This window comes from Triticum aestivum, chromosome 2B (assembly GCF_018294505.1).
Source record: "Triticum aestivum cultivar Chinese Spring chromosome 2B, IWGSC CS RefSeq v2.1, whole genome shotgun sequence".
Taxonomy (NCBI): domain Eukaryota; kingdom Viridiplantae; phylum Streptophyta; class Magnoliopsida; order Poales; family Poaceae; genus Triticum; species Triticum aestivum.
Window position 1 is genome coordinate 771,664,332 of NC_057798.1, and position 72,089 is coordinate 771,736,420.

The 72,089-nt window shown below is 49.6% G+C and overlaps 1 protein-coding gene and 1 pseudogene across 1 annotated transcript; both read right to left on the reverse strand.

The window, feature by feature from the left end:
* Positions 1-3,394: 3,394 nt before the first annotated feature.
* LOC123039613 (probable inactive purple acid phosphatase 2) lies at positions 3,395-10,245 on the reverse strand (annotated as a pseudogene).
* A 3,850-nt stretch (positions 10,246-14,095) lies between these two features.
* LOC123039614 (probable carboxylesterase Os04g0669600) lies at positions 14,096-15,185 on the reverse strand. The gene is made up of 4 exons (XM_044462701.1): positions 15,162-15,185; positions 14,532-14,652; positions 14,326-14,444; positions 14,096-14,224 (listed from the first exon to the last, which is right to left on the reverse strand). Exons 1-4 carry the CDS (start codon positions 15,183-15,185, stop codon positions 14,096-14,098), a joined length of 393 nt encoding a protein of 130 aa, XP_044318636.1.
* Between the last annotated feature and the right edge of the window lie 56,904 nt (positions 15,186-72,089).

The window sequence follows — 72,089 nt, forward strand, 5'->3', positions numbered from 1 at the left end:
AAAACCAACATGATCACGAACTCAACATAGCGGTCAGGTGACAGCATGGTAATACTTCCGAGAAGATATTCGGAAAATCACGAACCACCGATATGTTACTAAGCTCGAGAACAATCTTGCTTTTCAGGACAAGACGATGTGATCAAGAGAGTGATGGATTGACACAATCCCATCTCATTGATCGAGGAGTGCACCAAGGAAAATGGACTAGGTAGCACAATCAATCTTAGACTGATGGTTCAATAACCAACACACTAAGAATAAGATTATTGTCCATTAACTACCAAGCAACGAAGTTGCTAGGAGTATTGATTTCACACATCACCGTTCACTGGTCAGCATTCCGGTTACAACTAACACGGAGACCGAGGAATGAATAATGATGGCGAGAAGTATCACTGTATCAAGAGTTCATAGGATGGTGTGCAATTCCCATGATATTCTTGATATAAAGATGGTAATATTCCAGGGTAGAACAGAACAAAAGCTGGATTGGCATTTTGATCTGCGGAGTACAACCGCTTTGACCCAATCCTTAGATATGGATGAGGTACTGGAGTTTATTTCTCCTAGTCATTCCGTAATAAAACTAGGACAATGCCCATGCGTTGCAACGGGATATAAATATTCTAATACAATAGGTAATTGTCCGTGCATTACAATGGTGCATACATATCTTAGTGGTTTAACTTCAATCGCGCCAAACTTGTACCTTTAGGATCCTTTTGCACATCAGACGATAATGTAGATTTTTTTTATAGTCTTCTTCCTTCACAAACTACCGTAAAATCTTTGCCTTTTCAATCCAAGCTCGACATGCCCGTCAATGTGGCATCCGGCTCATAATCCGGCACAAACTTAAATGTAAAATAAATAAATAAATAAACATTTGCTCAGTCAACCTCGTCCATTGATCTAAGCGGCTAAACCCACATAAAATGCACATCAACATCAATTCAACCGCTCGCTTCCTAGCAGTGTCATGCAACCATAGGATGTTGGCTCCATTCTTACTACAATTATCTCTATGTTGCTACCAAATATATTACGTAAGATCTTTATATGTAGTCTAAGAAGCATGTGCATTATTACAACTTACAAAACAATATAATATGACTATGTATTTCCTCTCTTGTCTCTTATTTCTTCTCCTCCCACCCAGTTCATTTTTTTAATTATTTGTTATCAATTTTCTTATCAAGATTCTGAATAAAGAATTTTTTTAAATGCTCACATAAAAAATAAATATGGAGAAAACCGATTATTTAGACTGGCGAAGCAAATTAAAAGATGAGATAATAGCTTGATAAAAATATTTGCAGATCCACTACTGTGACTGCTTGGATCACTGTTTGAGTACACTGCCCCAATGGGCTGTTGTTCACTGGAGCACAGTTCAACACTTGCAGTGCACTTGAAGCTGCCAAATGGATATTATCAGAAAGCATGCACGAGTAGCCAAAGCTGATGATAAATGAAATGAATAATAATATAGAACAGTTATGATGCCGTTGGTACAACTTCCAAACAATCCTCAAATTTGAAGTCTGAAATCATGAAATAAAGCCATGAAAGAATATATAAACTGCAGTAGGTAGACAAATTATCATCGGTCTAGTTATGCATGCATGCGATGCTGGATTATGTAGAGATTGAAATTTGTACTGAAGCTTCCTATTCTAGTAGTACCAACTATTCCTCACCCACAGACATGGAGATCGTTGGTGTGACCAGAGACGTCCCTCACGGTGGACGGCAGTTCCAGCCTCGCAGGTCACCTGCAGCTTCTTGGACCAACCAAATGCACTCCTTCTCTATCTTCCTCACCACACCACCACCTCCACACTCTGCATCTCACGTTCCTCCCGGCCACTTGAGCTTCCTCCACTTTCGACTTCCGAGCATCTTTGCCGCCGCCTCGGCTACTCCCAATAGCGAGCGTCCCTCTGCCCCCTCCACTTCCACCACGGAGTCCCGCTGCCCTGCTCCATTGACCCCGTCATCCCTGGTCATCGACATGCCGACGACCTCCGCAATGGCTCAACAAGCGACCGGATTCGCACGCGGCACAGAGTCGGGGACTCGCGTGGCAGGCCACGTAGTCAGCGGCGATGTGGCGTTCATCACGCGGCTGTGGGCATGGCGTGTAGCAGTGGATGCGGGCTGGTGTGGGCAGCGGTAGAGGGGCCTCCATAATGCTAGGGTTAGGGTTTTGGTTCGATTAAAGATGGGTTTGGTTTCTACACCCGAGGAGCGGGGGGAGGAGGAGATAAAGGAGCACTGATGACGCCGTGGAAACCTTCCCGGAATGATCGGTGCCGGTGGGGGCGGCTGGCGGCGCTAGGGTTAGGACCGACTGCGGGTGAGGTCCCAGAAAGAGGGCGAGAGGAATCGGGGACGAGCGAGACGTCGTTTTTTTAAGATCCGCGAAAGAGGGACGAGCCAGACGTGTGAATCAATGGCCCCGTGCATGACTTTGGCTTGGGCCTTGTTGGGCTTGCGTATGCTGGCCACACGGATGAATGACGACTTAACGCGCGGGCGAGCGAAGGTCAGACGAAGATCGCGAGCGACGTAAGAGGGGAGACGGAACCTTACGGTTCTTTTAGGTAGTAGAGATGGCTTGGCGGACCATAAGAATAATACACATCGATAACACGAATGCACAACTACTCCTGACTATCAATTGATAGACAATGGTCGGAATACAAATGAAGAGGGACAACCCAAAAGAACATATGATTTTCTGAGTTGTGGATGCATGGATTGCATATCGAACGAAGTTCAACAGGTTTCTTCTGGATAACCCATGCATGAAGGTAGAATTGGCAGAGTCACAATTATGAATGGAGAACTCCTCAAGAGTACTCTGATTGTGATCTTTTGATTCAAAAGAACTTCTGCCATATTGGTTCATGGTATTGGAAGAAGGATTTACCACGGACCTCGAGGACTATCGCAAAGGTTACTAATATCCTAAAGGAATTAGCAAACACTATCAACATGAAGTAAGTAGGGTGAATCTTGGGCTCAAGAACCCAGAAATAGAATGCCTACTAACTAAATGACATCACGGGATGCTTTCGAGAATGGTGGCCAGAATTATCACACTGGGGATATAAAGCATTGCTAGATTAGTGGGTGGTTCTCTAGGATGCCTAGGATCATAATACTAGCTCCAACATATATGTCAAGGCAATGGAGTACCTTAACAGACCGTTTAGTGTGCTTAATCCGGCCCAAAAGGACATCAGAAACGGGAAGACGGGATTTGCAAATGCATCAGACTATTTAGAAACCTGGGATGACTCGGACAGCATAACGAATGTAAATGCTCAAAAAGATTTTGAGACATTCTGCAAAAATGGTGGCATAACCACTCAACATCATAATATCAAGGTTTCAAGACCAACTGACAATACACAAAAGTAGTAAGAACTGAACTGAGGCTTGAATCCATCAATCCTATAAGTCTACAGATTAGTAACACGTGATCCTGATAGAAAGAAGAGAAAGCCTAGTTCTTAAACCCCGTAGAAGAGAAGAGGATGACTCAAATCAGAAGGCCATAAGGTAAAGGAGTAAAAAGAGCCTTACGTTCCCTTCCACAATCAATTCCCTTATATAACTAAAGCATTTCTAGACACGACTTCGACCAGTTTGGCTTGGTAATCCTACAGGCAGTTAGGCTATGATACCAAAGCTGTGAGGACCCAAATTCTAAGTCACACCGATATAGCATATAACAGATCATATCACTTTGCGGCCTCACGCACGGTATTCCCATGGGTGCTACCTTACCTGGCCCGGGACCGTTTGCGCCTTTTGGCTCACGTATATGAGAGTGTCTCTAGCATCCATATGACGGAGAACCTGAACCGACATGACTAGTCATGAACCCAAAGTGGCACTAACTTACAGGGACAGGCATACATGACCCAGCAACGAACGTGTCGGTCATCAGCGAGTGAATTCAGGCTGTAGCAACTGGGCTAGCAGGACTCCGGGATTCCGGGCTGTAGAAGGCTAACAGGACTCCGAAAGACACCGCATGGCATTTCCCCGAAGGAACAGACACAGGATCGAAGGACACATGCTGGCCAGTCTAAGTGTTCTAGAGCAGTAGCAACTGGGCTAACAGGACTCCGGTAAACCGGGCTGTAGCAGACTACTATGGCTCGGTGGAAGCATGTCAGGACCCCGATTCTAAGTCACACCGATCTTGCCTGTAACACCTCATATCACTTTGGGCCTCACGCACGGTATTCCCACGGGTGCCGCCTTACCATGGCCCCGGGACCGTTTGAGCCTTTTGGCTCACGTATATGATAGTGTCGCTAGCATTCATATGACAGAGAACCCGGGCCGACATGGCTAGTCGTGAACCCAAAGCAGCACTAACCCATGGGGACAGGCATACATGAATCAACTTCGAGCATGTCGGTCAGCAGCGTGTGAATCCGGGCTGTAGCACTGGGCTAACAGGACTCCGGGAACCCGGGCTGTAGCAGGCTAGGCAGGACTCCGGATGTCACCGCGTGACATTTCCCAGAAGGGACAAACACAGGAAGGAAGTGAAACACATGCCGGCCAGTCAAGCGTCCTGAGCAGTAGTGCTGGGCTAGCAGGACTCCGGTGAACCGGGCTGTAGCGGACAACTATGGCTCATGTAAGCACTAGACTACATTTCCCCATAAGAGAGGCTGCCAAGGATAAACAACTAGATTGTCGGATCCCACACATACCAAGCATTTCAAACATACACACAATATGCTCGATATGTGTAAATACAACATGGCATCACAACATAACTCTACGACTCAAGTATTTATTCAATAGGCTTCGTGGAGCGAGATATTACAAACATGGGTCTCATGACCCAACATTCACAGCATACAAGTCAAAGCACATGCGAAAGCTTAACATGTCTGAGTACAGACATCTACAAATTAAAAAGGCTGAGAAGCCTGACTATCTACCAGATCCTGCCGATGGCACAAGATCGTAGCTGAGATATCAAGCTAAACGTCGAAGTCCACACGGAACTACTAGCGATGGTCTCTCTGCAAAACGGTCCCGGGGTATCACTCTGCCGGCAATTCCCAGGTATCTCATCTTCTTCGGCATCGCACCGACCAGCTTATCAGGTGCGCTGTCGGTATCGACTTGCGGCGAAAATATTTCAACCATGTCATGGACTTGCCCATCATGGTTACCAATGTATGTCAGTGTCAACTTCTCCCTTGTGGCCACAAGTTTTGCGTACCCGAATTCAGCGCCACGGTACATGGACCTCTGCGGCTGAGGGAATATGGGGACTTCAGGGTGGTCAGGTCTCGGTTCCCAGCTTGCTTGGTAGTCCTGCCCAGCCATCCCGATCACAACATGCGCAGGAGCACCAGGGTACACGAAGCTTGACGAAGTGTTAAGGCACTGATAGTTCTTCATGGGGCAAAACCTCTCATACCAGTGAACTTGCCTCCACAGAGCGAGTGTCACGCCGTGTTTCACAAAGAGAGGCTCCAGATGCTGAATCGTCTGCTCCCTGTGAGCCGTGTCCTTGGACTCGTTGCTTGAGGTGTACATCAGACGGTGGCCCTGGAACACGACGAACGGTGTTCTACTCCGGTTGAGGCGCTCGAGGTCGGCTTTTATAAAGTTGTATTGATCACTGCCATGAGTGAAGTCAGTCTCAGTAGACATGTAAACAAAATGAACAACACCTGCGTCAAAGGAGTAGTAGAGATTCCGGGTGTCAGGAGCAATGGTGCTGGTAGGGAGAGAAGAATTTCCAGGCATTTTGAACTTGATGCTGTATGGTACTCCGCATTTGCCGCGCCACCAGCATCATTCCCACCATATATGTTTGCAGCCCAGGAGGGTTTCCAAGGTTGGGAAGGCCAGTCGTACTCATGATTCCCAATGCAGACATGGTATGGTGTATTGGCAGCAATAGGCTCAATCTGTTCGAAGAAATGATCCCATAACCACGCATAGCCCTTAGGGTAGCTGATGTCACCGATATGTGAAATGACTGCAGGTTTGTCGTTAAGGGCCTGGAGATCACGGAGAATCCATTTCACAGTGGACACACTTTCTTGAGGTGTTCGAAAGTAGGTGTTGTAAGGAACGTAAGTGCCCATATCACCAAAGAGGAATGCGATGGTCTCGTTGGCCTCGGTGTCGCGTGAGATGAAGCTGTATGTCTCACTCCAACCTCCTAGATCATTGCCAACCTATGAAGAACAGTTCAAAGTTCAAAAGATTAGGTGAATGTGGTATAGGATGCAATACTTATACCAAATGCTGATGATGTTGGATGCTCATTATGGTTGGAACTTGAAACTACGTATGAGCTATGAAAAATAATTCTTTCGTCATAAACGAGACTCAAACTGAAGCTAGTGTTCTAACAAACTGAAGCTGGACCATACTGCTGACTCTATTGGGCTCTCTGAGGATGGTTGGGCTGTTCGCTATAATCTGGAGGCTGCTCTTCTGCAGCTGCACCATCAGGCTGAGATCTATTGGCGCCAGAGGGGCACCCTTAATTGGACTCTCAAAGGGGACGCTCCTACTGCTTACTTCTTTGCGATCGCAAACGGTAGGCGTAGGCGTTGCGAGATTAATAGCCTGTTGATTAATGGTATGCGCTCTTCTGATCAATCCGTGATTATGGCTCACATTGTGGACTTCTTTTCGTCTCTGTTAAGAGCTAAACCTCCATCGGGCCTGTCCATCTCCCCCCACCTCTGGAGTTCTGGTCTTAAAATTTCTCCTGAGGAGAATGCATCCTTGATGATTCCGCTCTCCGATCAGGAAATCTGGGATGTGGTTAATTCTGCCAATCTTAATGCTGCTTCCGGGCCTGATGGCTTCTCCATCCCTTTCTTTCGGAAATTTTGGCCCCAGTTGAAACAGTTGGTGTGTAACGTTATTCAGGGTTTTTGTCTTGGTACTGTCGACATCTCTCGCCTGAACTATGCTGTTATATCCCTGATCCCTAAGGTAAAGGGTGCTGATGTCATTTCCCAATTCCGGCCTATAGCGTTGATTAACAACTTTGCCAAGTTCCCTTCCAAAGGCTTTGCGAACCGGTTGTCTCCGGTAGCTCACAGAGTTATTAGTCCCTTCCAGTCTGCTTTTATCAAAGGGCGTTTTATTTTAGATGGTATTCTCTCCCTTCATGAGATTGTTCATGACCTTCATGTGCGGAAATCCAAAGCCATTATCCTCAAGCTAGACTTCGAAAAAGCGTATGACTCGGTTAGCTGGCCTTTTCTCAGGCAGATTCTTCTTGCCAAAGGGTTCGACGGTGCTTATGTTCACCGTATCATGCAGTTGGTCTCGGGTGGCCACACTGCAGTTGCCGTAAATGGTGCTATTAGCAACTTCTTTGCGAATGGGAGGGGCCTCCGCCAAGGGGATCCGGCCTCCCCTGTTCTTTTCAACTTTGTGGCTGACGCCTTCTCCTGTATGCTCTCCAAAGCGGCTCGATGTGGTCATATTATCCCTGTGGTTTCTCACCTACTTCCGGAAGGGGTCTCTCATCTACAATATGCGGATGATACAATCATCCTGGTAGAGTTGGACAATGCCTGTATTGCCAATCTGAAATTTATTCTGTTGTGTTTCGAAGCTGTTTCTGGTCTTAAGATCAATTTCGCCAAGAGTGAGGTTATGGTGACGGGGGTTGACCGGGCGGAGGCCTTGCGGGTGGCCAGGCTCCTCAACTGCTCCTTAGGTTCCTTTCCTTTCAAATATTTAGGTCTGCCTATCTCTCCTGGTCTGCTTCACGCGAAAGACTTCGCTCCGGTGGTTGCTAAAGTGGGGAATAGGGTGCTTCCTTGGAGGGGTAGGTATAATACCAATGCTGGCAAAGTGGCTCTAATCAACTCTTGCTTATCCTCTCTCCCGATGTTCCTTATGGGTTTTTATCGTCTCACGGATGGAGTGCATGCTGGCTTCGACAAACATAGGGGTGGCTTTTATTGGAATTCTGCTGATAACAAAAGAAAGTATAGGTTGGTCAAGTGGCAGTTTATGTGCAAGCCTAAAAATCTTGGGGGGTTAGGCATTATTAATACTCGGGTGATGAATATTTGTCTGCTCGTTAAGTGGTGGTGGAAAATTATGACGGTTGGGGCCGATGTGCTGTGGTCTTCGATTCTTAAGGCTAAATATTATCCTAACTCCAACCCTATGTTTGCCCCCGCGCGGCGCGGTTCGCAGTTTTGGAAAGCCCTTGTTAAAGTTCGGCCGATTTTTCTGGAGCACGTTAAGTTTTGTGTGGGTAATGGGTCCGCTGTTCGTTTTTGGTTAGATTGGTGGTCTGGGGATGCTCCCCTGGCTGTTAGCTTTCCGGTTCTGTTCTCTTATTGCCCCAATCCGCAAATCTCCATCGCGGAGGTGGCTGCTAATAATTGGGACTTGGCTTTTCGTCGGGCCCTGTCTCCTGAAGAGTTGGAAGAATGGCAAAGTCTTTCTGCCCTCTTCCCTGTGCTCTCGGAGGAGGCCGACTCGGTGGTTTGGCCGCTTACGGCCTCTGGTATATTCTCGGTCAAATCGCTGTACTCTAGACTGATTGGTGGTACTACTTCGGCTAGATTCTCTTGTGTTTGGAAATCTAAGGTCCCTCCTAAGATTAAGATTTTCCTCTGGCAAGCCTTCCGTGGTCGCCTCCCTTCTGCTGATCAGATCAAAAAACGCAACGGGCCGGGCTCGGAATTCTGTAACTTGTGTGGGGCTTTGGAAAACTCTAATCACATCTTTTTCAACTGTGTTCTCGCTAAATTAGTTTGGGCTTGCGTCAGATCCTGGCTTCGGGTCTCCAGGAATCCCTCCTCTTTCTTAGATATTAGAACCCTAGCCAAATCTCTGGTAGGAGTCACCAGGAGGGTATTCTGGGTTGGCTTGGGAGCCTTATGTTGGGCACTATGGACCATTAGAAACAAATTTACTATTGAGCTTACCTTCCCATCTAAGCCTGCTGATGTTCTTTTCAATTCATGTATATTCTTGCAGCAGTGGAGATCATTGACTAAGGAGCCAGATCGGGACGCCCTGGACCTGCTCATCGCGAAAATTCGGGCTTCAGCCTCTCAGATCTCCGGGACGAATCATGGTGTATAATTTTGGTGCTGTAGTTTGCGGGATTAGGTCTTCTTCTCTTCCCGGCCTGCGTGCCGTGTTTGGCAGCTGCCTGTATCGCTACTACTTTGGGTCTATTTACCTTTCTCTGTGGCTCTGTGTTCGTGTGAGCATTGGGTATTCGTGACGCTGCCGTGTGGCTTTATCTATAAAGTCGGGCCTTGGCCTTTTCTCTAAAAAACAAACTGAAGCTAGTGTTCTAAAACGAAATTTGGACAACTTTCAGACGATCCCGTCTGAAATTAAGCATAATTTGGCACATCACAAACTAGGATTTCAGACAATGGGCTTTGTTTATCTGGAAATAAAACATTCAGACCACTATGTCAGCACAAAATTAGTACTATTAGTGGCCACAGTTCACCAGGTCGCTACCTTGTAGAAGTACCTTGACCCAGGCTGCAGCCCCTTCATGACGCCGTCGAAGACGAACCCGGGGTGGCGCCACCCGACGCTATGGTTCGCCGGGTAGCCGCACATGTGGCGCCGCTCGTACGTGCTCGCCTCCGCCGGCACCTCCTCCCACTCCTCCTCGCGCCGGCCGGCGGGCCCGTACCTCACCGACCTCTCCCCGCCGTCGCCGCACACGAACAGCACCCGCATCTCGTCCACTTCGTCGGTGAACGCCAGGTGCAGCTGGGCGGGCCGGGCGCCGGATCCCTCGTAGGCCACGTTGCCCGAGACGGCGGCGCGGCGGCTGGCGTCGGGGAGCGGGTCGGCATCCTGGTCAACGCGCGGGTTCTGGCCCCGGAAGAGGCGGAACTGGTAGGGGGCGCGCAGGTCGGGCAGGCGCGGGAGCGTGAGGCTGCCGGCGCCCGTGGCCCAGGAGGCGGAGGAGTTGAGGAGGAGGAAGCCGAGGTAGTCGAGGTCGCCGGAGGACGGCGGGGAGTAGACGGCCACGTAGTCGAGCGGGCTCGGGTCGGGGAGGTTGGACCATTGGAGGGTGACTGCGTGGTCTGGTTTTGTCAGCTTCGCCGGAGTGGCGGTGAGCGTCGTGATGGAGGCGGGCTCGCCGGCCGCAAGGTGGGCGGCCAGCAGAAAGAGCAAGGCCCAAGGCGACATTGTAATGGCTCTGCTCGGGAAGAGCAGATCAGTTTGAACACGATCATCCAAGTTCAGTTGACTCAACGGGTCGGATACACGCAACATGGCTCACAGGAGCATCCACAGCCGGACTTGTTTAATCGCTAAAAAATTAAACATCAGACTTAATTAAACATAAAAACAGTAGGTCAATCGCCGACAAAGTTTACTTAAACATAAGTTAAACATAAATTTTAAAAATCATTTTTTAAAAAAAGTCGCCTCCTTTGTCGCCCTGCCGCCAAGCAAGAAGCTCTAGGCGTCACCCTCGTCCTTAGAGCCGGTGAGGTCGGTAAAGTCCGGTGGTGGCGTAGCCCACAGGAAGGCCTGCTGCCATGCCTCCCGCGCCGCCGTCGTCGTCTGCTGCATCGGCGGTTGAGCTGCACGGCGTGCCTCCTCCTCCTCCTCCAGCTGCTGCTGTGCCCAGCGAGCACGCCGTTCCTCGGCCTCGCGCTCGGCCTGTATCTGACACTCCCCGTCGGCCCGCTCCTCGGCCAACCAGTGCTGCCTCCAGTGCTCGAGGTACGCCGCCTCCTGCACCCCCTCCTGCGCAGGCGTCATGGAGAGCGCCACGGGCAGCACGCTCACCCACTCGCAAATAGTGCCGTTCACGCGTATCGCTTGTCAGCGGGTTGCTCCGGCGCGGCCTCCTCTTTCGGAGTGGCCAGGGCGTTTGCTCAGGCGGGCGGCGGCGGCGGAGGAGGGATGACGCTATCCCCGCCGCCGACAGCTAGAGGGCCTCGTCCATGTCGGGGTAGCGCGCCCTCGTGCTGGGACTCCTACAGGGCGTGCTGGAGCGCCGCCTCGAGCGCGACATGATGGGCCGCCTCCTCCTCCTCCGGCGCCACATAGGGGGGCGACAGTGCGTAGTCGGTGTCGAGCTGCACGATGCCGCGACGGAGCACGTCGTGCTCGATCGCGAACCACACCTCCTAGTTGGGGGAATCCACCACGTACGCAAGGTCACGCCGCACGCGACCTCTCGGACTGATTACATCGGTTACGGGGACCTCCGGGAGGCCAAAGCATGCATTGATCACCATGTCACCTGCAGCAGCAACACCGCAAATCGATCGAGCAACTGAATAAAATCACAGGTCTGTTTCCAGTCCCATCGAATCAGGAACGACACGTGAAGAGGCATGGAGCGTACCATGGCAGGCGATGGGTTCGGTGGGGAAGGAGAGGCGGAAGGCGGGGGCGGCGGAGAAGTAGGGCGCGATCTGGCCGCGGCTCTGCTCGCCCGTCTCGGCGGAGCCGTGCAGCCACAGCACCAGCCCGCCGGTCCTCGCCACCGCCGCCGCCGCAGTAGGAGCAGGTTGAGTCGACATCCGGACAGCGCGGAGTCACCGATCGGTCAGCGGCGTGGCTCGCAGTGCAAAGGGGCGGCAGTTTGTGCCGATGAAGGGTGCGGTAAGGGGAAACAGTGCGGGCGTGGGAGGCGTGACGACGATGGTGCCGTTGCCTTGTGGCTCTGGAACCATCGCCCGCTGCCGGGACGGAACGACGGCGAAAACGGCCCCGGCCCGGAGGCGCCGCTCCCGGCGGATTGAGTTGATTTCCTTTTTCTTTTTGTCACTGACGAGTGGGACGACCCACATGCGATTTCGTTTTTTTCGAAAAGGAGGATGACCCCGGCCTCTGCATGCATCTGGGAGATGCATACGGCCATTTTATTGATTATTCTCGAGAACCTTACAAAGTATAACAACAATATACCTGAATCCGCCGTCTTGATAGCATCTGCCGCTATTCCTATCCAAATGATGAAGGGGTGCAAGCTGGGCCACATACCCATACCTCTCACCTAAGCCTAACATCTAAAACCAGAAGCCCCGACCGAGCCATCTGCAGGGTACGGGGCTCAAACCGGTCTGACGCACTCACATGTGTCGTCGCCGCCATCTTCCATTAGTCCATCTTCAGAGCAGATTGAGGTGATAACCTTGACAGGTCCTCCGCCATCGACGCCACCACGATGCCAAACGACGACCTCCACCTACGCGAGCCTTGGCAGGTCCTCCGCCATTGACGCCACCACGACGCCAGCCGACGACCTTCACCTACGCGAGTCCATCTCCAAGCAACGGACGTGAATCCATGCTAGAAAAGGGCCGCACCACCGCCGTCGCCCACCACCCACAAGCGCCACCCAACCCCAAGGTCCCCAAAGCGGCGCCTTCAAGAAGGGAACGACGTTGTGAGCGCCGCCACCGCCCAACAGAGTTAGGGCTTTCGCCCGGAAGACCTAGGGAAAGGTGAAATGAGGAGATCAGTCCATACCGACGTCTCTAAGAAGGGAAACGACGCCCTCAGGGGTCGCCGTCGGCGCGGCCGGTCATGGCCGGCCAGGGATTTTGCCGAACTAGATCTCCACCACCAGTAGCACCACCTGTACATAACCGGCGACCGAGAGGAAGCGCGGCCCGACCATGTTGGCCCGCACGCCGAACAGGGGAGGAAGGGAGGCGCCAGATCGCGCACACCAACCGCCGCCAGCCGCCAACGATCACCGGATCTCGTCGCCCGCAAGGTCGGGACACCGGATCCACCACCCACACGGCTGTTAGCCGGCCGTGCCTTGCCAATGGAGCCGCCGCTCCAGATCCGGGGTTCCCCGCACAGGAGCAGGGCAACCGAGGCCTCGCCGCCACCATCCTTGACGCCCTGGGCTTGCCCGGCGGCTGCCTTAGGCGGCGGCGAGGGAGGGAGGAGGGGAGGGGGTGAGGAGGAGGGGCAGCTAGGGTTGGGAGGAGGAGGCGGCTAGGGTTGGGAGGAGGAGGCGGCTAGCTCCAATCTGAGGCACTTATAGCAGTAGTGGTCACATGCGATTCCGTGAAACCTCGCCCCTACCATATTTGCACAAATCACACAGAATGGTGGCAAGTTTGTCTTTCAAACTATGCGAGCTGCTAACAAATATACGAGTGTCAAATTTGCATTCACGGCCGATCCTGTTACAACCAAGCGCGGCTCCGATGATGGCTCCACGCTGACCACATTTGTACAAAGAGTGAAGTCTGCGTAATTTGAGTGTCTCATATCATAGAAAATCACATACTGTAATGCTGAATTTAGGGAAACGAGCCTGCCCAGGTGATCACGGTGGCTCTGTTCACTGTTCCTGCTGGTACAGCTTTTACCGAGCGGTTCATTGCTACGATATGGTTCGTGTTTCTATCATGGATCATAGTGTTTATCTTCAAGAAACCGTATTATCAACTCGCTGAACGGCAGCAACACAACCCATTGAAAAGGCATCATAAGCAAAGAGCGTAATAGAAACCGCATAGCGCAGGTGCAGGTAAGCAAAAGGAATGAGATGCTTCCCAGTTTCTTTGTTTTCTTCCCATATCTCATAGCTAGGAGATATATTGGATGGGGATGTTAAGAAATTAACGTAAGCCTATAGCACGAATCATTTGTCAGGATTATCACACTCAACCTACACATGTTGTTTTGTTTTCAAACAAGTTATGAAGGTGTATATATAGCAGAGGGGTGTTCCTCTGGAAGGTGTTCATTTGTCTTAGAAAAGCTCATGCGGAAGCACCTTGACTTCATGTATATTTGTTTGGTTGTCATTGAAGAATTGTGAACAGAATCTGCACTTAAGTTATGTGAAATTTTATGAGTGTTTGGTGTCATTTGTGGTGTAGTTTGAAATGCGTGATGAAACACATGAAATCGTAGCCCCCCTAATAAGATTTAAACACAAGAAGTAGTAGTCCCCCTTGTCATGAGATTTTAATGCATGATGAAATGCATGATACGTCTGAAAACATACATGTTCGGGGCAAAAAGCAAGAAAGAACAATATGGCCAGACAAGGTAAAAAAAATCAAAGCTCCAATCTTGAATATCAACCATGTTTGTGTACCACCATGAATTTGCAGGACATGCCAAGCTCTTGGAAAAATGCACACCCGGCGTGCCAGGCTTCAAACAGTACCACATCGTCGGTCATCCCATGGAACCATAAAAGTGATGTCTGCAGGTTTTCAAGAATTCAGAGACAGCACATTTGCAAGAGGATTCAACTACGAAATATATTTAGTTTGACCATGGTTGTTGGGCTTGGGCTGTTCTTACCCTTTTCGCTTCAGATGTCACCCTGTCAGCAAATGATTTGCTTAGAGGAACTGAACCACCGAAAACAACACAACCACCTAAAGTCTTGGGGTAGAGAACACTTGCTATGGCTACAACGCCTGTGGAGAAAGAATGGAAATCAAAATTCTGTCAGTAAGTACTGTCTTGAAACCAAAAATGACCAGATTCAGATTTCAGCACTTCACCTCCTTGGCTTAGTCGACAGACTAAAATGTCCATTGGACATGTTCCGGCAGCCACTTCTATGTCCCACATTTCGTGCACATGCTCAACAGATTCTAGGACTCCTTCATCTCTAATAGTGGTCTAAGAAACAAATTGGGCGCAACGAGCAAAGTAAATACATATGTGACCACTTTGCCCACCCTCCATGTGTAATAAGAATGCTATAATAGCAAAAGAGGTATTAGCCTGTAAATGTGTAGAGACTTAGGTTAGTTCATTATCTATTCTAATACTCTGCTGTTGTGACTTGTACACTGATCTGCTTGAATGGTCATGAGAATATGGTCCGTTGCAATGCAAAGGGCTCAAAACTTGCTCTATCTTTTAAAACTTCAAATTGATGAGAATATGGTGTCATGTTGTACTGAAAGTAATAGTGCAAAAGATACTAAACCTTATAGTCTTATACTCTTATTCATTAGTCTTCAGCAATGTTTACTTCGTAACAGTCCTATAAATTGACCAAGCTTGATTTCAGACGCATGCATACTCTGCAGCAGACTTCCGATGTTTTGAACTACCCAATTTTTTTGCAGTAACGAAGGCTGCTGTCGAGCAACAGTATGATGCACTGAAGAGAGAATACAGACGGGCTTGCTACAGTAAGCAGTCATTTTTGCAGGAGTTAATTGCACGTTGGTACCACACTTGCGCACCTACTCACGAGTCAGTACCATTGTTCGTGCATGTCACAGTTCAGTACCACTATTCAGCCTAACTGTTACAAAATGGACTGACAGCCGTATAAGTGTGTACTGAATAAAGTCCATTCTTTAAAGTTGTTGCTCAAAGATGCTTAAAGTTGATGATTAAAGTCCATTATTTAATTCAGTGGCAGATGCTTAAAGTTGATTTGATTTGTATTTCGTTGTTTAAAGTTGGATGCTCAAAGTTCAGTTATTATTTAAAGCCAGTTGCTCAGAGTTTATTGCTTAAATAATTTGCCTAGGAGATTGATTTTGCACATGCTATGTTTGTTTATATTGCAGGAAGATGACAACTGTGGTATTGTTCTCTGGGTTGATCAAGAGTGGCCTCCTACATTGCAGAATGCCTTGTTGAAGTTATGGGAAATGTACCATGACAGCAAGAGTGATAGGAGGAAGGATAACCTGGAGAGTTCACTCACTATTCACCATTTGACAGAAGAAAAAAATAATCTAGAGGCCAACTATGACAAATTGGTTGAAGATGTGCACCAACTGTTCAATGCTCAAGAGGATAGGATGGTAGATTTCAGCTATTTGCAGGCTAAGATGCAGAATGTGCAGGTTTCAGAGACAGTTGTATCTGGCATGAAGACAAAGATGGGGAAGAAAGATGCAGAGATCTTGAAGCTGTAGGAGAAGTATAAAGTATTGATGAACATCACAAAATCTCAAGGCACTGCCATCCAGAACCTGAAGTTCAATCATCTAAAAGAGAAGGAAGTGCTTAGTACATCCACCAGGAACCTGCACTTCCAGGTTGATGAACTCAAAAAATCTGAGGAAAAGCTCACCCAGGAGAACATCCAGCTGCTCCTTCACATGGGTGATCTCAAGAAGGGGCATGACAAGCTCACAGCAAGGAGGGATCAGCTAAACATTTAGATTGCTGAACTGTTGAAGTCAGAGGAGAAGAACAAGCAGAAATTGAAGGGGATCCTGGACATCTTGTCAGAATGAAGATGTAGATGAAGAGGAAGAGCAAGAGCAAGATCCAGATCAACATGAAGAAGAAGAATGCTAGCTTTGCTGACCTTTTGTGAACTATGGTGTTGTTGTGAACTAAGTTATCTACTATGGATGTGTAGTTGTGAACTAAGTTGGAACTATGTTCTTGCTTTAAGTTGTGACCTAAGTTGAACTCTAGTATGTTGTGTAAGAATCTATCAAGTAGGTTGCATCAAGCCATCCTTTATAATTTGAGTTGCTTGTCATGTTTTAAGTTGTTGTCATAGTTGCTGTCATAGTGGTTAGTGTCGTGGTACTAAGGCTGACAGTAGAATGGGAGGTAGGTATGGAGAGGCAAGATCCTAGCTATGGAGGAGTTGTACACACAGGAGATTTACGAGTTCAGGCCCTTCTCGGAAGAAGTAACAGCCCTATGTCTCGGAGCCCGGAGGCGGTCGACTGGATTATAAGTGTATGAGTTACAAAGGTGCGAACCCTTTACACCGAGGAGGGGGGTGGTTTATATAGAGTTCTCCAGACACCTCCGGTCCTCAGTTATGCAGGGTTTAAAGTGCATTAAGACAGGGGGTTACTGGTAACGCCCACATAAAGTGCTATGAAGACCATTAAAGTTACTTAATGATAGACCGTTGCGTGCTGAGTGACTTTAGGTCTCCTGGCCGTCGAGTGGTTAGCTTCATGGTCAAGTGGCTATCTTCATCGTCGAGTGTCCTTGAGTTCGTCGAGTGGAGTCCCTCTTGGTCGACTGGAAGGTAGCTTCTTCTAAAGATGTCCTTGGGTAGGGTACTTTAGACAGGTCCATGACCCTACCCTAGGTACATGACTTCATCATTAGCCCCCGAATGGATCGAGGTTTGAGTGAGGAAGGAGTTGATAATTTTTCCGACCTGTTTTCCGTGTTCTGAGTTATGTCATATTCTGGATCAATGACCTTTTTTAGCGATGGCATCAACTTTTCTTTCAGTCGCCTTGATCCATTCTTTTCCTCTGTTGAGTGAACTTTTGTACTTGGTGGACTTCCGAACGACGGATCATAAGGAATCTACCGCCTGACAGGTTGATCTGTTGTTGGCGGATTTAGTGGGATCTGAATTTTGGGAAGCGCACGAAACGGAGAGGGCCGCAGTACTCGGATGGGATAAGGCGAAGGCGCCTCGATTTCCGCACTGACTTTTTTGCCACGTATCACGCGCGCGCCTGTTTCGGGATTTGACAGGACCGCCCGGGCCTACCCGTCAGCCACTCGGAAGTGTCCTTATATAAGGTGCCGGACGAGGGTTTTTGAACAGTGTGTCTCCATTCCCCTCTCCACTTTCCTCTACCTCGCCCGCTGCGCCCACTTTTTCCTCCGCCCATCCGCTCCTCGCATGCCTCGCCGACGACGATGGTGAAGGAGAAGACGGCGGCCTTGGAGCGAGCGAAGAAGGCTACGGCGACAGCGAAAGCAAAGGGGAGAGCGCCCAGTCGGGGTGGATCTTCATCGCGGTCCCGCCTGCCGCAAGGTTGGGTCCAAGGAGATTGGATCCGCTCGACCATCACCCAGAAGGATCTCGATGACCTGGCCAATGAGGGACTGATCCCTCATGGGTCAGCAAGACTTCCGGGGACCGAGTGGCAACCGCAGCCGCTGGAGGGTGAGTGCGTTTGTGACGCCCGGATAATTAGGCTACAATAATCCCGCGTTAACGATGCCACGTCACCTCGGTTACTGTTGATAAACTCGAGTTAGTTCAAAAACGATTCAAATTAAAATTTAAAATATAGGCAAACAATAAAAGTTTTCAAATATTAAAATTTAAATGTTCGGAGTGAACCAAATAATACATAGGTAATTATGGTGGAGGAACCACACTCTTATAAAATGTGTAATTATTCTAAAATGAATAAAACAGTAGCAAAACCGATATTTAAATGCTTTTATAAATAAATAAAATACTAAACTAAATTGTTTTGGGATAAAACCTTTTGTGGCAGTGGTTTCATGGTATTACTAATTTGGGGATCATTTTAATATTAATTAAAAAGTAAACTTAAAAGAAAGTAAAATAAAAACAAAGAGAAAATAAATAGAAAGAAAAGAAAACACAAAACCAGAAAAGAAAACTAACAAAAAAAAAGGGAAGAAAGACCCCCCCCTGCTGGGCCAAGTGGCCCAGCTGGCCTCCACCGGCCCAGCCGGCCGGCCCACTCCCTCCCCTTAACCCCCGAACCCTAGCCCCCACGCAACCCACTCCCCCCCTGCTCGCTCCACTCCCCCTCCCCACGACCGCACGCCCCTCCCCCCTTCCCCGATCCAGATCGGGATCGGGGGGACGAACCTCCCCACGGCGCTCGGACCCCGTCGCCTCCATCTCGCCCCCGCCGACCGCCACCACCTCGACCCCGCGCGCCCTCTCCTTCCACGCGGCGCTGCCCGACCCGAAGCCGCTCGGCGCCCCGTCCCCATCGCCAACCACCGCCATCGTCCGACGCCGCCCGAAGCTACCTCGCCGTCGCCGGATCTCGCTTCCCCGACTCCTCCCCGAGCCCACTGCCTAGTCCCCACGATCGCCGGTGAGGCCCCCGGCCTCTTCTCTCTCTCTGTCGCCGGCGTCGTCCTTCCCCCCCCCTGTAGCGCCCGCGTACCGGAGCTCACGCTTCGGGCCGCCCTCGCCGCGCCGGCCACGCCCGACGCGCGCGCCCGCGCTCACCGCCGCCCATCCTCCGCGCCCCTCCTCTCTCTCCCACTCGCTGGCGCACCGGCACACGCGCCCCGCCTCTGTCCCCGTTGGCCGCGGCCACGCTCGCCGATGCCCGCTCTCGCGCGCTCCGTCCCAGGACTCCACTCCGCTGCGGTGGCCGCCGGCGCTGCTGCCCCCACCTACCGCGGCCGTCGCCGCCGGCTGTGGCCCGCGCTGCTCGCGCCCGCTCCGGCCCCGAACCGGCCTCGCCTTGCTATCGGGCAGGGGTGCGGCTTCGCCCGCACCATCCTGCCCGTATGCCCGTTAAGGGCCTTGGCCCTATGACAAGTGGGGCACACCCCCCAGAACGTTTCTGTTAAAAAAAAAAGAAAAAAAAAGAATTAAATAAATAAATAAGTAGATAAATAATGAAAATAATTAATTAATTAATTAACTAATTAATTAACTTAATTAATTCTGATTAAATTAACCAATTAAAATTAATTAACCTAATCATTAATTAACTTAATTAACTACTGTTAATTAGCTAATTAATTAGTATGACAGTGGGGCCCACCCCCCTTAATTAATTATGATTAGTTTAATTAACCTGTTAATTAAAATGTGTCACTGACCAGTGGGACCCACTGGTCAGGTTGACCAGTCAACTCTGTTGACTGCTGATGTCAGCATGACATCATGCTGATGTCATTAATTCATTTTCGAATTAATTAAATAATTAATTAAATTCCAGAAATTAATAAAATCTTTAGAAAATCATATCTTTTAATCCGTAACTCGGATTAAAATACTTTCTACATGAAAGTTGCTCAGAACGACGAGACGATTCCGGATACGCAACCCGTTCGTCCGCCACACCCCCCTAACCTATCGAACTCGCAACTTTCCCCCTCCGGTTCCTCTGCCCGAAAACGCGAAACTCCGGGAATACTTTCCCGGATGTTTCCCCCCTTCGTCGGTATCACTTACTACCGCGTTAGGGCACACCGCACACCGCGTATTGCCTTGTTATATTTTGTGATGCTTTGTTTGCTCTGTATTCATTATTTCTTCCCCCTCTTCTCTCCGGTAGACTACGAGACCGACGCTGCTGCTGACCAGTTCGACTACGGAGTTGACGACCCCTCTCTCTTGCCAGAGCAACCAGGCAAGCCCCCCCTTTGATCATCAGATATCGCCTACTCTTCTCTATACTGCTTGCATTAGAGTAGTGTAGCATGTTACTGCTTTCGTTAATCCTATTCTGATGCATAGCCTGACATTGTCGCTACATCTGTTGATACCTTACCTGCAATCCTAAATGCTTAGTATAGGATGCTAGTTATCATCATTGGCCCTACATTCTTGTCAGTCTGCCTTGCTATACTATCGGGCCGTGATCACCTGGGAGGTGATCACGGGTATATACTATACATACATACTATACAGATGGTGACTAAAGTCGGGTCAGCTCATTGAGTACCCGCAAGTGATTCTGACGAGGGGGCTGAAAGGACAGGTGGCTCCATCCAGGTAGTGGTGGGCCTGAGTTCCCGACGGCCCCCGACTGTTACTTTGTGGCGGAGCGACAGGGCAGGTTGAGACCACCTAGGAGACAGGTGGGCCTGGCCCTGTTCAGCGTTCGCGGATACTTAACACGCTTAACGAGATCTTGGTATTTGATCTGAGTCTGGCTACGAGCCTATACGCACTAACCATCTACGTGGGAGTAGTTATGGGTATCCCGACGTCGTGGTATCAGCCGAAGCACTTCAGACGTCAGCGACGGAGCGGCGCGCGCCGAATTGGACTGGAACGCCACTAGGCTAGGTCTGCTTTCGGCCGCCCTCGCAACGTGCAGGTGTGCTCAGGGCGATGGGCCCAGACCCCTGCGCGCTTAGGTTTAGACCGGCGTGCTGGCCTCTCTGTTTTGCCTAGGTGGGGCTGCGACGTGTTGATCTTCCGAGGCCGGGCATGACCCAGGAAAGTGTGTCCGGCCAAATGGGATCGAGCGTGTTGGGCTATGTGGTGCACCCCTGCAGGGAAGTTAATCTATTCGAATAGCCGTGATCTTCGGTAACAGGACGACTTGGAGTTGTACCTTGACCTTATGACAACTAGAACCGGACACTTAATAAAACACACCCTTCCAAGTGCCAGATACAACCGGTGGTCGCTCTACCTCAGGGATATGAGGAGGGGATCGCCGGGTAGGTTTATGCTATGAGATGCTACTTGGAGATGCTACTTGGAGATGCTACTTGGAGGACTTCAATCTACTCTCTTCTACATGCTGCGAGGCGGAGGCTGCCAGAAGCGTAGTCTTCGACAGGACTAGCTATCCCCCTCTTATTCTGGCATTCTGCAGTTCAGTCCACTGATATGGCCCTTTACACATAAACCCATGCATATGTAGTGTAGTTCCTTGCTTGCGAGTACTTTGGATGAGTACTCACGGTTGCTTTCTCCCCCCGTTTTCCCCTTTTCCTTCCTTTCTGGTTGTCGCAACCAGATGCTGGAGTCCAGGAGCCAGACGCCACCGTCGACGACGACCCCTACTACACCGGAGGTGCCTACTACTACGTGCTGCCCGCTGACGACGACCAGGAGTAGTTAGGAGGATCCCAGGCAGGAGGCCTGTGCCTCTTTCGATCTGTACCCCAGTTTGTGCTAGCCTTCTTAAGGCAAACTTGTTTAACTTATGTCTGTACTCAGATATTGTTGCTTCCGCTGACTCGTCCATGATCGAGCACTTGTATTCGAGCCCTCGAGGCCCCTGGCTTGTATTATGATGCTTGTATGACTTATTTTATCTGTAGAGTTGTGTTGTGATATCTTCCCGTGAGTCCCTGATCTTGATCGTACACATTTGCGTGCATGATTAGTGTACGATTGAATCGGGGGCGTCACAAGTTGGTATCAGAGCCGACTGCCTGTAGGAATCCCCCTTCCACACTCCTTGGCCGAAGTCGAGTCTAGACTTTACAAAACTTTTACTAACATGGCTGTGCGGCCCATGGGCCCACGTCGCCATTGGGTGGTATTAGGATCTTTTACTCCTCGACCTTTACTCTGGGACTCTGACATCTTTTCTATTCGGGTTAAATGAACCTTACTAAATCTAACACTAGGATCTCGTTATCATTTTCACCCGGAGAGCCCCTTATTATTGATGATCGTCTGCTGCACGTGAAGACCCTGAAGATACTTTCCGCTGTTAGGCCGAGAACTTGTGTTCATCGCGTTTGCAATTCCCCTTCCACCGTCAACCCTTATGGGTAACTACTTACAATTGTTATTCTTATATCATCCCCAGTTGGTCTTGTTATTACAAGATACCCTGAAAAACTCGTCGTGGTTTCGATAATCCCTTGAGCTTACTGCCTAGTAGTTCCTTGCCACTTGAATACCCCTTCAAATAAATCCTCGCACTTGTCAAGTATCCGCTCAACCCCAGTTGTTCATATGTGTCACAAAAGTCTTCAAAATACAATTCGATCTTCCGAAAATCCTCTGGAGCCTTTGGCTCTTGAAATTCTTGCTTGCTTGCATTATGGTTAATCCCATAAGTCTCGTAGTCATATTGACGTTCCTTGTCATTATCATTTTGAGTCTGTTGACTCAATATGTTTGCGCATACCCGCAATCATCATTGATCCTTATAAATTACCTTTCTGGCTGAGATGCCATTCTTTTAACGGGAATTGGTTCTCGACCAATCCAATTGTTGTTGATTGTACTCTAAGGCTATTCAACTTATCCACCCCTAATCAGAGCATTGCTTCTGATCCTTTGTTTTGGAAATCATAATTCCTTTGCATTTAAGCTGTGAATTATTCAGATGCTTCCATAACCTGTTGCATCTGCATTCCTTCCTCTTCTGGTTGAGTATCGATACTCATATCGGATCCTTTGTGGACCATCAGGTCCTTTGTTGGATTGTTATCCGACAATGACCTTCACACTTGATCACTTTGTGAGTTCTTCCCCTAATACATAATACCTTTGTTAAGTTGTATCCTCTGCTTGGCCAACCATGCTCTGCTTTCGAGCTGGTGGCATTTACTACTGAAGCTTGTGGTATATGTTTCCATGATACCCTGACGGGTTGAACCTATGCCTTCCTTTATATGTGTGAACTCGGAAGTTTTCACTAGTCATACTCATCTGGTATTTCACCAGGTAAAACTTTCAACACTAATGCCTTTATCAAAGCGAGAAGTGAATGGAAGGTTGTACATTGAAGAAGTGGGAGTCGACCTTGAACTTTGTGTTCATGCCCATGGACACGATGTATATCTTATCATTAAAGCTTCTCTTAAATGAATTATTCCTTCGGTATAAGTTCATCTTATATCTAGGATCTGGCCTTTTGCAATCGTGGTTCCGACCATGTTCTCTTTTAAATACCATTTCTCGTGCAAGTTTTAGCACTTGTCTTCTGTAGAGCAATAACCCCCGTCCAACCTCTACTTTGATATGTCATCGAGTATTACCCCTGGTATCTCGAGATTATCATGGAACTGCATAACTTCTTATGAGCTCTTCATCAAGTGCTACCTTTCCACTGATTCCAATTTTTCGCGGGCTCTGAGTTATTGAACACCCAAAGACACCGATAACTGAACCGAGTCCGCTCTACGGTTCAACAACTCTTCAGTAAGCTTCTATAAGTACGAGTTTGTACCCGATCACGCCATTCTTAGCCTGTTTGGCTATATCATTGCCGTGACGATTCTACCTGTGCTACCTGGTCCTTATTCTCGGAGCACCAATTTGCGACGATAGCTAAGCTTACGTCGATTTTCCTCGTCATACCCTTTCACCTTAAACAACCAGCTTGGTTTCGAGTTTGTGTCGTACCCTTGGTTCCAATAACCTTTCACTTCATCACTACTTAGACTTGATGTCGTCGCTGATCGATTACATCTTCATGAAATCTCTCAACAATTGTGTCGTGATCATCATCGGCATTCTGAGCTCTTCCAGGATGTCAATTGAGTTCATGATGAGAAATACCATCCTTGCCCTCGATGATTAGTGTTATCATCGACCACTCTACTACCTTTCCTCCAACACAGACTTGTTCTTGTTTTGTGTAAACCTTGAGATCACTGCTACCCAGCTGTTGATCTTCCTTACCTCGGAAGTATTACCATCACTTTTTGTCAAGAATGTGGTGAGAATTTCACCACCTCTTAATAATTCTTGATATCTTAATACTTCTTGCCATCTTCGTTCATTCCTTGGTCCCCGTATTGTTTTCAACCGGAATACCGACAATGGAGCTAAGACGTGTGAATTCAAAACTTCTAGCAACCCTATTGCTTTGAAGTGAATGGGCGATAGTTCATTCTAAGTCCTTCGCTAATTGAATCACCATTCTAACATTGGTCGTGCAACCCAATCCACATTTCGGGCGCACCTTTCAACCAATGTTTAATTGTGTATGTTTTCCTCGAGCATACTTCCTTATATCATTTGATCTGACAAATGTTATCTCCTTGTTCACCTAATGGTGGAAATCCATCTTTTGGGAATCTTGGTGAATTGCCGTTGAGTTCACCAGACACCTCCTTGTCCTCTCCTTGGGTTAATGATGGACTCTTATTAATGGAAATCACTTCATAGTTCATTTCCCCGAGAATCTTACAATGTCATCTCGTCAATTTGCGTTGCACCTTTTCTTCTCAGGTATCCTAAGCCTGAGGTATCCTGACACCAATCGGATCTGAATCTTGGTCAGATATGATGGTTGGGACAACTTTCCAAGAGTTATGATGTTGATCCTTTGATGACCCGGTAACATGATGTCATGCCTAGCACCCCCCCCCCCCGGCTGGAGGACCCATCATTATAGATTCCTTTTCAGCAAGGTTATCCATTCATCCATGAGGAAATTGTAAGACTTATTCTACAAGTTATTCCTGATGGATCCTTCATGTTTCCAAAGTCTGACCTTTGCTCGAAGACCATGTCGATGCTATCTCGAAGCATGTTTGTGGTACTCTGATTTTCAACAAGAACATTTGAAGCCCAATGCTAAATGTTTCCTGCTCAATTATCCAAACACTGTGGTATGTGTAATGTCATGAAATTTCTCTCCGCTACCTGAGGAGTTTTCTACCTAATATCCTGTTATGGATATCATGCTCTGCTTGTCCTTGGGAAGGATATATCCCTGAATTATGTGTTTAAACACGTTTTCCTTTCCATTGTTCTGTTTAATATGATAATCATACTTTCCTTCCATTGGTTTGTTTGAACCTTTTCTTTGATCTATATGATATAAGCCGTAATAATCCACTGCTTGTGCAAACACCTCGGTGTACAATTCTGTCAGTAAGACCTTGTTTCTATTGTTGATGACATTCCGGTAACCACCGATGGATGAGAACTTTGCCTATTGGTCCGCCTCGTTCAACGAGCAGGAGAATGGTTCTCTTCGTCCCTCGCCCTTGGTACCGATGTAGTTGCTGACATATAACTGACAGGATAACCTCTGACATGCCTTACTTGCATGATCGTGCAAGACATCACCGCCTTCCTACTTTTAAACCACCTGGTGGGCCCATAACCCACAGTTCCACAGGATCAAAACCTGACTCTCCTGTACACCCCCGGTTTCCAAAGTTATTCCCCACGCCTGACTTCGTATGTAATTCACGGGTCACCTTCCTAATGCTCTATTCTGGTATCAGACACAATACTTATTCCCATTGCTTTGAACCCCTTTTCACGCCCTGTTCCAGGCATCGAACGATCGCCTGCCTGCTCGGAACTTCCCATGATACCACCTTACTTTGCTCTCGTTATTTTGTAAGTTTCAATTCGAGAGTTAATTCCGCCACCTTCCTCGATATTACCGACCAGGTAGTCGACCTTGAAGAGGTCTGTTCTCCCGGAGTGCCCACCCTTTATTCTTTCGTAAGTACGATGGAGTTCCTGAAGGAAGGACGTCGACTTCATCATGATGACTTAAAGCAGAGAAATGAAGACATCCATGTATTGGACCGGCCTCTTTGAGAAGAGCAAGCCAGGATGAGAAGACCCGCTAGTTTCGTAATCAAAATTTTCCCCCTTACACCCCTCTTAAATCTCGGGACGAGATTTCTTGTAGTGGAGGAGAATTGTGACGCCCGGATAATTAGGCTACAATAATCCCGCGTTAACGATGCCACGTCACCTCGGTTACTGTTGATAAACTCGAGTTAGTTCAAAAACGATTCAAATTAAAATTTAAAATATAGGCAAACAATAAAAGTTTTCAAATATTAAAATTTAAATGTTCGGAGTGAACCAAATAATACATAGGTAATTATGGTGGAGGAACCACACTCTTATAAAATGTGTAATTATTCTAAAATGAATAAAACAGTAGCAAAACCGATATTTAAATGCTTTTATAAATAAATAAAATACTAAACTAAATTGTTTTGGGATAAAACCTTTTGTGGCAGTGGTTTCATGGTATTACTAATTTGGGGATCATTTTAATATTAATTAAAAAGTAAACTTAAAAGAAAGTAAAATAAAAACAAAGAGAAAATAAATAGAAAGAAAAGAAAACACAAAACCAGAAAAGAAAACTAACAAAAAAAAAAGGGAAGAAAGACCCCCCCCTGCTGGGCCAAGTGGCCCAGCTGGCCTCCACCGGCCCAGCCGGCCGGCCCACTCCCTCCCCTTAACCCCCGAACCCTAGCCCCCACGCAACCCACTCCCCCCCTGCTCGCTCCACTCCCCCTCCCCACGACCGCACGCCCCTCCCCCCTTCCCCGATCCAGATCGGGATCGGGGGACGAACCTCCCCACGGCGCTCGGACCCCGTCGCCTCCATCTCGCCCCCGCCGACCGCCACCACCTCGACCCCGCGCGCCCTCTCCTTCCACGCGGCGCTGCCCGACCCGAAGCCGCTCGGCGCCCCGTCCCCATCGCCAACCACCGCCATCGTCCGACGCCGCCCGAAGCTACCTCGCCGTCGCCGGATCTCGCTTCCCCGACTCCTCCCCGAGCCCACTGCCTAGTCCCCACGATCGCCGGTGAGGCCCCCGGCCTCTTCTCTCTCTCTGTCGCCGGCGTCGTCCTTCCCCCCCCCTGTAGCGCCCGCGTACCGGAGCTCACGCTTCGGGCCGCCCTCGCCGCGCCGGCCACGCCCGACGCGCGCGCCCGCGCTCACCGCCGCCCATCCTCCGCGCCCCTCCTCTCTCTCCCACTCGCTGGCGCACCGGCACACGCGCCCCGCCTCTGTCCCCGTTGGCCGCGGCCACGCTCGCCGATGCCCGCTCTCGCGCGCTCCGTCCCAGGACTCCACTCCGCTGCGGTGGCCGCCGGCGCTGCTGCCCCCACCTACCGCGGCCGTCGCCGCCGGCTGTGGCCCGCGCTGCTCGCGCCCGCTCCGGCCCCGAACCGGCCTCGCCTTGCTATCGGGCAGGGGTGCGGCTTCGCCCGCACCATCCTGCCCGTATGCCCGTTAAGGGCCTTGGCCCTATGACAAGTGGGGCACACCCCCCAGAACGTTTCTGTTAAAAAAAAAAGAAAAAAAAAGAATTAAATAAATAAATAAGTAGATAAATAATGAAAATAATTAATTAATTAATTAACTAATTAATTAACTTAATTAATTCTGATTAAATTAACCAATTAAAATTAATTAACCTAATCATTAATTAACTTAATTAACTACTGTTAATTAGCTAATTAATTAGTATGACAGTGGGGCCCACCCCCCTTAATTAATTATGATTAGTTTAATTAACCTGTTAATTAAAATGTGTCACTGACCAGTGGGACCCACTGGTCAGGTTGACCAGTCAACTCTGTTGACTGCTGATGTCAGCATGACATCATGCTGATGTCATTAATTCATTTTCGAATTAATTAAATAATTAATTAAATTCCAGAAATTAATAAAATCTTTAGAAAATCATATCTTTTAATCCGTAACTCGGATTAAAATACTTTCTACATGAAAGTTGCTCAGAACGACGAGACGATTCCGGATACGCAACCCGTTCGTCCGCCACACCCCCCTAACCTATCGAACTCGCAACTTTCCCCCTCCGGTTCCTCTGCCCGAAAACGCGAAACTCCGGGAATACTTTCCCGGATGTTTCCCCCCTTCGTCGGTATCACTTACTACCGCGTTAGGGCACACCGCACACCGCGTATTGCCTTGTTATATTTTGTGATGCTTTGTTTGCTCTGTATTCATTATTTCTTCCCCCTCTTCTCTCCGGTAGACTACGAGACCGACGCTGCTGCTGACCAGTTCGACTACGGAGTTGACGACCCCTCTCTCTTGCCAGAGCAACCAGGCAAGCCCCCCCTTTGATCATCAGATATCGCCTACTCTTCTCTATACTGCTTGCATTAGAGTAGTGTAGCATGTTACTGCTTTCGTTAATCCTATTCTGATGCATAGCCTGACATTGTCGCTACATCTGTTGATACCTTACCTGCAATCCTAAATGCTTAGTATAGGATGCTAGTTATCATCATTGGCCCTACATTCTTGTCAGTCTGCCTTGCTATACTATCGGGCCGTGATCACCTGGGAGGTGATCACGGGTATATACTATACATACATACTATACAGATGGTGACTAAAGTCGGGTCAGCTCATTGAGTACCCGCAAGTGATTCTGACGAGGGGGCTGAAAGGACAGGTGGCTCCATCCAGGTAGTGGTGGGCCTGAGTTCCCGACGGCCCCCGACTGTTACTTTGTGGCGGAGCGACAGGGCAGGTTGAGACCACCTAGGAGACAGGTGGGCCTGGCCCTGTTCAGCGTTCGCGGATACTTAACACGCTTAACGAGATCTTGGTATTTGATCTGAGTCTGGCTACGAGCCTATACGCACTAACCATCTACGTGGGAGTAGTTATGGGTATCCCGACGTCGTGGTATCAGCCGAAGCACTTCAGACGTCAGCGACGGAGCGGCGCGCGCCGAATTGGACTGGAACGCCACTAGGCTAGGTCTGCTTTCGGCCGCCCTCGCAACGTGCAGGTGTGCTCAGGGCGATGGGCCCAGACCCCTGCGCGCTTAGGTTTAGACCGGCGTGCTGGCCTCTCTGTTTTGCCTAGGTGGGGCTGCGACGTGTTGATCTTCCGAGGCCGGGCATGACCCAGGAAAGTGTGTCCGGCCAAATGGGATCGAGCGTGTTGGGCTATGTGGTGCACCCCTGCAGGGAAGTTAATCTATTCGAATAGCCGTGATCTTCGGTAACAGGACGACTTGGAGTTGTACCTTGACCTTATGACAACTAGAACCGGACACTTAATAAAACACACCCTTCCAAGTGCCAGATACAACCGGTGGTCGCTCTACCTCAGGGATATGAGGAGGGGATCGCCGGGTAGGTTTATGCTATGAGATGCTACTTGGAGATGCTACTTGGAGATGCTACTTGGAGGACTTCAATCTACTCTCTTCTACATGCTGCGAGGCGGAGGCTGCCAGAAGCGTAGTCTTCGACAGGACTAGCTATCCCCCTCTTATTCTGGCATTCTGCAGTTCAGTCCACTGATATGGCCCTTTACACATAAACCCATGCATATGTAGTGTAGTTCCTTGCTTGCGAGTACTTTGGATGAGTACTCACGGTTGCTTTCTCCCCCCGTTTTCCCCTTTTCCTTCCTTTCTGGTTGTCGCAACCAGATGCTGGAGTCCAGGAGCCAGACGCCACCGTCGACGACGACCCCTACTACACCGGAGGTGCCTACTACTACGTGCTGCCCGCTGACGACGACCAGGAGTAGTTAGGAGGATCCCAGGCAGGAGGCCTGTGCCTCTTTCGATCTGTACCCCAGTTTGTGCTAGCCTTCTTAAGGCAAACTTGTTTAACTTATGTCTGTACTCAGATATTGTTGCTTCCGCTGACTCGTCCATGATCGAGCACTTGTATTCGAGCCCTCGAGGCCCCTGGCTTGTATTATGATGCTTGTATGACTTATTTTATCTGTAGAGTTGTGTTGTGATATCTTCCCGTGAGTCCCTGATCTTGATCGTACACATTTGCGTGCATGATTAGTGTACGATTGAATCGGGGGCGTCACAGCGTTCTCTTAGCCACTCATGTAGATCGCAGTTCTCTCTGCCACCGAATCTTTTCTTCCGAGGGTTTTTGAACTTCTTTGGGGCACAACTCCACCACTTTACTCCCAATTCCATTGCCTACCTCGCCGCTTTCGTGTCTCTGTGTGAAAACTTCCTGGGTTGTCGGCCGCACTGGGGTCTCTTTAAGCACATATTCACTTGTCGCTCTCAGACGGTGAAAAAGGCGAGTCCGGATGATGAGAGGACCAAGGTTATCCAGATGTGTGGGGGGCTTGGGATCCAAATGAGGAGTAAGAGTGCCTTTCCGGCCATGACCCTTCCCGAGTCGGTTAGAGGGTGGCAGTCGACCTGGTTCTACTGCCAAGACGAGGTGACGCCGGGGCAGTCGACTGGTCTCCCTCCGTTCTCCATGGACCGAGTGAACAAGCCATCTTCCCTGAAGGTACTTCCGGAAGAAAAGGCTCAGGTTAAAATGTTGGTGGAGCGTGTGGTTCAACTCATTCGCGACGGTGTTACTGGCATGGATCTTTTGGAGGTGTTTCTTCGACGACGCATTCAGCCGCTCCAGTACCGAGGTCACCCGATGTGGTTGTACTCTGGTATCGAGGACACCACTTGGGTCCACCCAGAGGAGGTTGACGATGCCACACTGGAGAGGTGGATGACTGCCATCACGGGGAACAAAGATAACCCTCGTGGGGCTAGGAGGATCCCACCACTCGACCAGTCTTATCAGCCAGACACGGTATGACCATTTACTCCCGGTGGTGCTCCTGTTTCATTCACTTTGTTTCATCATCAATCGGTCGATTAACCTTTGTCTTGTCTCGTTGTTTGTCAGGACACCACTGAGTTGTACTCGATGCCCAATGGGGCGCAGGCACCGACTGAGGAGGAGGAAGGTAGTGGAGGTGAAAGTCAAGAGGAGTGGGAATCGGATGGCGATGAAGGTGATGAAGATGGTGATTCCGATGAGGAAGAGGAGGAGGAAGAGGAGTAGGAAGTCGCGCCTCCCCGTTCTGAAAGGAGATCCAAGCTTACTCATGACCCTGCAGTCGAACGTGGCAAGGGGACTGCGCCTGTCGTACAGTCGACCAAGCGTCCTCGGGCGACCTCTCCGGCACCGACTGAGAAAGTGCCGAAGCAATCTCGAGTGGCGCCGTCAAAGCCGACAAAGGCCTGCCGAAGATGAAGATGGCGATTCCCACTATTTCTGGGTAATGACGTAACTTGTGTCTTCTTGTTTCTCATGAATTTACTCTTGGTCGATTTGTTCGTTGACTGACTGACTTCTGGAACTGCAGTGCTGCGACTTCTGAGACCTCGACCAAACCTGAAGATCAAGAGATGGAGGATACTGTTACTTCCAACCCTGGTATGACCTTTGTAGTTTTGTTTTCAGTTGACGGGATCTTCATTTTTAACTCCAAATCTTTTCTGTAGCTCCACCTAGTATCGTCATTAATCTTCCTGATGATGATGACGAGGAACCCTTGAGGCAGAGGAGGAATAGGAGAGCGCCTGCTGACTAGACAACTCAGGTCGTATCAGCACCTGAGACGTTGGTTGCGGAGGGGGACCACGTCACTCGGCCTACCATATCCTTTGCGGTGTCGCTGACGAGTGCTCGCCCTTCATCGCCGAGTGCTGATCAGCCTTCACTTTTCTCTACCCACCACGTCCTAGAAGACCAAGAAAGCGCTGCTAGAGAAGCCATACGTCAGGCGGGGGTTATGATGGAGCAAGTGAAGGCGATCCGAGACGCCATTCAAGCGGCTTATGACGCCAGTTCAGCCCTTCAGAGCAATGTTCAGGTTGGTCGATCACCGCCTGTTCTGTTAGGATATGATACATGGAAACTTTTCTTTCTGAAAATCTTAGTATCTGTCGTATGCCCACTGGGTGTGTCAGTTGAATATCTGGATTGGTGGGGGCACTCTGAGTGCACCCACTGGGTGTAGTCCCCAAGGCTATGGTGGACTGCTGGCAGTCGACCATAGTCTTAATGCCTTGAACTTTTTATCATTGCTTATTTTACTTGATCTGGTCGATTGGAATCGTAAACTGGTGGGGGCACGCTGAGTGCACCCACTGGATGTAGTCCCCGAGACTGTGGCCGACTGCTGGCAGGCGACTACAGTCTGAAGAACACTCTTTTTTTGACTTGTGACTAACTGTTGGTGGTTAGCCTTTCTATCTTTTTCGGTCGACTGATCGACTCTAGCTGATAGAATCAGTGGGGGCACACTGAGTGCACCCACTGGGTGTAGTCCCCGAGACTACAGTTGAATGTTTAGATTCGGCTGTAGTCTTAGAAATACTATGCCTTTTCTCTTAGTCACTCGGAAGTGATCTATTTTTTATGTTTGTCGATTGATCCCTCGCAGAAATCTTGTGAGCTTGCAGCTCGTTATACTGAATTGGAGAACAAGCATATCCAGCTTGAGCTTGATCTGAAGCTTGTCCAAGAGAACTTCACGAAGGCGAAGGAGGAGGCAAAAGGTATGTTTGGTGAGAACCTCGACGACTGCCTTTGTTCCTTGATCGTTCCCGAGCTTGACCTCGCTGTTATTTCGCAGACAAACTAAGGGACTCTCTGAAGAAGAAGGATCTTGAACTCGCTGAGGCGCAGAAAGCAGCTTCAGAAAAGACCAAACTTGCAGAAGAAAAGTTGGCTTCCGTCAGCAAACTTGAAGAGGAGAATACCAATCTGAAAGCTGCTCTCGACACGGCTAACAAGTATGCGAGTCGACTGAAGAGTGACAAGTTGGACTTGAGTGATAAGGCTAGTGAGCTGGCTGGAAAGAAGAACGACTTGGAGATTTATCTGGGGGGCTCGCCAAGAAGTTGTTCCTCATGCTCGAAGGTAACCCCATATATCCGACTGGTTAACACTGACTTATTGTAGAAATGTTGACTTATCCTTGGATCGTATCTGCAGAATTCTGCCAAAGCTTTGAAGAGGAGACTAGTCGAGTGGAGACTGGCTTGGATCCTATCAACTCTCCTGTGAAGGATGAAGCCGCCATGAACATGCTCCGACTCGAGTCTCGCGTTGCCGCTGTGGTCGACTATATTGCAAGGCTGAAGGCTGCAACATCGCGCATTGACACGGTACTCTGGCTAAGAGAAACACTTCAGAACGACCTCGAGTCTTTGATGACTCGACTGAATGAAGTTCCAAGCCGAGTGCAAGAATGGAAGAAGTCTTCTGCCAGGTGCGGTGCTGACGTTGCTCTATCTCTGGTCCGTGTTCACTGCAAGGATGCGCGAGAGGACAAGCTGGCAGCTCTCAAGGTGGCCAATACCAAGAAGCATGACTTCCGATCCTTCATGGAGACCTTCATCGCTGCTGCCACTCGGATCGCTGATGGAATTGACCTGGACGAGTTCGTTGCACCTTCCAGCCCTCCACAGGAGGGGTAAAAAACTTCTATGCTCGATGCTTTAAATTTGCCTCGGTATGCCGAGTGGTTTTTGTAACCGATAAACTTTAATGGGCTTAGAGTCCGAGCACTTCTGGTTCCGTAAGACGTTATCTGAACTTGAATTTGACGTTGAATACGTTTGCCTCTGCTTCCAAATGAACATTGTCTTTCGCTTGGTCTACAAGCTGTTGTTTGAAATGCCTTTTTGCAGGTAAGGATGAAGCACATATTGCAATTGACTCGTGCTTCGTCATACTTAGGCGAGCACTGGGCTGCAGCTAAGCCCCCGAGTGGGAGGTCTGCTCTCCACTCGGTAGGATTTTCAAAAACTTAGGCGAGCACTAAGCTGCAGCTAAGCCCCCGAGTGGGAGGTCTGCTCTCCACTCGGTAGGATTTTCAAAAACTTAAGCGAGCACTGGGCCGCAGCTAAGCCCCCGAGTGGGAGGTTTGCTCTCCACTTGGTAGGATTTTCAAAAACTTAGGCGAGCACTGGGCCGCAGCTAAGCTCCCGAGTGGGAGGTCTGCTCTCCACTCAGTAGGATTTTCAAAAACTTAGGCGAGCACTGGGCTGCAACTAACCCCCGAGTGGGAGGTCTGCTCTCCACTCGGTAGGATTTTCAAAAACTTAGGCGAGCACTGGGCCGCAGCTAAGCCCCCGAATGGGAGGTCTGCTCCCCACTCGGTAGGATTTTCAAAAACTTAGGCGAGCACTTTGCTGCAGCTAAGCCCCCGAGTGGGAGGTATGCTCTCCACTCGGTAGGATTTTCAAAAACTTAGGCGAGCACTGGGCCGCAGCTAAGCCCCCGAGTGGGAGGTCTACTCTCCACTCGGTAGGATTTTCAAAAACTTAGGCGAGCACTGGGCAGCAGCTAAGCCCCCGAGTGGGAGGTCTGCTCTCCACTCGGTAGGATTTTCATGGCGTACCTCTGGAGAAGGAGGTAACAGTCGACCTGCACCTCGCCCTCCTTGCGGGTCGCACGTTGTATTTGTGGCGTAGCTCAGAAGGAGAGGGTAGCAGTCGACCTGCACCTCGCCCTCCTTGCGGAACGCACGTTGTATTTGTGGCGTAGCTCGGAAGGAGAGGGTAGCAGTCGACCTGCACTTCGTCCTCCTTGCAGAGCGCATGTTGTATTTTAACTTAGGCGAGCGCAATGCTGCAGCTAAGCCTCCAAGTGGGAGGCTGGCTCACCACTCGGTAGGGTTTTGTTTAAACTCAGGCGAGTACTTGGACTGCAGCTAAGCCTCCGAGTGGAAGGCTGGCTTACCACTCGGTAGGATTTTGTTTAACTTAGGCGAGTACTTGGACTGCAGCTAAGCCTCCAAGTGGAAGGCTGGCTTACGACTCGGTAGGATTTGTTTAACTTAGGCGAGTACTTGGACTGCAGCTAAGCCTCCGAGTGGAAGGTTGGCTTACCACTCGATAGGATTTGTTTAAACTTAGGCGAAACGGATTCGCAGCTAAGCCTCCGAGTGGGAGGCTGGCTCGCCACTCGGTAAGGATTTTTTACAGACTTAGGCGAAACGGATTTGCAGCTAAGCCACCCACTGGGGGATTGCTTTATGCGGACAAAAGTAACGACAATTACTGGGAAAATTATAAAGCTCTTGTCTTTGATAAATAAACTACAGAAGTACTTTTATTACAACTCATCTGAGTGAATACTTAAGTATAAAAGGGGGCGGAGAAGCTCCGCGTTCCAAGCTCGGGGCTCGTCGATCTGGTGCTCGACATTGTAAAGACGGTATGCTCCATTGTGGAGAACCTTGGTGACGATGAAGGGGCCTTCCCAAGAAGGAGCGAGCTTGTGTGGTTTCTGCTGATCCACTCGGAGAACCAGATCTCCTCCTTGGAAGGCTCGACTGCTTACGTTTTTGGCGTGGAAGCGACGCAAGTCCTGTTGGTAAATGGTAGATCGGATCAAAGCCATCTCCCTTTCTTCCTCTAGAAGGTCGACTGCGTCCTGCCAGGCTTGTTCTGCTTCAGACTCGGTGTAAAGCTCGACTCGGGGAGCGTTGTGAAGCAGGTCGCTTGGCAAGACCGCTTCAACTCCGTAGACCAGGAAGAACGGAGTTCTCCCAGTCGACCGGTTAGGCATGGTCCTTAACCCCCAAAGCACTGACGGAAGCTCGTCGACCCATGCACCAGCTGCATGCTTGAGATCACGCATCAAATGGGGTTTCAACCCTTTGAGAATCAAGCCATTTGCTCATTCTGCCTGTCCATTCGACTGAGGATGAGCGACTGAAGCATAGTCGACTCGTGTGCCCTGAGATGTGCAAAACGCTCTGAATTCCTCGGAATCAAAGTTTGACCCATTGTTAGTGATGATACTGTGTGGGACTCCGTATCTGAATATCAACTCTCTGATGAAGCTGACAGCAGTGCCGGCATCGAGGTTCTTGATGGGTTTAGCTTCAATCCACTTGGTGAACTTGTCGACTGCTACCAACACATGGGTGTACCCGCTTCTACCTGTTCTCAGGGGCCCAACCATATCCAACCCCCATACAGCGAAGGGCCAGACGAGTGGTATGGTCTTTAAAGCCGAGGCGGGCTTGTGTGACATATTGGAGTAAAATTGACATCCCTCGCACTTGTCGACTATCTCCTTTGCCATTTCATTCGCTCTTGGCCAGTAAAATCCAGCTCGGTATGCTTTGGCTACAATGGTCCGAGAGGACGCATGATGGCCACAGGTCCCCGAGTGGATGTCATCAAGGATTATTCGACCTTCTTCCGGCGTTATGCATTTCTGACCAACTCCAGTCGCACTTTCTCTGTACAACTGTCCCCTTATCACGGTAAAGGCTTTAGATTGGCGGATGATCTGTCGAACCTCTTCTTCATCCTCCGGGAGCTATTTCCTTAAGATATACGCGATATACGGCACTGTCCAATCGGGAGTGATCACCAACACTTCCATGATCAGGTCGAGCACTGCCGGAATTTCAACTACAGTCGGATCCGTGGGAGTCTTAGGTTGCGGAGCTTCTTCGGTAAAAGGATCTTCTTTAACTTACGGAGTGTGGATATGCTCCAAGAACACGTCACTGGGAATAGCTTCTCTCTTGGAGCCTATCTTTGCCAAATCATCAGCCGCTTGATTCTTCAGTCGGGATATATGATGGAGCTCTAACCCCTCAAATTTCTTCTCAAGCTTTCTCACTGCATTACAGTATCCAGTCATGGCTGGGCTTCTAATGTCCCACTCCTTCATCACCTGATTGACCACCAAATCCGAGTCTCCATAAACCATCAGGCGACGGACGCCGAGTGAAATGGCCATGTGCAACCCATATAAAAGCGCCTCGTATTCTGCTTCATTATTGGAGGAATCAAAGTGGATCTGGAGCACATATCTGAGCTTATCTCCTCGAGGGGAAACCAATACTACCCCAGCACCAGAACCATTTAACATTTTAGAGCCATCAAAGAACATGGTCCAATGCTCCGAGTGAACTTGAGTCGGCTGTTGTTGTTCAATCCACTTGGCAAGGAAATCTGCTATTGCTTGGGACTTAATGGCTTTCTTTGCCTCAAATTTGATATCAAGGGGAAGGAGTTCAATCGCACATTTCGCCACTCGACCAGTTGCATCTCTGTTGTGCAGAATCTCTGACAGTGGGGTGTCGCTGACGACTGTAATGGAATGATCATAGAAATAATGAGCAACCTTCTTCGTGGTCATGTAGATTCCATACACAAGCTTCTGATAGTGAGGGTATCTTTGCTTCGATGGGGTTAACACTTCGGAAAGATAATATACTGGGCGCTGAACTTTGAAGGCTTTCCCTTCTTCTTCCCGCTCGACCGTAAGTACTGTACTAACAACTTGTCCTATGGCTGCAATGTAAAGCAATAGAGGCTCTTTGCTGATTGGAGCAGCAAGCACCGGCTGGGTGGAGAGCAGAGCTTTTAGCTCGGCAAACGCTACATCAGCTTCTGGAGTCCACTCGAACTTGTCTGACTTATTCGTCAGTCGGTAAAGAGGCAATGCCTTTTCACCGAGGCGAGAGATGAATCGACTTAACGCGGCCAAGCATCCAGTAAGCTTCTGGACATCATGCACACGCACAGGGCGTTTCATTCGGAGGATGGTGCCAACTTTTTCTGGGGTAGCATCGATTCCTCGCTCTGAAATGAGAAAACCGAGTAACTTTCCACCAGGAACTCCGAATGTGCATTTTGATGGATTAAGCTTGATATCATATCTCCTGAGATTGGCAAATGTTTCAGCGAGGTTAGTCAACAGGTCGGAACCCTTTCGTGACTTGACCACAATATCATCCATGTACGCTTCCACATTTCGACCGATCTGAGTGAGTAAACACTTTTGAATCATCCTCATGAATGTGGCTCCGGCATTCTTGAGGCCGAATGGCATGGTGACATAGCAGAAGCACCCGAATGGAGTGATGAAAGCTGTTTTGATCTCATCGGGTCCGTACAGACGGATCTGATGGTACCCGGAATAGGGGTCTAAAAAAGACAATCTCTCACATCCCGCAGTCGAGTCGACAATTTGGTCGATGCGAGGGAGAGGAAAATGATCTTTCGGGCAGGCCCGATTGATATGTTTGAAATCAATGCACATGCGAAGTGACTTGTCCTTCTTGGGGACCATGACAACATTGGCGAGCCACTCGGAGTGGTAAATCTCTCGGATAAACTCCGCTGCCAGGAGCCGAGCTACCTCTTCGCCAATGGCCTTTCTCTTTTGGATGGCAGACCGTCGAAGATGGTCCTTCACAGGTTTCATCTTTGGGTCGACTCGTAGGCGGTGCTCAGCCAGCCCCCTGGGAACACCCGGCATGTCAGCAAGCTTCCATGCGAAGATGTCCCAGTTCTCACGGAAGAACTGGATGAGCGCTTCTTCCTATTTAGAGTCGAGTGTTGTGGAGATATGAGTCGGAGCAGCATTGGGGTCGGTCGGGTGGATATGAACCGGCTTGGTCTCACCAGACGACTGGAACACTGATTCGGTGGCAGGCTTCTTGGCTCGCAACAAATCACTCGGGTCTGCGGTTTTCTGATATTCCTGTAGTTCTACCACCGCCATCTGAGCAATAGCGATCTTCGAAGCTTTCTGAAAGCACCCTTCTGCCTTTTTCTGATTGCCAGTGATGGTGATCACCCCTTTGGGACCAGACATCTTCAACTTGAGGTATACGTAACATGGTCGAGCCATGAATCGAGCGTAGGCTGGTCTGCCTAAAATGGCGTGATAAGCGCTCTGGAAATCCACAACTTCAAATGTTAACTTTTCTTTGCGGAAATGCTTCGAATCGCCGAAGACCACATCGAGGGCTATTTGGCCGAGTGACTCAGCCTTCTTCCCAGGTATGACCCCATGGAAACTCATGTTGCTGGAACTGAGTCTGGACATCGGAATGCCCATCCCCTTTAGCGTCTCCGCATACAGTATATTCAATCCACTGCCACCATCCATCAGTACCTTAGTCAGTCGAGTGCCTTCGACGACGGGGTCGACCACCAAAGCTTGCCTCCCAGGGGTGGTTATGTGCGTCGGATGATCGGACTGGTCGAATGTGATGGCAGTCTGAGACCATTTCAGATAACCGGGCGTTGCCGGAGCAACCATATTCACCTCACGGTTGATAACTTTCAGTCGACTTTTGCTCTCAACATCAGCAAAAATCATCAGAGTGGAATTGACATGGGGATATTCTTCATCACTGCCCTCTTTGTCCTCAGCCTTGTCCGACTCCTTCTCCTTATCCTTGGACTGTTTTCCTTGAAACTGCTGGATTAAGAGCCGGCACTGACGAGTGGTATGCTTTGGGTAGATGAAGTTACCATCTTCATCTTTTTTCGTGTGGATATGGCATGGCAAGTCCATCATGTCGTTTCCTTCCTTGTCTTTCACTTTTTTGGGGTTCCAAGATCCTTTGGGTTTCCCTTTGAACTTGCCCTGAGTCACGGCCAAGGCTTGTCCAGGAGCAGCGGGTTTGGCTTTCCGTTTCTGCTTCCGACTGGAATTTCCTTTTTTCGACTGGCTTGGCTTGTATTTACCACTCCGGAGTCGATCTTCTTCTTCACCATTGGCATATTTAGTGGCGATCTCCATCATTCGACTCAGGGTCATGTCTCTGGTCCAACCAAACTTCAAACTCAATTCTCTGTTCTTAACACCTTCCTTGAAGGCACATACTGCTTGGTGATCAGATACATTTTCCACTGTATGATGCAACGTGATCCACCTCTGGATGTAGTCTCTCAAGGTCTCATTCGACTTTTGCATGCAAACTTGCAGCTCGGTCAATCCTGCTGGTCGTTTGCAAGTTCCTTCGAATGTCCTGACAAACACTCGGGCAAGATCTTCCCAAGTGTAAATGCTGCTAGGCGCTAGTTGATTCAGCCAGGCTCTGGCCGATCCCTCCAGCATGAGCGGTAGGTGTTTCATGGCCACCTCATCATTGCCACCACCAATCTGAACAGCCACTCGGTAGTCCTCAAGCCAAGTATCGGGCTTGGACTCACCGGTGAACTTACTCACCCCAGTCGCCAACCTGAAGTTGGGAGGGATCACTGCGGCCTTGATGGCTCTGCTAAAACACTCTGGTCCTGAAACATGAACCCTGCTGCTGGTGGGCGCGTCTCTGTCATGGCCTTCACGGTGAGCTCTGTTCCGGTCGACTAGACCTTGCACGATAATGGATCTCGCATCAAAGCCTGGTTCCCTGGGGTCGACCGGAGCTCTTCGGCCAACACTGTGCTGGCGTCTGTCATCTTGTTGCCGAGGGACGTGAGACCCACCTCTTGGGGGAAGAGTGGGTACTTGACGCCGATCATCGCGATCGAATCGGTCATCATATGGACCACGTCGACCCCCACGTCCCTCACGCCGCGGAGGCGATCTGGGGCTGTGAGCCGACTGAACAGTATTCGCAGCGACAGATCGACTGTGAATCCTATTGCACGACTGTGATACGGCTAAATTCTGATCTCCCGCTGCCCGGAGTAAATCCCTGATTTGCATCAAGCCTCTGCGAGCCTCTGATTGAGAGGGCTGAATCGACTCCGCTATCCGGGCTGCGGCTGCTAAATTCTGGGGTTCAGTATACCTGAGTCGTCGGCGGAAAGAGTTGACGTCGACTGGAGTCTGGAACTCGTTGCCGCGCGCGCTCGTCGAGTGCTTGCTGGAGGTTCTCCAGTCGAGTGCGCTCAGCCAAGTTGGCTAAATGCGCATCCTCCAAGGCATGAGCCTCGGGGGTTTCTCCTACAATGGGAGTATGCAGAGCATCCATATTCCGGCAGTGAAGCTCTTCTCTTTGCAGAGAAGTAAGTGGCTCGGGTTGATATTCCTCGTGGACTTGTGCGGGGTCGCCTCCACCGTCCGTTCCATCGGTGCGGGGGAAGCCGGGAGGACTACGAGGCCCGTTGACCATCAGGACCTCCGCCGCTGGGTCACTGCTGTCGCATTCGGATGCGGTCTCTACGGAGCCAGTCGACAGATCGAACAGGCCGTAGAGAGATACGTCGGGCTCGATCACCGTGACTTGGGTGGTGGCCGATTGGCGGGCCACTGCGTGTTTCAGCCACCGCTGAAGCCTCGACCTACCAGAACGCTTGCGCTGGCGGGAGACAGGGGGCGAGGACAATGCAGGAGTCGACCGATACGGGGCCGACGGTTGCCGCAGCAGGACGCCGCGGACACATGCGCGAAAGTGTGTTGCCCCGCGGACGGGAAGCGCGTCGATGTCGAGTGGAGCCTCCTGGAGCCAAGCGGAGTCGTCAGCGATGAACGTGAGCGCGCCGAGATGGATCTCGCGGCCCTCGACCAGAACTCCGCCAGAAACCATGATGAAGGCGATCGGAACAATTGCAACTTCTCCAATAAACCGCTAAGACACCGGCCCCATGGTGGGCGCCAACTGTCGTGGTACTAAGGCTGACAGTAGAATGGGGGGTAGGTATGAAGAGGCAAGATCCTAGCTATGGAGGAGTTGTACACACAGGAGATTTACGAGTTCAGGCCCTTCTCGGAAGAAGTAACAGCCCTACGTCTCGGAGCCCGGAGGCGGTCGACTGGATTATAAGTGTATGAGTTACAGAGGTGCGAACCCTTTACACCGAGGAGGGGGGGTGGCTTATATAGAGTTCGCCAGACACCTTCGGTCCTCAGTTATGCAGGGTTTAAAGTACATTAAGACAGGGGGTTACTGGTAACGCCCACATAAAGTGCTATGAAGACCATTAAAGCTACTTAATGACAGACCGTTGCGTGCTGAGTGACTTTAGGTCTCCTGGCCGTCGAGTGGTTAGCTTCATGGTCGAGTGGCTATCTTCATCGTCGAGTGTCCTTGAGTTCGTCGAGTGGAGTCCCTCTTGGTCGACTGGAAGGTAGCTTCTTGTAAAGATGTCCTTGGGTAGGGTAATTTAGACAGGTCCATGACCCTACCCTAGGTACATGACTTCATCATTAGTCTACTCATTTGGGCTCCGTCGACATCGAGAACCCCCTAACCCATAGTGGTTAGTCATTTAGGGTCCGTCGACGTCGAGAACCCCCTAACCAATAGTGGTTAGTCATTTAGGGTCCGTCGATGTCGAGAACCCCCTAACCCATAGTGTTTAGTCATTTAGGGTCCATCAACGTTGATAACCCCCTACCCATAGTGGTTATGTCGGGGGTTGGGTACAACATATGCCAAAGGATGGCTTATCATGGTGGGAGCGAGTAGAACGTCACCGGTGCCTGGAAGCGGGATGAGGCGAAGACATGCACGCCGGCGGAACTTACCCAGCTTCAGGGCTCTCCTAGGAGATAACACCCCTACTACTGCTCTGCGGGGTCTCCGCATGATCACTAAGGCAAAGTAGCTACAATGGTGCTCCTGGAGCTGTTTTGGGAGGCAGGAGAGGGCAAGGCTAGCTCTCTCCTCCCTGTGCTATCTGGTCTATCTCTATCTAGGTCCGAACCCTTTGCATGGGTGCCCTGGGGGGTTTATATAGGCCTACCCCCGGGGGTACAATAGTAATCCGGCTGGGCGCGGGTCCCAGCCGTCTGTCTCTCAGGCCGCCGTCTTTCCCGCCGACTTCTGGGGCCCACCGACTGGTGGGTCCCGCGGACAGGCTTGATACTGTAGCGGCACTCCTGATGACGCAGGCTCGGTCATCGGGTCATGGCAACAGTGCCGCCGTCTATCGGGCGATCGCTGTCGCCATTCCCCATCTTATCTGGTTAATGGCTCGTGGGGCCCTAGGAGGAGTCGGCCGACTCCAGGGAGGCCGACTCCCACAGGTCCGTCTTCGGGTTGCCCAGGCCGCCTTCGGCGCACCCACTGACAGGCCGCCCCGCCGCCTTCGGGTCATACAGGCCGGCGTCGTGGGCACAGTGTACTGCGCACTGTGGCTGAGGTCAGGGCAGGCATGGCAACAGTGCCGCATCTCGCCGGAGATCTTCTAGTGATACGGCTCACTGTAGCCATGCCGGCCCTTCGTAAGCAGGGGGGGAACGGCCATGCCGTGACCGTACTCCGCGCCGTACTTCGAGATGAAGGAGGAGTCTTGGGCCTACTCTCCATAGTCGGCCTCTCTGGAGGTCACCAGCTTGGAGTCGGCTTATTTGGGAATCGCCGTCTGGGACTCGGCATATTTTGGAATCGCTCCTGGGACTCGGCCTGAGGGGCGCGTCCTGCCTCGTAGTCTTGAAATGTCTTGGGCCTCGGGTTTGCCTACCCATGGCCCATAACTCCGACAGTAGTCCCCGAAGCTGGTGAAGCCCTGCGGTCGCTGCATTGTGGGGCTTCAACAGTTTCAATCTTCAAAGTGCAGACTCTGGAACTCGGCTGCCGTCTTCCCTTGGGCCGACTGTCGAAAGTCGGAGGTTTAGTGGAGAGCCGAAGCTTGAAAGCCGCGGCGGGAAACCAGGCGGCGTGCCTGATACGCTTCCCCACAGCCATCAGGGCGGTCCTATCGTGTGGCGCCATGTGGGGAGAACAGTCTGCCTGCCCACGCGCGCGACGAGACGGGTCCGTCAGGCGGGGCCCGCCACTACCGTGCCTCGGCATACGAATGGATCCGTTGCGGCCGTGGACGGTTGGTTTTCCCACGTCGTTACTGCGCGCAGTAACTTCGTGGGGTAAATCGTGGGGCGGCGTGGGGCATCGTGCGCAGTTAATCCCACGCCCGCCCCCTCGGCTTCTCAGCCCACAGGGCTATAAGTAGGCGGGGGGAAGCGGAGCGGCACAGCACGCGCGCCCTTCCTCCCTGCTCCCCCGCCTCATCTTGCCTTCTCTCCCTCCTGCTACCGCCGCTGAGCAAGAGCACACCATACCGCGGCGATGAGCTCTTCCTCCACCGCGGCCCCCGCCATGCGCTCCGGCATATGGGATGGCTCGGAGGTAGAAGAAGAACACATCGAGTTCCTCCGCCAGACGCGCCGTCTCCCCAGCGCGGACCTCATGCACGCGTGCACCGCGCCGGAGGGGGAAATCTGGCTGGCGCCCGAAGATGGCGAGCGGGTCATCTTCCGCTCGCACCTCATGCGCGGCCTGGGGCTGCCGGCAAGCGGCTTCTTCCGCTCATTCTTGGAGTTCCACAGTCTTCAGCCGCACCACCTCACTCCGAACACGGTGGTGTTGCTCTCCGCCTTCGCCACTCTGTGCGAAGGTTTCCTCAGCGTTCTCCCCACCATCGAGCTGTGGGGAGAATTCTTCTCTTCTAAGCTCGGGACGCACATCGCGGGCGTGCCGGCTCAGTGCGGCGCCTTCATCGCGATGCGGCGCTCGACGCCGACAACCCCTTTCCTCCCATCATGCTGATCAAGTCGGTGAAGATGTGGCATCCCTCGTACTTCTACGTGAAGAACCTTGCCTCCGACGACGACTGGGTCAACTTGCCGCCTTACAACGCCGCCCCCCTGACTAGGAGGCTCCCCAGCTGGTCCCACCGAGTCAAGACGCTGACTCCCGCCGGAGCCGCCGCCGTGGCGCGACTCCGAGTCTTGACGCAGTCGGAGGGACTGGTCGGGGCCGACTTGCTGGCCGCCTTCGTGGCGTGCCGAGTTCTCCCGCTCCAAGACCGGCCTCACCTAATCTGTCAGATGAGCGGCCTCCGAGACCCAAGTCGGATGAGCACCAAGGAGATGCCCCGCAAGGAGGTGGCAAACATGGTGAATTACATTGCGCACTACGAGTTCGAGGAGGACTGGCAGTTCGGCAAGGAGCCGTACTCGCGCGACAATCCTCCACCAGTGGTAAGTCGCGTCCCCCTATCGTTTTGTCTTTTTTTGCAGCCGACTCCGGCTTCTGATTCTTGTTGGCCTCTTCTAAACTAGAATCCTCTTATGTAGCCCGCCGCCGGCGCCACGAGACAGCCCCGCGAGTATGTTCTTGACCGCGCGGAGAGCGACATCGACGACCCCGACTTGGGGGCGGCGGCGATGGAAGCCGACGCCGAAGGCGGGGGAGGAGGAGCAGAAGGCGACTTCAGGCCCTCGGCCACCTTCGCCGACTGGCCTGACAACGACGCCAAAGGCGAAGTCGCTCCGCGCCACCAGCTGAGGATCGGCCCGTCGGGCGCCAGCTCCTCCGCCGGCGCGGCCGGCCAAGGCGGCGCAAAGAGGCGTCACGCCGGGCCGAGCGCGCCCGACGGCAAATTGAAGAAGTTCAAGGGGGCGGCCGCCGCGACCAGACGGGAGGAGGCGGCCGCGAAGGCCAACCGCTTCCGAAAGGAAGTGAGAAAGCCGCCGGTAGTCTCTGCGTGAGTCTTTATGCTTTTTTATTTTCCCTCGTTGAATCTTGTCCGAGTCTTTTTGTTATATACTCCCTCTATTCTTCTTCAGGGCCCCTCTTTCCCTTAAGAGAGTCGCCATCCCCTCCGACATGGGGTCGACAGAGACGTCCACCAATACTCGGCGGCCTGACCCCGCCGCCGACCTCCAGGAGGCGACGGAGCGGAATGCGCGAGAGAAGCGCGAGGAGGAGGAGGCCGAACGTCTGGCGAAGGCGGAGGCTGACAGGGCGGCTGCCTCCGCCCAGAAGAAGCTGGATGATGCCGAAGCTGCCCTTGCGGCAAGACGGCGTGCCGAGGAGGCCGCGCGTCGCTAATCGGCGATGCTCGTCCCCCCACTATCATCTGCACTGCCGCCTCCGGAGTTCACGGGGCAGACCGGGGAGGCCGGACCGAGAACCCCGTCGTGGAGAAGGAGAGCGGCGAGGCCTCCATGTCGGACACTCTCGTGCCGCCACCGCCACCTCCACCGCCGTCTGGGAGACCGCACGGCAAACAGCCGATGGGTCCGTCGGAGCCGCCGGTCACGGACGAAGCCGAGGCGCGGCTGCTTCTCCAAGTCGCCTCGCTGGTGCGCCACCGTCTTGAGAGGGCGACCTCGGCGCCGCGACCTCGGGAGACCGGCGCTGCCAGCTCGGCGGCCCTAGACACCGAGGCCACAAGCGCCGCGCCCATCGGATGGGTGCGCGGAGGCGGCACTGGGCCACTAAATCAATTGCTCCTGGAAGTCCAGGCGAAGTTGCGGGCCGAAGGCGACGCCCTTCAAGCCTGCACCAGAGCGCACCTGGCCGCGCGAACGGCCGTCCGAGTAAGTTTCTTTTCCTTTTTGATTCTTGTTTTTCTCTGTGGGGGTGCGCCAGCGCACCCACTGGGTGTAGTCCCCGAGTTCCGGGCCGGCTGCTGAGCAGGCTGTTCGGAACTCCCTCTGGCGAGTTCCAAACACTAACTTTGTCTTCAATGACTTATTGCAGGAGTATCACAACCTCCGCGCCACTGCCTTCAACCGCAATGTTGAGGAGTTGAGCAAGCGGGTTGCCGACTTGTCAGAAAGCCGGAGTGAGTTCTTCTTCTTCGCGGGGGCGCGTTGGCGCACCCGCGGGCTGTAGTCCTCGAGATTCGGGCCGACTACTGAGCAGTCGGGCCGGATCTTCCCGGCGATCTTCTTTGCTGATGACTCATTTGTTTCCTCTTTCGTTTTTCAGAAGCCAACGCCGTTCTTCAGGAGCAGCTGGGCGAGGCCAATACCGCCCGTCGTGCCAAGGAGGAGGAGTGTGGCAAGATCGCCACGGAGCGCGACCTGCTGGCGGCGCAGTTGGCCGAGCAGAAGGAGCTGCTCAAGAAGGCGCAGGACGAGGCCGAGAAGAAGGAAGCCGCTCTCCTGGCCGAGTTCGAGAGCGAGCGCTCCTCCTGGACTGACCGGGAGGCGATGCTGACCTCCGGCTTCCACGAGATCGAGGATATTGTGGATGGTACATTTCTTTCGTTTCTTCGGGCTTCCGACTATGTGCCAGGCCGACTTCTGATTTTTCAGCTTGCTTCTTTTTTGTCTTGGCAGACTTCTTCCCTGGTCACTCGCAGGCGGTCCCTCTGGCCATCGAGGCTGCCCGTGAGGCACGAAGGGCAAATGGTGAGGAGATCGCCGCTAATGCCCCCCGAACCGTCGATGAACAGCTCCTGAGCATTGAAGCCCGTCTTCGTCCGGCCCACCGGCAGATGCGCCGGCTTCAGCGTGCCGGCGCCTAGGTGGTTGCCGCTTTGTGGCCCGGACATGCCGGCTCTACGCACCGCCAGTCGGACCACCGACTGGCTGGAAGTCGCTGTCGGCCGTCTTGAGGCCTGGAAGGGTTCCTCGGCCCGGGCCGAAGCGCGCCGGGCCTTGGAGTTCGTCAAGGCGTGGTATCCAGGGCTGGACCTGGACCGTCTAGCAGCGTTCCGGTTAGAAGCCTAGGCTGAGCTGGAGGCCGTGGAGGGCTCCCTTATCGAGCGTGCGACGGCCATCGCCGAGTACACGGACACTAGTGTCTTCATGCCCGAGCGGGCTGAAGGCGGCGAGGAAGTGCCGGCAGAGTGGTTCGGGATGAACCCGGAGTATGGGGAGGACTCGGCGGAGGTGATCGACTCCAGCACCAAGGAGGAGGACGAGGCAGAGGCCAAAGGCGAGGCGGAGGTGCCAGAAGACGGAGCAGGCGGCCAGCCTCAGCTCGACCACGCCTCCAGCAACGAGCCGCGTCAAGAGAAGGCGACTGCCGCCGGAGGCGATCAAACCGAGACCGCCCAGCCGACTGCCCCGGTGCCTGACACCGCCATCTCCTCCGATCCTCCAATCCCAGATGCCGCCTCCTAGGCTGCTGTTTCCGCCTCTGCTTGTCTGTCTTAAGTAATCTTTTGAGAACTTTTGTTAGATTTGAACAATTCCACCCGCGGGGTGTATCTTGAACTTCTATTCGAAGATTCGGCCAAGGGCCTATGTAATTATTAATATGCTTTCCGTCTTTCCTTTCTTATTTCTCTTTAGGCTTTTCCTTTTGCCGCCTTCCTTTAGTCGCTGCCTTGCCAGTCGGGCAGCCGCTCTGCGGACTGTCGCTGGGTCAAGCGCTTGGCTACTTCGGGAAGGCAAGTACTTGGCCGTTTAGAGTTTCTTTAGTAAGTCGGATAGAAAGCGACAGGCCGACTACCCAAGAGTCGGCCGTTCTTAGTAGAGGCTAATAAAGACGGCGAGCCGGCTACCCATGAGTCGGCTTTCCGCTTCGGAAATGCTGGAGGCCGTCTTACGCTATGTTCGTGCTTTAGGTCCTTAGCCATTTTTCGTGTGGGCGCCCGTTCTTCCTCGCTCCTGCCCGCCTCACAGTCGCTCTGCGAACTGCGGCTCTGCCAGGAGGCGGATTGGGCACCGCACACTACTTTTTGGACTGCGGGAAGCTCTCATAGCGCAAGGCGGCGAGTCCCCGGGCCGACTAGTCTGGCCCGGCGCCAAGCGGCTTGCAATGAAAGTAATGTACTCGGAGGCATAATTCTTGTCATACAGATAGCAAAAAAGGGCAGTCCCCGAGCTCATCTCGGGGGGCCCAAAGTCTTAGTACTTTAATACAAAAGGGGTAGTGCGATACATACTGCATCAACTGTAAAATCTTTGAAGAAGATTTTCATTCCATGGGCGCTCCGTCTCTTTGCCGGAGTCGTCCCTCTTGCGCGCTCGGGGCTTCTGAGCGTCGATCATATAGTAGGCGTCTTTCCCTAGCACCTTGCTCATGATAAAGGGGCCTTCCCAAGGTGCCAACAGCTTGTGCTGGCCGGCTGTTCGCTGGATCATCCGGAGCACAAGGTCGCCTTCTTGGAAAGATCTTGGCCTGACCTTCCTGTTGTAGTATCGACGCAGGCTCTGCTGGTAGATGCTGGACCGGCTGAGTGCCAACAGCCGGCCTTCTTCCAGCAGATCGACACCGTCTTGACGTGCTTCTTCTGCTTCTTCCTCGGTGTACATGCTGACTCGCGGGGAGTCGAATTCTATGTCCGTTGGGATGACGGCTTTGGCGCCATAGACGAGGAAGAAAGGTGTGAAGCCGGTTGACTTGTTTGGAGTCGTGCGCAGACTCCAGGGGACGGCTGGCAGCTCCTCAAGCCAACAGCCAGCAGATTGCTCCAGCGGTACGACGAGTCGAGGCTTGATACCGGACAAGATGAGGCCGTTCGCTCGCTCCACTTGGCCGTTTGACTGTGGATGGGCAACAGACGCTAAGTCCAGTCGATGCCCTGCGTCGCACAGAAACGGGCCAAGGCGCCTTTGGCAAAATTCGTGCCATTGTCGGTGATGATGCTGTGTGGGATGCCGTACCGAGTTGTGATGTCAGCGATGAAGGTCACTGCAGTCGGACCATTCAACTTCTTGATGGGTTTCAACTCCACCCAGTTGGTGAACTTGTCTACTGCGACAAGTAGGTGAGTCAAGCCACCTCGTGCTGTCTTGAATGGTCCCACCATGTCCAGGCCCCAGACTGCAAAGGGCCAGGCGATGGGGATAGTCTTGAGTGCGGAAGCTGGCTGAAGTGGCTTGGAACGGAAAATCTGGCACCCCTTGCACTTTTTGACTAACTCTTTGGCCTCTTCCAGGGCGGTTGGCCAGAAGAAACCGTGCCGGAAGGCTTTGGCGACGAGTGCCCTGGAGGCCGCGTGGTGACCGCACTCGCCTTCATGAATGTCCCTGAGGATTGCTTGGCCTTGTTCTGGCTCGACGCAGCGTTGGAAGATGCCGGTAACGCTGCGCCTGACCAGCTCTCTGTTGACTATGGTGTAGGCTGCTGCTCGGCGTTGCACTTGCCGAGCCGAGATTTCATCCGTTGGCAGTTCTCTGTTTACTAGGAACCCGAGGATGGGCTGGGCCCATGAAGGTGCTGCTATTTCTTGAACTGTCACTAGTGAGACTTGGATAAGGGCGGTCGGGCTGGGAGGCGGCGGGTTGGAGTCCGCAGCCGCTTGGTGATTTGACAAAGTCCCGGGGCTGACTGGAGCAGTCCCCGGGCCGAGCTCTGGAGTCTTCGATCTTGCCACTACAGTCCTCGGGCCGGGTTCTGAAGTCCCCGGGCCGGCTTCGACTGTGCGTTTCTTGGAGTCGGATCCGTCTTCCTCAGGCAGAGCCGGCACAAAGATTGAATCTGATTCTGGTGATGGCTTGATAGAAGGCTTGAGGAGGCGCCGGAGGGCGACACCAGATGGTATTGCCTGGCGGGTGGAGCCGATTCGTGCCAAGGTGTCTGCTTGGTCGTTGTCGTTCCTTGGCACGTGGAGGAACTCGCACCCCTTGAAGTATCCGCTGAGTTGCTGGACGAGGAAATGATAGCTCACCATATTTGCATCCTTGGCATCCCAATCGCCAGATGATTGTTGGACCACCAAGTCAGAGTCGCCATAACACAGGATCCGGCGAATGCCGAGTTCTTTGGCAAGCCGGAGCCCGTGGATGAGCGCCTCGTACTCGGCCACGTTGTTGGAGGCGGCGAAGTGGATCTGCAGCGCATATCTGAGCTTGTCGCCCTTGGGGGAAGTGAGGACGACGCCGGCTCCCAAGCCGGTGCGCATCTTGGAGCCGTCAAAGTGCATCCGCCAATGGGTGGAGTCGGGCGCTGGCGGCAGATACTGGGTCTCGGCCCAGTCTACGAGGAAGTCGGCCAGTGCTTGTGACTTGATGGCGGTGCGGGGCTCGTAGTAGATGGTGTAGGGGGCAGGTCGATGGCCCATTTGGCCACCCGGCCAGAAGCGTCTCGGCTTCCGATGATCTCGGCCAGTGGAGCTGTGCAGACCACAGTGATTGGATGCTCCTGGAAGTAGGGCTTCAATTTCTTGGCGGCGAAATGCACGCCGTAGCACATCTTCTGGTAATGGGGGTAGTTCTGCTTGGAGGCCGACAGCACCTCGCTCAAGTAATATACCGGTCTCTGGACAGGTAGCGCCTTGCCTTCCTCCTTGCGCTCGACTACAATGACTGTGCTGACTACTCGGCTGGTGGCGGCAATGTAGAGGAGCATGGGCTCTTTGGGAGTCGGAGCCGCCAGCACAGGGGGAGTAGTCAACATCTTCTTTAGCTGGAGAAAAGCCTCGTCCGCCTTGGGAGTCCACTCAAAGAAGGTCGTCTTCTTCATGAGCTGATACAAGGGGAGAGCCTTCTCGCCCAGCCGACTGATGAATCGGCTGATGGATGCCAAACAGCCGGTGAACTTCTGCACATCTAACAGTCGTCTGGGTGCTTCCATCCTCTCGATGGCCTTGATCTTCACAGGATTGCACTCTATGCCGCGTTCGGAGACCAGGAAACCGAGGAGCTGGCCGGCTGGTACTCCAAAAACGCACTTCTCTGGGTTGAGCTTGATCTGGAATCGGCGCAGATTCTCAAATGTTTCCTTGAGGTCCTCCAGCAAGGTTCCACGCTTCTCCGTCTTCACCACTACGTCATCCACATAGACGTGGGCATTTCTGCCGAGTTGCTTCAGGAGGCATTTCTGCATGCAACGCTGAAAGGTGGCGCCGGCGTTTCTCAAGCCGAACGTCATGGTTAGGTAACAGAAGGCTCCAAACGGCGTGATGAAGGCGGTCTTCAGTCTGTCGGCCGGGTTCAGCTTGATCTGGTGATATCCTGAATATGCGTCTAGGAAACTCAACAGCTCGCATCCGGCTGTGGAGTCTATCACCTGATCGATTCTCGGCAGAGCAAATGGGTCCTTGGGGCAGGCCTTGTTGAGGCTCGTGTAATCAATGCACATCCGCCACTGCTTGTTCTTCTTCAGCACCAGTACTGGGTTTGCCAGCCACTCTGGAAAAAATACTTCCATGATGAAGCCGGCTGCCAAGAGCCGGGCTATCTCTTCTCCAACAACTCTTCTTTTTTGCTTCTGACAGGCGGCGCAAGGGCTGCCTGACGGGCTTCACATCAGACCGGACGTGTAATTTGTGCTCGGCGAATTCCGTCGGGACACCAGGCATGTCCTTGAGGGACCATGCGAAGATGTCGCGATTCTCACGGAGGAAATCGACGAGCTCGCCTTCCTATTTGCTGTCAAGGCCTGTGCCCATGACAGCGTACCTCTCCGGGTGCTCCGGGTCCAACGGTATCTTCTTTGTTTCTCTGTCCAGCTTGAATGATCCTTCTCCTTCCGACTCCTTGGTGTCGGGCGATAACTCGGGCTGCTTGCCGACCATCGCCACGACCCGATCAAGAAGCCGTTTCTCAGCTGCGATCACCAAGGACTCGGCCAGCCGACTGCTTTCAGCCGCGCAAGCGGACGACTTCCTGTAGTCGCCGGACACGGTTAGGATTCCCTTAGAGCTCGGCATCTTCATCTTGAGGTAGGTGTAGTGGGGGACCGCCATGAACTTGGCCAAGGCGGGTCGGCCAAGCAGTGCATGGTATGGGCTTTCAAGGTCCACCACCTCAAACCAAATTGGCTCTCGGCGGAAATGATCCTTGTCTCTAAAGAGGACATCTATCAGGATCTTGCCGATCGGCGAGCAGGAAAGGCCAGGAACAATTCCGTGGAACACAGTCCGGCTGCTCTGAAGCTGTCTTCGCTTGATTCTTAATTTCTCCATTGTATCCTTGTACAGGATGTTGATACTGCTGCCTCCGTCTATCAGTACTCGCGAGAAGCGAGCGGCCCGCCTATCAGTGGCGAGCGTGGCGCCTAAGACCAAGGCATAGGAGCCCGGACTCGGCATCACCTCTGGGTGATCAGCTCTGCTCCAACTGATAGGCCTTTCGGACCAATGCATGAACTCTGGGGGACTTGATGCAACTGCATTCACTTCTTGCTGCTGTTGGCGCCTGCTGCATCGGTCATCTGCTACACTGGTGAACACCACATAGGCTCCATGCTCATCCGGGAACTCGTCTTGTATCGCGCCGACTGGCCTGACGGCCGGCTGCTGGGGCGGCTGTGGAGGAGGCGGCCCAGCAGGAGGGGGAGGGAGCAGGCCGTCCCGCTTGGCGATTCTGGTCAGCCAGTGATATTTCCTGGTGGTGTGGTTTGACGGCTTCGCGCCGCTGTGGAACTTGCAGGGACCGTCTAGAGTCTGCTCATAGGAGAAAGCCGGCAGCCAGTTGGACTTGCCACCCTTCTGTCGCTTTGCCTGAGGCGGTCCCTCCAACTGCTGGTCTTCTGCTGTTGCCACTTGCCGACTGTTGGAAGTCGGCTGCGGGGCTTTGCGCTTTTGGTCATTCTGCTGTTGCCGCCGACTGGTGTCTCCAGCCGGAGTTCTTGGAGCCTGAGGGGCGACTTTGCCAGTCGTGCTGAGCCGAATCTCCGCCTTCATGGAGGAGTCGGCTGTGGCGTATTTGTCCGCTGTGATCAGCAACTCATCGAGGGTCTCCGGCTCGTCGCAGAGGAGCTTGTGCTTGAGGAGGGTGCCTTCTCTGCACCCGGCAGTAAAATACTCGATGGCCTGCACCTCGTGCACGCCCTCGCAGGAGTTCCGGAGTTCACCCCAGCGCGTGAGGTAGTCGCGAGTAGACTCGTCAAGGCCTTGCACGCACAAGGAAAGTTGGCGCGGCTTGGGAGGTCGCTTGTACGTGCTGGTGAAGTTGCGGACGAAAGCCTCGGTGAAGTCGACCCAGCTGTTGATGCTGCGAGGCTTCAGACTGTTCAACCACGTCCGGGCTGAGCCCTGGAGCATGAGCGGGACGTATCTTACGGCAACACGCTTGTTGCCGTTCGCTATGTTGACGGCGGTGGAGTAGTCAATCAGCCAATCTTCCGGCTTCACGGTGCCGGTATATTTGGGCGTGTCTCGGGGGAGCGTGAACCCTTTGGGGAAGGGCTCATCTCGGATGCGGGGTCCAAAGCAAGGGGGACCCAACTCGTCTTCTTCTTCCAGCGCCAGGGATCGGTGGAGTCGGTCGATCCGGTGGCGGGCGTTGTTCTCTCCGACTCCCTCTCGGCGGCCAAGGCGGTCGCCAAGAGTCGGATGTTCCACGGGCGGCGGGGAGACTCACATCTCTCTGCGAGGGGGGGGAGGCAGGTAGTCGTCCCGCCGTTCCACCGCTTTGGGGTGGCCATCTTGGTCGCGCTCGATGGTGATGTGAGTCCGACTGTGGCTGACAGCCGGCTCCTTGTCCTTCTTCCCACGGGCCCCGCCAGTCGGCGTCCGAGACGTCGCACCTTGGTCTCGGCGAGGCGGTGGGTCGTCGTTTTGGCGCTGCGGCGCCTCGGTACGGCAGCCGGCATCATTCTGCGCGGCGGCCGCGTCGAGGAGCTGCTGAACTCGCTCTGTCATTACGCGGCGCTCTTCGCCTTCGAAGTCGTCGAGCTCGTCTGCCGCCGCCTGGGCGGCACGGATATTCTCTGCGGGCGTGGCATACACAGGGCGATCGGCCCCGAAGAGGTTGGCGATTGCCGCGCCGCGCTGTCGGACCGCGCCTAGGCGGCTAGGCCCGGTCGGAGCCGGCGAGCCGCCTACGGCGCGATCCATCTCGCGTTGGTAAGCTTCTGACAAGCGCCTCATGCTTGCCAGCTTCTTCGCGCCTTCGACGAGCTGAAGGCGGAGCGCCTCCAGCGTCTCGGCGTCGGCGTCTTCCAAAATCGGCGCTGCAAGGCCTCGCAGGGCCGCGTCAAGTGGGTCGTGTGCTCCTTCGCCGGAGCGCTCGCCGTGCTCGAGGACGAGGACCTCAGTGATGGTGCTTCCGCCGCTCCCTGCGCAAGGGAGCGGCTCGTCGTAGACCACCACGTTGGTGGGGAACGCGTCGAGCGACGCGGTGTCGGAGTCGACCAGCATCGGGTCGGTGGATCCTATGGACTCCAGGTCCGCGGCAGGCTCGCCGGCGACGTGGAGTTGGTCGAGGAGGCCCGCGAGGAGGCTCTCAGGAACACTCGTGCCTGCATCGGATGCAGGCTCATCAGAGAGGCGAACCTCACCGATAAGATCAGCGAGGCAGCTGGCTGCACAGGCGATCTCAGCGCCGTGCAACGCGTCGGCACAGACGCCATCCGGCATGCCGGGCTAGCTGTGCTCGCCGGGGAGGAACAGGGTTCCCGTCCAGAGCAGATCTCCGGACGACGGTGCACCTCGCCCCACGGTGGGCGCCAAATGTCGGGGGTTGGGTACGACATATGCCAAAGGATGGCTTATCATGGTGGGAGCGAGTAGAACGTCGCCGGTGCCTGGAAGCGGGATGAGGAGAAGACATGCATGCCGGCGGAACTTACCCAGCTTCAGGGCTCTCCTAGGAGATAACACCCCTACTGCTGCTCTGCGGGGTCTCCGCATGATCACTAAGGCAAAGTAGCTACAATGGTGCTCCTGGAGCTATTTCGGGAGGCAGGAGAGGGCAAGGCTAGCTCTCTCCTCCCTGTGCTATCTGGTCTATCTCTATCTAGGTCCGAACCCTTTGCATGGGTGCCCCGGGGGGTTTATATAGGCCTACCCCCCGGGGGTACAATAGTAATCCGGCTGGGCGCGGGTCCCAGCCGTCTGTCTCTCAGGCCGCCGTCTTTCCCGCCGGCTTCTGGGGCCCACCGACTGGCGGGTCCCGTGGACATGCTTGATACTGTAGCGGCACTCCTGATGACGCAGGCTCGGTCATCGGGTCATGGCAACAGTGCCGCCGTCTATCGGGCGATCGCTGTCGCCATTCCCCATCTTATCTGGTTAATGGCTCGTGGGGCCCTAGGAGGAGTCGTCCGACTCCAGGGAGGCCGACTCCCACAGGTCCGTCTTCGGGTTGCCCAGGCCGCCTTCGGCCCACCCACTGACAGGCGGCCCTGCCGCCTTCGGGTCGTACTGGCCGGCGTCGTGGGCACAGTGTACTGCGCACTGTGGCTGAGGTCAGGGTAGGCATGGCAACAGTGCCGCATCTCGCCGAAGATCTTCCAGCGATACGACTCACTGTAGCCATGCCGGCCTTCGTAAGCAGGGGGGAGGGGAACGGCCATGCCGTGACCGTACCCCACGTCGTACTTCGAGATGAAGGAGGAGTCTTGGGCCAACTCTCCATAGTTGGCCTCTCTGGAGGTCGCCAGCTTGGAGTCGGCTTATCTGGGAGTCGCTCCTGGGACTCGGCCTGAGGGGCGCGTCCTGCCCCGATGTCTTGAAATGTCTTGGGCCTCGGGTTTGCCTACCCGTGGCCCATAACTCCGACAGGTTAGTCATTTAGGCCATGTCGACTTCGAGAACCCACTAACCCTTAGTGGTTAGTCATTTAGGCTCTGGTCGACGTTGAGAACCGCCTAACCCATAGTGGTTAGTCATTTAGGCTCCGTCGATGTCGAGACCCTCCTAACCCATAGTGGTTAGTCATTTAGGCTCCATCGACGTCGAGAACCCCCTAACCCATAGTGGTTAGTCATTTAGGCTCCGTCGACGTCGAGAACCCCCTAACCCATAGTGGTCAGTCATTTAGGCTCCGTCGACGTCGAGAACCCGCTAACCCATAGTGGTTAGTCATTTAGGCTCCATCGACATCGAGAACCCCCTAACCCATAGTGGTTAGTCATTTAGGCTCCGTCGACGTCGAGAACCCCCTAACCCATAGTGGTTAGTCATTTAGGCTCTGTTAACGTCGAGAACTCCCTAACCCACAGTGGTTAGTCATTTAGGCTCTGTCGACGTCGAGAACCCTCTAACCCATAGTGGTTAGTCATTTAGGCTCCGTCGACGTCGAGGACCCCCTAACCCATAGTGGTTAGTCATTTAGGCTCCGTCGACATTGAGAACCCCCTAACCCATAGTGGTTAGTCATTTAGGCTCCATCGATGTTGAGACCCCCTAACCCATAGTGGTTAGTCATTTAGGCTCCGTCGACGTCGAGAACCCCCTAACCCATAGTGGTTAGTCATTTAGGCTCTGTCGATGTCGAGAACCCCCTAACCCATAGTGGTTAGTCATTTAGGCTCCGTCGACGTCGAGAACCCCCTAACCCATAGTGGTTAGTCATTTAGGCTCCGTCGACGTCGAGAACCCCCTAACCCATAGTGGTTAGTCATTTAGGCTCCGTCGACGTCGAGAACCCCCTAACCCATAGTGGTTAGTCATTTAGGCTCCGTTAACGTCGAGAACTCCCTAACCCATAGTGGTTAGTCATTTAGGCTCTATCAACATTGAGAACCCTCTAACCCATAGTGGTTAGTCATTTAGGCTCCGTCGACGTCGAGAACCCCCTAACCCATAGTGGTTAGTCATTTAGGCTCCGTCGACGTCGAGAACCCCCTAACCCATAGTGGTTAGTCATTTAGGCTCCGTCGATGTCGAGACCCCCTAACCCATAGTGGTTAGTCATTTAGGTTCCGTCAACGTCGAGAACCCCCTAACCCATAGTGGTTAGTCATTTAGGCTCCATCGACGTCGAGAACCCCCTAGCCCATAGTGGTTAGTCATTTAGGCTCCGTCGACGTCGAGAACCCCCTAACCCATAGTGGTTAGTCATTTAGGCTCCGTCAACGTTGAGAACCCCCTAACCCATAGTGGTTAGTCATTTAGGCTCCATCGGCGTCGAGAACCCCCTAACCCATAGTGGTTAGTCATTTAGGCTCCGTCGACGTCGAGAACCCCCTAACCCATAGTGGTTAGTCATTTAGGCTCTGTCGACGTTGAGAACCCCCTAACCCATAGTGGTTAGTCATTTAGGCCCCGTCGACGTTGAGAACCCCCTAACCCTTGACAATGCCAATAACACTAATCAGCAAACCTTAACATTGCCAAATTGATAGACTAACGTTGCCAATAGCATTAAAAATTAACTCATGTAAGATAGTTGATAGCAATTCAGTACACTCAAACATAATCATCCAACATAATCATCCAACCAGTTTGACTTGTTGGTTCAGTACAGTCAAACCTAAGCATCCAACCATGGTTCAGGACACAAAACATTGAACGTTACATTGTTTTGAGAAACAACAACTCATGACACTCAATTGTTACCATTGGAAGAAAACCAGGTCATCCAACTGATAACCCACAAGTGTAGGGGATCACAACAGCTTTCGAGGGTAAAGTATTCAACCCAAATTTATTGATTCCACACAACGAGAGCCAAAGAATATTCTTGAGTATTAGAAGTTGAGTTGTCAATTAAACCACACCTGGATAACTTAGTATCTGCAGCAAAGTATTTAGTAGCAAAGTAATATGATAATAAAGGTAACGGTAGCAAAAGTAATATTTTTGGGTTTTGTAGTGATTGTAACAATAGCAACGGAAATGTAAATAAGCAAAGAACAATATGTGAAAAGCTCGTAGGCATTGGATCAGTGATGGATAATTATTTCAGATGTGATTCCTCATGTAATAGCTATAACATAGGGTGACACAGAACTAGCTCCGGTTCATCAATGTAATGTAGGCATGTATTCCGTATATAGTCATACGTGCTTATGGAAAAGAACTTGCATGACATCTTTTATCCTACCCTCCCGTGGCAGCGGGGTCCTAGCGGAAACTAAGGGATATTATGGCCTCCTTTTAATAGAGAACCGGAACAAAGCATTAGCACATAGTGAATACATGAACTCCTCAAACTACGGTCATCACCGAGAAGTATCCCGATTATTGTCACTTCGGGATTGTCAGATCATAACACATAATAGGTGACTATGGACTTGCAAGATAGGATCAAGAACACACATATATTCGTGAAAACATAATAGGTTCAGATCTGAAATCATGGCACTCGGGCCCTAGTGACAAGCATTAAGCATAGCAAAGTCATAGCAACATTAATCTCAGAACATAGTGGATACTAGGGATCAAACCCAAACAAAACTAACTTGATTACATGGTAAATCTCATCCAACCCATCACCGTCTAGCACGCCTACAATGGAATTACTCACGCACGACTGTGAGCATCATGAAATTGGTGATGGAGGATGGTTGATGATGACGGCGGCGACGAATCCCCCTCTCCGGAGCCCCGAACAGACTCCAGATCAGCCCACCCGAGAGAGATTACGGCTTGGCGGCGGCTCCATATCGTAAAACATGATGAAACTTTCTCTCTGATTTTTTTCTCTGCGAGACGGCATATATGGAGTTGGAGTTGAGGTCGGTGGAGCCTCAGGGGGCCCATGAGATAGGGGCGCGCCCAGGGGGGAGGGCGCGCCCCCACCCTCGTGGACAGGGTGTGGGCCCCCTGGTCTTGATTCTTTCTCCAGTATTTTTTATATTTTCCAAAAAGTGCCTCCGAGGATTTTCAGGACATTCCGAGAACTTTTGTTTTCTACACATAAAACAACATCATGGCAGTTCTGCTGAAAACAACGTCAGTCCGGGTTAGTTTCATTCAAATCATGCAAGTTAGAGTCCAAAACAAGGGCAAAAGTGTTTGGAAAAGTAGATACGTTGGAGACGTATCAACTCCCCCAAGCTTAAACCTTTGCTTGTCGTCAAGCAATTCAGTTGATAAACTGAAAGTGATAAAGAAAGACTTTTACAAACTCTGTTTGCTCTTGTTGTTGTAAACATGCAAAGCCATCATTCAGGTTTCAGCAAATATTATGAACTAACCATACTCATAATAACACCCAGGTCTCACAGTTACTCACATCAATAACATAATCAGCTAGCGAGCCATAATAATAAAACTCGGATGACAACACTTTCTCAAAACAATCATAACATGATATAACAAAATGGTATCTCGCTAGCCCTTTCTGAGACCGTAAAACGTAAATGCAGAGCACCTTTAAAGATCAAGGACTGACTAAACATTGTAATTCATGGTAAAAGAGATCCAGTCAAGTCATACCCAATATAAACCAACAATAATGAATGCAAATGACATTGTGCTCTCCAGCGGGTTCTTTTAATAAGAAGGGTGATGACTCAACATAAATGTAAATAGATAGGCCCTTCGCAGAGGGAAGCAGGGATTTGTAGAGGTGCCAGAGCTCGATTTTAAAATAGAGATTGAATAACATTTTGAGCGGCATACTTTCACTGTCAACGCAACAACTATGAGATGGCTGTATCTTCCATACTACATGCATTATAGGCAGTTCCCAAACAGAATGGTAAAGGTTTCTACTCCCAAAAACACCAACAAGCATCAATCCATGGCTTGCTCAAAACAACGAGTGCCTCCAACTAATAACAACCCTGGGGGAATTTTGTTTAATTAGTGTGATTTGCTTTGATCTTTTTGGATCATGGGACTGGGCATCCCGGTTACCGTTCCTTTCTCGTGAATGAGGAGCGGAGTCCACTCCTCTTGAGAATAACCCACCTAGCATGGAAGATATAGGCATCCCTAGTTGAAACATGAGCAGCTCGAGCATACAAAACGGAATTTCATTTGAAGGTTTAGAGTTTGGCACATGCAAATTTACTTGGAACGACAGGTAAATACCGCATATAGGAAGGTATGGTGGACTCATATGGAACAACTTTGGGGTTTAAGGAATTTGGATGCACAAGCAGTATTCCCGCTTAGTACAGGTGAAGGCTAGCAAAAGACTGGGAAGCGACCAACTGAGAGAGTGACAACAGTCATAAACATGCATTAAAATTAATTCACACCGAATACGAGCATGAGTAGGATATCATCCACCATGAACATAAATATCATGAATGCTATGTTGATTTGTTTCAACTACATGCGTGAATATGTGCCAAGTCGAGTCACTCAATTCATTCAAAGGAGGACACCATCCCATCATACCACATCATAATCATTTTAATAGCATGTTGGCACGCAAGGTAAACCATTATAACTCATAGCTAATCAAGCATGGCACAAGCAACTATAATCTCTAAATGTCATTGCAAATATGTTTACTTCATAATAAACTGAATCAGGAACGATGAACTCATCATATTTACAAAAACAAGAGAGGTCGAGTTCATACCAGCTTTTCTCATCTCAAGTAAGTCCATCATATATCGTCATTATTGCCTTTCACTGGCACGACTGAACGATGTCTATAATAATAATAGTGCACGTGCATTGGACTAAGCAGGAATCTGCAAGCATTCAACTCAAAAGAGAAGACAAAGTAATATGGGTTCTAAGTTAAATAAACAATTATGCATATGAGAGCCACTAAGCATTTTCAATATGGTCTTCTATTCTCGACCCCCAAAGAAAAGAAAAGAAAATAAAACTATTTACACGGGAAGGCTCCCAACAAGTAAGAAGAAGAACGAGAAATCTTTTTGGGTTTTCATTTTAATTCTACTACAAGCATGGAAATTAAACTAACTAATTTTTTTGGGTTTTCTTAAGGTTTAACAAACACACAAGAAGAAAGTGAGAAAAAGAAATTTAAACTAGCATGGATAATACAATGAAAGAGTATGAGCACCGACGACTAGTGTGTGAACATGAATGTAAAGTCAGTGAGAAATACGTACTCCCCCAAGCTTAGGCTTTTGGCCTAAGTTGGTCTAATACCAAGGACCGCTGCTACTCTCCCCGGTGTACTGGAAAGTGTAATCAGGATACCACTGGCTGGCCATCTCCGGATCCCACTAGTAAGATGATGCACGATAAGGGTCCAGTTCAGGTTCCGGCTCAGGTTCAGGTTCTAAGTGGATGCTTGGCCTGGATGAGTGTACACTGCTTCCAGTGTAACAAGAAAATTATCTGCAATCAAATCAAACAACAGAGGCGCAGGCAAAATAATAGTCTCGTTGTTTTTCTTATTAAATCTAATGTTATACAAGTGCATCTTCTCTTTGTTGTCGACAATAAATGCATGTGCTACCATGCTCTTGTAATCTAAAATATAAGGAGGCAATTTTGTCTCCTCTTTCTTATGGTGCCTAATGGTATCTTAAAATGTCTAGCAAGACGTGAAGCATAGATACCTCCAAATATGGGGCCTTTTGTACGATTCAGGCTTAGCCGTTTAGCAATGATGACACCCATACTAAAACTATTGTCTCCAAACAAGGCATGTTGAAGAATGATAATATCAGGAACATTAAAGTTTCCACTATTTCCACGACCAATCAAGCATCTACTAGCAAATATGGCAAAGTAGCGTAAAACAGGAAAGTGTATGCTAGAGATTTTCGCATCAGAACCCGTCTTTGAATCCTCTACAGTGATAGTGTTAACAAAGCCATCCACATCTTTACGATCGGGTTCCTCTAATTCTCCCTCAAAGGGTATCCTACGTACCGTGCAAAAATCACGTAAAGACATTTCTCTAAATTCATCATATAAATGAAATGATACTGAAGGCGGTGACTTCTTAGGATAATAATAAAAATTTTGCACGAAAGTATTGGTGAGTAAGAGATACTGATCGATCCGGCCGTAGAGGAAATCAGTGAGGTCTGCATTCTCGATCAAAGAATAAAAATCTTCATGAATTCTAGCTTCTTTCAAGAAATTATCACATGGCCATTCACACGGCCGCACTTCTGCTAGGCGAGGAAGACTATACTTGCCCTTTTCCTTCTCTTTAGCTTGTTTTTCCCGAGAGCCTTGGCTAGAAGAGCCCCTTAAACGTCTCCTTAACATTTTCTGAAAATTTCTGAAATTTTAGTAACTTCAAAATAAAAGTGAATAAAACTAAACAAGATTAGTAGCAACTACTCCTACAAGTGCCTAGAGCCTATATCATGCATTGGAATTACTTGGGACCTCATAAATTTAACATGCAAGCTCAAGAACATGGTCACCTAAACAGCAAAAATTTGCAATGGATAAAGCACTAGAACAAAAATTTGCAGGAATTAAGCTTGGGGATGCTTGATACTTCTCCAACGTATCTATAATTTTTGATTGTTCCATGCTATTATATTACCCTTTTTGGATGTTTATGGGCTTTGTTTTACACATTTATATCATTTTTGGGACTAACCTACTAACCGGAGGCCCAGCCCATATTGCTGTTTTTTTGCCTATTTCAGTATTTCGAAGAAAAGGAATATCAAACGGAGTCCAAACAGAATGAAACCTTCGGGAGCATTATTTTTGGAACAAATCTGATGCGGAGAGCTTGGAGTGCAAGTCAAGAAGCCCCCGAGGGACCCACGAGATAGGGGGCCGCGCCCCCCTGTAGGGCGCGCCCCCTGTCTCGTGGGCCCCTCGGTGGCCACCGACGTACTTCTTCCTCCTATATATACCTACATACCCCGAAAACATCTAGGAGCGCCATGAAACACAATTTCCACCGCTGTACTGTATCCGCGAGATCCCATCTTGGAGCCTTCGTCGGCACTGTGCCGGAGGGGGAATCAACCACGGAGGGCTTCTACATCAACATCCTTGCCCTTTCGATGAGTTGTGAGTAGTTTACCACAGACCTACGGGTCCATAGTTATTAGCTAGATGGCTTCTTCTCTCTTTTTGGATCTCAATACAATGTTCTCCCTCTCTCTTGTGGAGATCTATTCGATGTAATCTCTTTTTGCGGTGTGTTTGTCGAGATCCGATGAATTGTGGGTTTATGATCAAGTTTATCTATGAATAATATTTGAATCTTCTCTGAATTCTTTTCTGTATGATTGAGTTATATTTGCAAGTCTCTTCGAATTATCAGTTTGGTTTGGCCTACTAGATTGGTTCTTCTTGCCATGGGAGAAGTGCTTAGCTTTGGGTTCAATCTTGCGGTGTTCTTACCCAGTGACAGAAAGGGTTGCAAGACACGTATTGTATTGTTGCCATCAAGGATAACAAGATGGGGTTTATATCATACTGCATGAGTTTATCCCTCTACATCATGTCATCTTGTTTAATGCGTTACTCCTTTCCTATGAACTTAATACTCTAGATGCATGCTGGATAGCGGTCGATGTGTGGAGTAATAGTAGTAGATGTAGGCAGGAGTCGGTCTACTTGTTATGGACGTGATGCCTATATACATGATCATGCCTAGATAATCTCATAACTATGCGCTTTTCTATCAATTGCTCGACAATAATTTATTCACCCACCGTAATACTTATGCTATCTCGAGAGAAGCCTCTAGTGAAACCTATGGCCCCCGGGTCTATCTCTTATCATATTTGCTTTCAATCTACTTTTATTTGCATCTTACTTTCTGCACCTATCTTATAAAATACCAAAAATATATTTATCTTATCTTACTATCTTTATTAGATCTCACTTTCGCAAGTGGCCGTGAAGGGATTGACAACCCCTTTATTGCGTTGGTTGCGAGTTCTCAGTTTGTTTGTGTAGGTGCGTGGGACTTTTGAGGAGCCTCCTACTGGATTGATACCTTGGTTCTCAAAACTGAGGGAAATACTTACGCTACACTTTGCTGCATCACCCTCTCCTCTTCGAGGAAAACCAATGCAAGCTCAAGATGTAGCAAGAAGGATTTCTGGCGCCGTTGCTGGGGAGGTCTTCGCTCAAGTCAAGACGTACCAAGTACCCATCACAAACCCATCTCCCTCGCATTTACATTATTTGCCATTTGCCTCTCGTTTTCCTCTCCCCCACTTCACCCTTGACGTTTTATTCGCCCTCTCTTTCCCAATCTCCTCCTCTCTTTTCGCTTGCCGTTTTTCTGTTTGCTTGTGTATTGGATTACTTGTTGCCATGGCACAAGATAATACCAAGTTGTGTGACTTCTCGAATACCAATAATAATGATTTCCTTAGTACTCCGATTTCTCCTCTTAATGATGTTGAGTCTTGTGAAATCAATACCGCTTTGCTGAATCTTGCTATGAAAGATCAATTCGCTGGCCTTCCTAGTGAAGATGCCGCTACTCAACTAAACAATTTTGTTGATTTGTGTGATATGCAAAAGAAGAAAGATACGGATAACAATATTGTCAAATTGAAGTTATTTCCGTTTTCACTTAGAGATCGTGCTAAAATTTGGTTTTCGTCTTTGCCCAAAAATAGTATTGATTCTTGGAACAAGTCTAAAGATGCTTTTATCTCTAAGTATTTTCCTCCCGCTAAGATCATCACTCTTAGGAACGATATGATGAATTTTAAACAACTTGATCATGAGCATGTTGCCCAATCTTGGTAAAGAATGAAATTGATGCTTCACAATTGCCCTACTCATGGTTTGAATTTATGGATGATCATACAAAATTTTTATGCCGGTTTGAACTTTGCTTCTACAAATCTCTTAGATTCGGCCACGGGAGGCACGTTTATGGAAATTACGTTAGGAGATGCTACAAAATTGCTTGATAATATTATGGCTAATTATCCTCAATGGAACACCGAAAGATCTTCTAGTAAAAAAGTGCATGCTATAGAAGAAATCAATGTTTTGAGTGGAAAGATGGATGAACTTATGAAGATGTTTGCTACTAAAAATACTCCTCTTGATTCCAATGATATGCCTTTGTCTTCCTTGATTGAGAATATTAATGAATCTATGGATGTGAATTTTGTTGGTAGGAATAGTTTTGGAAACAATGCTTATAGTGGAAATTTGAATACTAGACCGTTCCCTAGTAATCCCTCTAATAATTATGGAAATTCCTACAATAATTCTTATGGTAATTTTAATAATATGCCCTATGATTTTGAGAATAGTGTGAAAGAATTTATGATTTCTCAAAAGAATTCTAATGCTTTGCTTGAAGAAAAATTGCTCAAAGTTGATGATTTGGCTAGGAACATTGATAGACTTTCGCTTGATGTTAATTCTCTTAAACTTGGATCTTCTTCTCCTAAGCATGACATCAATGAGTCTCTCAAAGTAATGAGAATTTCCATTGACGAGTGCAAGGAAAGAACCACTAGATTGCGTCCTAAAAAAGAAAGCTTTATAAAAGCGTGTTCTTCTAGTTTCCGTGAAAATAATGATGAGGATCCTAAAGTTATTGATGTGTCTCCGATTAGATCTATGTTTTGCAATATGAATTTTGATGATTATGGGAGTGATGATGAATCAACTTTGCCTAGAAGGCGTCCCAAAAATTCGGAGTCTTTAGATCTTAATGTTAAATTTGGTAAAAGTGAGATTGGAGAATCCTCAACTTCTAATAATATTGAACCTACTATCTCGGATTTCAAGGATTTTGATTATGATAATTTCTCTTTAAAAGGTTGTATTTCCTTGTTGCAATCCATTGTTAATTCTCCTCATGCTTATAGTCAAAATAAAGCTTTTACCAAACATATTGTTGATGCCTTGATGCAATCTTATGATGAAAAACTTAATGTGAAAGTTTCTATACCTAGAAAACTTAATGATGAGTGGGAACCTACTATAAAGATTAGAATTAAAGATTATGAGTGTTTTGCTTTGTGTGATTTGGGTGCTAGTGTTTCCACGATTCCGAAAACTTTATGTGATATTCTAGGTTTCCATGATCTTGATGATTGCTCTTTAAATTTGCACCTTGCGGATTCCACCATTAAAAAGCCTATGGGAAGGATCAATGATGTTCTTATTGTTGCAAACAGAAATTTGGTGCCTGTAGATTTTATCGTTCTCGATATAGATTAAAATCTTTCTTGCCCTATTATTCTCGGTAGACCTTTCCTTAGAACGATTGGTGCGATTATTGATATGAAGGAAGGGAATATTAGATTCCAATTTCCTTTAAAGAAAGGCATGGAGCACTTTCCAAGAAAGAAAGTCAAATTACCTTATGAATCTATCATGCGTGCTACTTATGAATCAAGTGCCAAAGATGGCACTCGTTAGATCTATCTTTGCTTTTATGCCTAGCTAGGGGCGTTAAACGATAGCGCTAGTTGGGAGGCAACCCAATTTTCTTTATGTTTTTTGTTTTTGCTCCTGTTTAGGAATAAATCTTGCATCTACCTTCTGTTTAGATGTGTTTTTATCTTTTAGTTAGTGTTTGTGCCAAGTAGAACCTATAGGATAACCTACGATAATAGTTGATTTGATTCTGCTGAAAAACAGTACGCAGAATATAATTTTGTTAAATCACAGGAACGTGCTTTTGCGTTGATTCTTTTTCTTCTGTTCAATAGACAAATTGTCCAGGACTTCCTATTTTGGTAGGATTTTTAGAGTTCTAGAAGTTTTCGTTAGTTACAGATTGCTACAGACTGTTCTATTTTTGACATATTCTGTTTTTCGTGTGTTGTTTGCTTATTTCAATGCATCTATGGCTAGTAAATTAGTTTATAAACCATAAATAAGTTGGAATACAGTAGGTTTAAAACCAAATTAAATAAAGAATGAGTTCATTACAGTACCTTATGTGGTGGTTTTGTTTTCTTTCACTAACGGAGCTTATAAGATTTCCTGTTGAGTTTTGTGTTGTGAAGTTTTCAAGTTTTGGGTAAAGCTTTTATGGACTATGGAATAAAGGGTGGAAAGATCCTAAGATTGGGGATTACAAAGGCACCCCAAGATATTCAATAATAGCCAAAATCCTAAGCTTGGGGATGCCCCGGGAAGGCATCCCCTCTTTCGTCTTCGTTCATTGGTAACTTTACTTGGAGCTATATTTTTATTCGCCACATAATATGTGTTTTGCTTGGAGTGTCGTGTATCATATTAGTCTTTGATTTTTAGTTTTCCACAATCATCCTTGCTGTACACACCTTTTGGGAGAAGCCTATTTGATTAGAATTTGCTAGAATATTCTATGTGCTTCACTTATATCTTTTGAGCTTGATAGTTTTTGCTCTAGTGCCTCACTTACATCTTTTAGAGCACGGTGGTGTCTTAATTTTGAAGAAATTGCTAGTCTCTCATGCTTCACTTATATTATTTTGAGAGTCTTTTAGAACAGCATGGTATTTGCTATTATCATAAAGTTACTCCTAGAATGATGAGCATCCAAGTTGGGTATAATAAAAACTATCATAGGAAGTGAATTGGATGCTATGATAAATTTGATGCTTGATAATTGTTTTGAGATATGGAGGTAGTGATATTAAAGTGATGCTAGTTGGGTGATTCTGAATTTAAAGAATGCTTGTGTTGAAGTTTGTGATTCCCGTAGCATGCACGTATGGTGAACCGCTTTGTGATGAAGTTGGAGCACAATTTTATTTATTGATTGTCTTCCTTATGAGTGGCGGTCGGGGACGAGCGATGGTATTTTCCTACCTATCTATCCCCCTAGGAGCATGCGCGTAGTGCTTTGGTTTTTGATGACTTCTAGATTTTTACAACAAGTACATGAGTTCTTTTGACTAATGTTGAGTCCATGGATTATACGCACCTCACCCTTCCACCATTGCTAGCCTCTTTCGTGCCGCGCAACTCTCGTCCGTACCATACACCCACCATATACCTTCCTCAAAACAGCCACCATACCTACCTATCATGGCATTACCATAGCCATTCCGAGATATATTGCCATGCAACTTTCCACCGTCCCGTTCATATGACACACATTACTTTTGTCATATTGCTTTTTGCATGATCATGTAGTTGACATTGTATTTGTGGCAAGGCCACCTTCATAATTTTCATACATGTCGCTCTTGATTCATTGCATATCCCGGTACACCACCGGAGGCATTCATATAGAGTCATATCTTGTTCTAGCTTTGAGTTGTGAATCCATAAAAGTGTGATGATCTTCATTATTAGAGCATTGTCCTAGTGAGGAAAGGATGATGAAGGCTATGATTCCCCCACAAGTCGGGATGAGACTTCGGACTTTATAAAAAGAAAAAGAAAAAAAGAAGAAAAGAAAGAAAAAAAGAAAGGCCAAAAAAAAGAAAGGCCAAAGAAAAAAAAGAAAAAAAAATGAGAGAAAAAGAGAGAACGGACAATGCTACTATCTCCTTTTCCACACTTGTACTTCAAAATAGCACCATGATCTTCATGATAGAGAGTCTCATATGTTGTCACTTTCATATACTAGTGGGAATTTTTCATTATAGAACTTGGCTTGTATATTCCAATGATGGGCTTCCTCAAAAGTGCCCTAGGTCTTCGTGAGCAAGCGAGTTGGATGTACACCCACTTAGTTTCTTTTGTTGAGCTTTCATATATTTATAGCTCTAGTGCATCCGTTGCATGGCAATCCCTACTAACTCACATTGATACCTATTAATGGGCATCTCCATAGCCCGTTGATACGCCTAGTTGATGTGAGACTATCTTCTTCTTTTTGTGTTCTCCACAACCACCATTCTATTCCGCATATAGTGCTATGTCCATGGCTCACGCTTATGTATTGCGTAAAAGTTGAAAGAGTTTGAGATTATTAAAGTATGAAATGATTGCTTTGCTTGTCATCGGGGTTGTGCGTGATTAAATACTTTGTGTGATGAAGATAGAGCAACATCCAGACTATATGATTTTGTAGGGATAACTTTCTTTAGCCATGTTATTTTGAGAAGACATGATTACTTTGATTAGTATGCTTGAAGTATTACTATTTCTTATGTCAATATGAACTTTTATTTTGTATTCATTTGGATCTGAACATTCATGCCACAACAAAGAAAATTACATTATGAATTATGCCAGGTAGCATTCCACATCAAAAATTCTCTTTTTATAATTTACCTACTCGAGGACGAGCAGGAATTAAGCTTGGGGATGCTTGATACTTCTCCAACGTATCTATAATTTTTTATTGTTCCATGCTATTATATTACCCTTTTTGGATGTTTATGGGCTTTGTTTTACACATTTATATCATTTTTGGGACTAACCTACTAACCGGAGGCCCAGCCCATATTGCTGTTTTTTTTCCCTTTTTCAGTATTTCGAAGAAAAGGAATATCAAACCTTTGGGAGCGTTATTTTTGGAACAAATCTGATCCGGAGAGCTTGGAGTGCAAGTCAAGAAGCTCCCGAGGGCCCCACAAGATAGGGGGCCACGCCCCCTTGTAGGGCGCGCCCCCTTGTCTCGTGGGCCCCTCGGGCGGCCACCGACGTACTTCTTCCTCCTATATATACCTACGTACCCCGAAAACATCCAGGAGCACCACGAAACACAATTTCCACCGCTGTAACCTTCTGTATCCACGAGGTCCCATCTTGGAGCCTTCGCCGGCACTCTGCCGGAGGGGGAATCAACCACGAAGGGCTTCTACATCAACATCCTTGCCCCTCCGATGAGTTGTGAGTAGTTTACCACAGACCAACGGGTCCATAGTTATTAGCTAGATGGCTTCTTCTCTCTTTTTGGATCTCAACACAATGTTCTCCCCCTCTCTTGTGGAGATCTATTTGATGTAATCTCTTTTTGCGGTGTGTTTGTCGAGATCCGATGAATTGTGGGTTTATGATCAAGTTTATCTATGAATAATATTTGAATCTTCTCTGAATTCTTTTATGTATGATTGAGTTATCTTTGCAAGTCTCTTCGAATTATCAGTTTGGTTTGGCCTACTAGATTGGTTCTTCTTGCCATGGGAGAAGTGCTTAGCTTTGGGTTCAATCTTGCGGTGTTCTTAACCAGTGACAGAAAGGGTTGCAAGACACGTATTGTATTGTTGCCATCGAGGATAACAAGATGGGGTTTATATCGTACTGCCTGAGTTTATCCCTCTACATCATGTCATCTTGTTTAATGCGTTACTCCGTTCCTATGAACTTAATACTCTAGATGCATGCTGGATAGCGATCGATGTGTGGAGTAATAGTAGTAGATGTAGGCAGGAGTCGGTCTACTTGTTATGGACGTGATGCCTATATACATGATCATGCCTAGATAATCTCATAACTATGCGCTTTTCTATCAATTGCTCGACAATAATTTGTTCACCCATCGTAATACTTATGCTATCTCAAGAGAAGCCTCTAGTGAAACCTATGGCCCCCGGGTCTATCTCTTATCATATTTGCTTTCAATCTACTTTTATTTGCATCTTACTTTATGCATCTATCTTATAAAATACCAAAAATATATTTATCTCATCTTACTATCTTTATTAGATCTCACTTTCGCAAGTGGCCGTGAAGGGATTGACAACCCCTTTATTGCGTTGGTTGCGAGTTCTCAGTTTGTTTGTGTAGGTGCGTGGGACTTTTGAGGAGCCTCCTACTGGATTGATACCTTGGTTCTCAAAACTGAGGGAAATACTTACGCTACACTTTGCTGCATCACCCTATCCTCTTCGAGGAAAACCAACGCAAGCTCAAGACGTAGGAGTGGGTGCTGGCATAAGTGGAGGCGGGCCACCAAGGGCCCATGAGATAGGGGGGCGCGCCCAGGGGGGTGGGCATGCCCTCCACTCTCGTGGCCTGGTGCTTGCCCCTCCTGCAGTGATTTTAGTGCCTAAAATCCTCAAATAATCCATAAAAAATCATACTAAATTTGCAGGGCATTTGGAGTACTTTTATTTTCGGGATATTTTTTATTGCACAGATAATTCAGAAAACAGACGGATAATACTATTTTTGCTTTATTTATTCTAAATAACAGAAAGTAAAAGAGGGTACAGAAGGTTGTGCCTTCTAGTTTCATCCATCTCGTGATCATCAAAATGAATCCACTAACAAGGTTGATCAAGTCTTGTTAACAAACTCATTCCGAATAGCACGGAACCGGAGAAATTTCGAATAACACTAAGTTAACTCAATACTTTTTCTTGACATAGGGAGAGGAAATTCAAAACCTCCAATAATAATAGTTGGGACCTTTCCAATAGAATTAATGCTATGAACTTGAGATTGTTTCCTCGGAAAGTGTACCGTATGCTCGTTACCATTAACATGAAAAGTGACATTGCCTTTGTTTCAATCAATAACAACCCCTTCAGTATTCAAAAAGGGTCTACCAAGGATAATCGACATACTATCGTCCTCGGGAATATAAAGAATAACAAAGTCCATTAAAATAGTGACATTTGCAACCACAACAGGCACATCCTCACAAATACCGACATGTATAGTAGTTGATTTATCAGCCATTTGCAAAGATATTTCAGTAGGTGTCAACTTATTCAATTCAAGTCTACGATATAAAGAGAGAGGCATAACACTAACACCGGCTCCAAGATCACATAAAGCAGTTCTAACATAATTTCTTTTAATGGAGCATGGTATAGTTGGTACCCCCGGATCTCCAAGTTTCTTTGGTATTCCACCCTTAAAAGTGTAATTAGCAAGCATGGTGGAAATTTCAGCTTCCAGTATCTTTCTTTTATTTTTAATAATATCCTTCATATATTTAGCATAAGGGTTTACTTTAAGCATATCAGTTAAGCGCATACGTAAGAAGATACGTCTAATCATTTCATCAAAGCGCTCAAAATCCTCATCACCCTTTGTCTTGGATGGTTTAGGAGGAAAGGGCATGGGTTTCTGAACCCATGGTTCTCTTTCCCTACCGTGCTTCCTAGCAACAAAATCTCTCTTATCATAACGTTGATTCTTTGATTGTGGGTTATCAAGATCAACAACAGGTTCAATCTCTACTTCATTGTTTTTGCTAGGTTGAGCATCAACATGAACATTATTATTAACATTATCACTAGGTTCATGTTCATCACCTGATTGTGTTTCAGCATCAGAGATAGAAATATCATTGGGATTCTCAGGTGTGTCTACAGTAGGTTCACTAGAAGCATGCAAGGTCCTATCGTTTTTCTTTTTCTTCTTTTTAGAAGAACTAGGTGCTTCTAAACTATTTCTCTGAGAAT

Bases quoted from the DNA above. Each gene is read 5' to 3' on its own strand.
- LOC123039614 (XM_044462701.1), bottom strand. From the start codon at position 15,185: ATGACTGCTTACTGTAGCAAGCCC. The intron at 14,653-15,161 runs GTCTGTATTCTC...TTTGTTTCTTAG, and splicing joins CTGCTTACTGTAGCAAGCCC to ACCACTATTAGAGATGAAGG. The intron at 14,225-14,325 runs GTAAGAACAGCC...GAAAACCTGCAG, and splicing joins TGACATCTGAAGCGAAAAGG to ACATCACTTTTATGGTTCCA.